The sequence below is a fragment of the Seriola dumerili genome, unplaced genomic scaffold (genome assembly GCF_002260705.1).
Source record: "Seriola dumerili isolate Sdu_G_001 unplaced genomic scaffold, Sdu_1.0 BDQW01000260.1, whole genome shotgun sequence".
Lineage (NCBI taxonomy): Eukaryota > Metazoa > Chordata > Actinopteri > Carangiformes > Carangidae > Seriola > Seriola dumerili.
The window spans coordinates 1164896-1236984 of record NW_019174515.1 but is presented as its reverse complement, the minus strand read 5'-3'; the positions used below and the strand labels follow the sequence as shown (position 1 = coordinate 1236984).

Genomic DNA, 72089 nt, shown 5'->3' with positions numbered 1-72089 from the left:
ACTTTCAGCTGTGAAGGTGCATGGGGTGAGGGGGCTGACATTGATAGTGAATGTGGCAGAGTATGAATCAGGAAGTGAGATTTTCCATTTTAGAAACGGTGACAGTTATGCCTCTTCTCTGCAAGAATTTGTAAAATACCACACAGGTACAAGACATGCTGCCTTTTATTTAAAACTATGTCAATGTGCCTCAGCTCCTTTGCTTAACTTTTTCTTTTTCAGGATAGATCGATATTATAGCATTGTGAAAAAATGTGAAAAGACAAAATACAGCCTTTGGGTGCATCTGCTGCTGACTCAAAGGAAGATGTGAAAGCCCAGCTAAGCAAAATGGATTCCTCATCTCTCTCTATAATACTAGGTTGGCGTCACTTTGCTCCACTTTCCAGAAATAAGCTACTAAATAACCCATTGGGACAGTGTCACTAGGCACAGTCTGAAGTTAGTCCCCTGCCACATATTCTTTTATACCCACCTTTCAAAAGTATTCTGCTCTAAAGGTGTTTTAAAGAAGCCCACCCTCTATTCTGTCTGTACTTCAGACCACATGCCCTTCTGACTGAATTTTCATGACGACTGATCACCTTGAAGGCCCACAATCAGAACCATATCCTCCACTGAGGCCGCTGAGGTCATGTCACCGGTGCTTTCTCCGGAGATTTTAAAAAACCTGCGGGAAGGTCTGCATTCTACATTGGCTGATATTTTATATGCTGGTTCCAGCGTCTTTCTGACTCAATATATTCAATCTTTAGGCATATAAATAAATTAACAGCTAAATAAATGCAGGACTTGTTATTTTCTTACCAGCGTTTGATTTGATCACTCTTTAGTGATAGAAAACATTTATCTTCAAATTTAATTATAACTGTATATCACAACCAAATGATCAAAGTAATAATAGATGGATTTGAAACTGACCCTCAGTTTTAATGTATCATCACACTGTCATATTATATTTAATGAAGAAAAACATTAAATATAAAAGCCATCATCTATGAAAATGCATAGCTATTTTAACTGAAAACTACAAATATCATAAATTTAAAGTTTAACCTTATACCACATTCACAATGTTGCATGATTCCTAACTCCACCTGCATTTTTTCCAATAAAGCAAGAAACAAAGCCCCTTTCTTGAACCCGTTCATGGCTGTGAAAGTGGATCTGATTTTCACGGACTGACGTGACGTCAAAGCCGGACCGCGCTGAGCCGAATCTCCACTGTTACTCCTGTCTCACGTCTCCTCTGACAGGTGAACTGTTTGTACATGAGGGCCACACACACACACACACACACGTACGTGCGCGCGCTCAGACAAACACCTGACCCAATTTTCAAGCTGCTGCACGATCCAGTAACAACAGCCAGAGAGACATCAACAAACAGCCAAAAAAACAAGTAGCATCAAAATCCTCTCTGTCCCCTCTTGGCAAACCTGTTTTACACACAGCACCTTCCTTCTCTCCCCTCACTCTTCTGTAATTTTCCCTTTTGATTCCCCTACTGCAGTCAACCTGTTTTCCTGTCCTGTCCTGTCCTGTCCTGTCCTGTCCTGTATTAATCCTTCTAAAAGTCTAAGACAAATCCACTGAGAGAGAGTATCATGCCCAAAGATCAGAAACTGACCACAGAACAACCCCAAAATTCAACTCTTAACCCCTGACTTGAGCCATCTTACAGCCCCAGCTGCAAGCGAGAAGCCAACCCTCTGTTCCAGACCTGGCCTTTATTAACGCCAAATTTCAGCCTTTATAACCCCCACCCACACTCACACACCCGGCCTCTCCAATTCCAATATCTACACAGCCCCCGGGAGCAAAACACCAAGCCTCAGCTGCATCCCTGACCGTCATCCCCCAACAAGACAACCGATCGCCCCCATCAGCAGCTCCAGATGCCGCAGTGTGCCAGACAGGATTAGCTCACATCAGGCCAGAGGGGTTGCAGATCTTCCCTCTTACCCTCCACCCCACACCTCATCCTCTCAACCCTCTTCCTCTGACTGCTCCTCTGATCCCCTGCCACCGTCATAAACACTACACTACACACAGACACACACACACACACACACACGCACTAATACATGCGCATATTCAGAATGAATTAATTAACAAACAAGGGACAATTATACTGTGTGCGGAGGCGATGTGTGCACACATTATATGTTTTACATAGATCTGCTAATTAAATGAGATTGTACTGGATGAGACAGGATGAAAATTTGCTCTTCCCTGCGGAGAAACAGGGCAGTTGCAGTAATAAGTGGACACATGACAATATAGGAACACACGGATCAAAGTTGTGTGTTTTAGAGGAAAAAGGTCAAAGTGCAAAATATATGATTCTTGAATGATCACCTACCTGACAGACATGGAGAACTCTCCGGGAGCACTCTCACTCTCTCTGACCAGAAACGCTCCACACTCCCTGTGTCTGAGGCGACTTTCTGCCACGCCACGAGATATACGACCTGCAAACCAGCTGCAGGCAAGAGAGAAAGAAGTGGACATAAGTAAGAAAGAAAGAGGTCAGTGATGCTACTGCTTCATGCATATGATCTGTGTTGTTCAGATTAATGAGCAGCTGCAACACAATTTAGCACAAATCAACTTGAGAAAGGAGTTTGTTTGGATGTTTGTATTTTCAGCACAGCACAGATCAATGCTGACAAATAAAAGAGAGGTTGACTGTGGGGTGAAAAAAAAAAGGTGAAGTTATTTTTAAACACGCTGCTAAATATGCACGCAACACAAATCCCAAAATGCTGGATTTCAGTTGTCAGCGGTGGAGCGGTAGTAATAATGTCATTTTTCATTTTATTTTATTATTTCTCATTAGTTTTGCTTAGTAGAGCAGTTTGCTTTGATGCAAGGCTTGCATAAGTGATGTTCTGCTTTCATGAACCTGCGCTCCTCATCTGATGACTCAGATGAACCAGTATGGTGGACAGATTATAGGACGCTCTCGTTTCAGGTCAAAAAGGTCAGCGTTCTGGATTTTTATTTCATGGCTCTTGTGAAGAAATGTGGAGGAGTAAAAAACACATTTCCCAACAGACTACACATGAACTTTGACTGGACCGTACAGCAGTGTTCATTAATGAGCCAGAAGTGCTGTAATGGCTGTGCTGTCAGTTTAGTGTTTGTCGCAGTGAAGGGTAGAACCCAGCTGGTGTATGACCATCTGATGGAGATTCAGGGTGTACCAGCAGCTTCACTGTAAACACACACACACACACACGGCTGTATCGTGTGTGATTACGTAAGGCAGCGAGTGAGTGTGTTCCTTTGGGTAGGCTGCCTTATGCCGGAGTGCAGATGTCCAAAGCAGAGCAGAAACCGCCCGGAGGTGCACACACTCACTGATGAGCTGTTTAGATAGACCAGTGCTGGACGTGTGAAATGCATTCATCTGCTTTACAGATGAGTTGACGATGCGTGTGTGTCTGTGTGTGTGTGTGTGTGTGTGTGTGTGTGTGTGTGTGTGTGTGTGTGTGTGTGTCTGTGTACTTACGCGTGTGGCCGCAGGTTGATGTAGTTTTTTGGCACAAAGCCTTTTCTGTTGTGGAGCTCAGCTGTGTACCAGTTAGGATCATCCTCCATGTTGGTGATCTAGGAGTGAGCACACGCATACACACATGCACGGTACACACATACACACACACACACACACACGCACGGATGTAATATTGCCCATAATGATGTTAATGCAGGCTTGGTCATTATTTTTTCCCTCTGTCTCACTGTATTTCAGTCTCCTCGCCAGGCCAATCTTCCTCAATTATCCACTACAGTGGCTTTTATCCATCTTTGTGTGAACTCTCAATTCACACAAATTCCAAAGCACACAATATTATTGGCAAGTTCAAAATGCCACATGAAGACCTTTGTGATTACGCACATGCAGGGCCAGCAAACAGATCCGGCCTGCTCTGCATTAACCCAGAAATTTCATCATAATGTCACAATGCAAGCTTCATTTCAATTGTTTTTGACTGCTCTCATTACAGTATCAGTTCTCACAAAACATTTAAAGTGGGGCTATGTGATAAAATAATACATTCTTCCCCCTTACAGATCAAATCTGAGTTCATTCACATTCAAAAACTGTGCTCAATTCAGCACACTCTGAGGTCTCGCCGCAACAACCATACATGGTCTGGTGTGGCCACTAGCTTATGATGGCTAATGTTAGCTACTCTTAGCAAGCTTAAGATAGACACTGCTGTGTAAGTGACATGTCAGTCAGCTCACTGACTTTAAGTCTCTGTTTGTGCTTCTGTTACACAACATTGTAGCATGATACAGGTAACATTTCAGCGAAGAAGAAGTAAACACATCATGTCAGTTTGTGCAGTGTAACTGGCTGCAGTGTGACTGTAGCGGCCTCTGTTCTACAAAAGTTGCATGGTCTCGCTTTAAGCATTTAATTCAAAGCAACCAGCAATTAACTCATAAATGCCTGAAATTTGTCTCAGGGGCAGCTGCCACATTCACATTACATCAGATTTATCAAAGCTCATAAACATGGAAAGGGCATTCATGTCAGCCTCATGGTGGTAACGAGAGAGACAGTCACTGTTTCTAGATGGCTGATATGGCCCTGCATGTTGTTGTATGATATGGCCCCTGTATTGTGTGTATGTCCCAAATAATTTTTAAAAATCTGCCAAAAGCTGCAAATATATTTTTGTGTTTCAAGTAATTTGCTCCAGACAGAAAATGATTGAAGTGAGTGATGTCTGCTCATCCCTGACCTGACTGATGTTCTCTATACCTCCTACCTTCATTTTGAATAGAGCCGGGGCTGGCAATGCTAAATCATTATTATTCTCATTATAAATATTATTATTGACAGTTTTTAGACAACCTTAGAAAAACCAAGTGATGAGGGCAGGGGAGGACAGCTTTTAATTGTGAGAGAGACACATTGTCACCTGATATGCTCCAGTTTAATATGAAGCCGTTTTATTCTCTCTCATCTCATTGGTCTGGTCTATTATTGTCATATTTATTTCGGTATTCTAATCCAGTTGTGACAATCCTTGTCATTTTGATATTTTAAGCCGTTGTTTTTTTTTGCTCTGCTTGGCTGCTTGCAGACACATTTCATAAACCCCTCTCTTTTTCATCTCCCCTGCAGAACTGAGGTCACTTCGTCATCACTTTTTGGAGTTTTTTTTTTTTTTTCTGTATCACATTGCCCCTGCGTTTTATCAGCAAAACTAAACAGGTAAAATGTGACAGATAGTAAAAAAAACTGTACAGATGAAATGTATCCTGCCAGTGAGCACTTCAGTGATGTAGAACTCCTCGGGCGATGTTGCCCATATGTCAAGAAGTTGCCCTGTTCGCTTCTCTGCCTTTAGGAACTTTATTTCATGCACCAGCTATTTTAATGGTTACACTGCACATTTGTATGGGCATTTTAAAATGTGTTGCAGGCTATAGAATGATTTAATGTCCATAGCATCAATCATTGTTCAGTCACAGAGCTGAATGATTGCCCTTTGAATCAGTTCGTGTTTTCAGCATCGGTCCAAAAGACGTTTTATCTGGAGAAGAAGTTCCACTTAAACAACCCTATGTTATATTTTAAACAGTTTAATGTGACATGTTGCACTATATTAATACTATCACATTTACATAAGCCCAACTGGATGTTTTCTCTTGTCTCTACTGCACTCGCTTATTCAACCGACCTGAGCCACAGCCTCAGTTAATTCATCACTCTCACTCTGTGACCCACAGACATTAACTTTTCCAACCAAAATTTTCCCCACCTCTCATGAACCTCCCTCTTGATGTCCTTTTTTAATTTTGCTTCTTAATTCCACTTTGCCAGGGGACACATTACAGTTACATCTAGAGCTCTTCACTTCTCAGCTTCTCTTCTTCTCTTCTTTACTTCCTACAGACAAGACACTTACATCACAGCCCCACCGTTTATTAAACAATAAACAGAAGTTATGCTCATAGACCATCATGACAGAGAACACGGTGAGTCTGCAATCAGCCAAATCTATTAATAACCAAATTTATTAATAATTTCTTCATTTCTTTTCATATGTTCTAAAACTTTCCATGCTTTATAAATACATCTACATTGTCATTGACAATTACGTCTTTTCATTCACCTTCACAGGATGCACGTTCTAAATGCCCCACTTGCACAAACTAAGGCAGCCTGGGCTCAGGTCCTTTTTGTTGGACCAGGAAGTGCAGCAAATAAAAACTTTATTTCCCAAGGATTTATTTTAGTGACTCAAATTTTTTTTGCATGTTTCTTATTCGGTGATGGGGGTGCCCGTTGTACTACCTGGCTACTTTCTGTGATTTTAGTCACTGCCACTGACAGAAGAATCACACAAACCGAATTGTCACATTCGTGTGTTGGGGTTTGAGGAACAAAAGAAACGCCCCACTTTTGTGTCCCCTGTGTCAAACTCTGTCTCCTGGCCCGACACTGAATGTCAAAGCAGCTACTTTTTTATTGAACTATGAAGCTATCATTATAATCATTCCTTTACGAGTCTCCACTCCGCTCCACTCAGACTGATTGATCACATTTATCACATGGCTACTGCACAACAGGGCATGAACAAAACAATGCTCCCCCATATGAATGATACAAATTATAATAATAATCAATATAATAAAATGAGATGAAAAATGAAATCTGATTGCTCTCATCCACACTGGCAACAGGGTGGGGAAAAGGAGCAGCTACAGAAAGGGGGGGTTTTTGGCACACTAAAAGGAAGTAGTAACAGGAGAGTTATCTGACATTCAGTTTAGTGTCTTTTTCAATGATGGACATATTGCATGATACTATATGAAATGTTGTGATACTGTAAAGTTCAGGCCATCTGTGCTGCGAGCAGGAATGAGCAAACGTGGAGAATTATTTAAAAGTCTGACTCAAGTGTGAACCAGAGTTGTTTGGCTGAGTCAAGAGAGTAGTTTATCCCAGCGGGAGGAAAGAAAACATTGCACATAAAGTGAACAGTGTTTTAAGTGTTGGTCCCATTTTAGTTACAATAAATGCGTCACTGTGGCTTTGATGCTGTTTGACCTAGCCACCAACTGAGTGCTGATCAAACCCAACAACTAAATCTATCAGGATTCACAAGAAGGGTATTTAGAAAAAAAGATTCTCAAATTGTTGTATCCCGATATAAAAAGTTCAGGGAATAAAGAATCACATTTATTTTCTGTAACAACACACTGACAGCAGCAAAACTAAACGCCACCTCATATTGGCTCCATCATACACTGGCACTCCGCTCCAAATATAAATAAATAAATAAAGATTTTGCAGACAGCTGAAATGAGAAGCTGCTTTATTCATGTGTTGTCTAATATTGGAACAGAGTCTATCTGGGATGAATAATATAGTAGCGTATGGCTTACAATTAAAGGTAAATTCCACCCTCAGGCATTACTATCCTATTAGACATCATCAAATACGTCATGGGGTAATTTTGTGGTGTCTACCTCATCATCCTTAGGTGATTTCCAACATTTCCCAGATTTCCCCATTTGAAACCTTTCAGAGAATGGTGGAAAACTAGTACAAGCAAACAGCACAAGTCCTAGTCAAGCAAAAGTCAGCGCTGCCTCTGACACCAAATTTGCCAGCATCAGCATCATTGCACTCTGGTCTACTGAGGCTAAATCCAGTGCAGAAATTGATTTCGCTGTGTCTTCTAGCCTGGATTTGTCTTTGTATGACTGTCGAACAGCTGGTGTCACGGTTTGTTGTAAGTCGAGAAAGAAGCTCTTGCTCTTTAATTACGAGGTTCACTGTTGATGTTTTAAAGGGACGATTTTCTACGACAATAATTTCCAGCCGTACAGGAACGATGTCAGCACTGTGTTTTGCCTATTAGCCATCAGAGAAATACAAAAGCTGTAGCCTAGAATTTGCATCATGCATCTAGGAATATCCTGTCATTTTGGGAAATAAGATCTTTATTTATTTATTTATTTTCAGGCAGTTAAATGACGAGATTTATTTAAAAAAAAAAACTCTTCTCTCTGCACAATAAATATGACGTTACTGCCCTGAGGCCTTAGCTTGGCACAAAGATCAAAAACAGGGGAGGGTGGGACAGCTAGCCTAAAGCACAAAGATGACAAATTTACCATTTTAAGAGGGGTTATGCATCTCTGCATTTCTTGGCCAGGACCAGTTTCCGGGCTAAACTGGCAGAAATTCCAGGAAGTTACTGCTCTCAGTCAAGATATAGTCTGTTACATAATGTCTGTTAAAGAGTTTTTACATTTTATTTCTTGTATGGATAAAACAAACAAGATGTGGCGCATTATTTAGTGAGCTTTGAATATGCTGGCAGACAGATGTTGCCACCAGGTTCTGATCTGTTTCCCTCTGTTTCTAATCTTTATGTTAAGCTACAGTAGCCGGCTCCTGGCTCAAGTTACATGTTTACCATCGATCTTCTATTCTAACACTGGTCAAAAAAGTGAAAAGGTATATTTCCCAAAATGTCAAACTATTCTTTTAAACTACTCTAATTTTGCTTTACAACTTGTTGAGTTAGTTTCAACTGTGTAGATCAAATAAAAAATAAATATCTGTACATATTATCCTCTCAGTTACCAGCTGCACCAGGGCCAAAAATCCAATGTTTGTAACAATCACAACAAGTTCAAGCCATCTATACGCTGGTTGTTTTTCATATGGCTCTTTCTTTAGTCAGCCACAGCAGCACCTGGATACGGACTGTCAAGAGCTGTTGATGCTAAAGTTATAATTGTTGTAATTATCACAGCAGAGGCGGAGAGAGAGAAAGAGAGAGAGAGAGAGAGAGAGAAAGTGATGGTGGTGGTTGATTTGTTGCTTCAAGTATGAGTAACATGTGTAGATAGATAAAAAAATAGATAGATAGATAGATAGATAGATAGATAGATAGATAGATAGATAGATAGATAGATAGATAGATAGATAGATAGATAGATAGATAGATAGATATAGAAAGGGAAAAGTAGGGAACATTTATTTTCCTTACCTTGAGCATGTCTCCCTTGTTGAAACTGAGTTCATCGCCTTCAGTGGCACGAAACGTATACAGTGCCACCGCTTCCATGCCGAAACCCCTCAACACACACACACACACACACACACACACACTCACACACACTCTCAAACACACACTTCAGGGACCCCCACTAACCTCCCTGGCACGGGGAGTCGGGGGGGAGAGAAAGAGAGAAAGAATATTTTTAAGAAATAAATATATAAACAGCTGAAAGAAGACAATACCATGAAATAAAAGACAAGAAGAGAAGGCAGAGAAGAAGAGGAGTAAGAGAGGAGAGGTGTCGTCTGTCCGCTGAGCCAAAGAGCGCGCGAGAGAGTCAGAGCAGAGGGGGAGAGAGAGAGAGTGAGCTCAGTGAGGGGAAAAACACGACTGGCTGCTGCTCAGCAACACACTGCCATGAGTAACATTTAGAGACAGAGAGAGAGAGAGAGAGAGAGGCAAGGAAGTGGGAGGCACTTCCTGTGTATATATTTGTCTCATACACTCAATGTGGCTTCTGTGGATTCTGTATGTGTGTGGTTTGTCGTTACACTTCTGTCACTGTGCGAGCTGGCTTTACTTTTTTCACACCTTCACATGCAGTGAAAAGTGAGCTCATGGTTGCTGTTGTTCCTCGTTACTTTTTTAAGATCGAAACTTTTAGGCGGAGGTCAGGACGGAGTGAGAAACAAAGGGAATAATCCACCCAAAAATGATGAAAAAAGATGAGCTTTGTTTTATCAGCTCATTAAACACGAGTTGAGCTGGATTTCTCTGTGTAACAAACCTTCTGGCACGTCAGGTTGGCACACAGCACGTCGACTGATTTCTATTTCAGTGTCAGACTGTAGTTGTTGCAGCTAAATCAAAGGCTTCACTTCCCTTTTTTTTAACCCCCCCCTCCCACCACCACCATCCACACACACACACATTTGTAGGCTACATGTCACATTACTAATTTTTTGTATAGCTTTGGCTCAACATGCTCAACAATCTTAAGCATGTGGATAATTATTGATGGATAGATAACTAAAGTGTCTCCAACAGTTACTTCAGTAGTTGCCAGCCCATGATGTCTGAATGTTATTCCGTTGTGGCACTTTAAGAAGTATCTCCTCAAAGATGTAGCTTCACGTCAGGGCTACGATGACTTTGGAGATAGCGCACGGATGTCGCACACACCTGATTGGTCAGGACGGCTCGCTTGTGTTTTCTCCTGCAGGTTTCTGATGTTGGCAGAGATTGTTGAGAGTAAAAACAACATGAAACAAAACTGAAAAAAGAAAAAGTCTGAGTTATCTTCTTTAAACTAAAACACATCTAGCCACCAAACCATTTCCTCTACAAACCCTTTGTTCACTGCTATTTAACACAGTGACTGACAGAACAGAAATACAGCCATGTCGACAATAGTCTCATATTCCAACCCATATTCAGTAATAAAACTAGGCAGACCCTCCAACTGTCACTCGTGTCACAAAGTAAGTGAAAGACTCTGACAGAGGGGAATACACAGTGCTCGGTGGCTCTAACAACAGGAGAAATCTGCTGCTGAGCTATAAATCACAATTTACACCAATCAGTCAGGCTCCTCTTTACCCCTTGTGTCTATAAATCAGGGTTTACGTGTCACCTATTTTTCTAAATGTTGTGAATTAGACCTAAAAGACACTGATGCTTCAGACTATTGCACAGACAGGTGCATCGCTACACTCATACAAGTACTTTACAAAGTTGATTATTCTCTTTGGTGTAAGATAAAAAACATGCAAACTTCAGGTCTTATTTATTAGGTCTGGATTTTCCAAACGGCGCTGAGGCCACGAGCTGCCACAGAATGAGAAAGCAGTCGCCCTTTTGCCTTGTCAGACTATGTCATGGGAAATGATGCAGCTGTCTGTAGCTGTTCAAAATCCTGAGTTATGTGTGTTTATTCTTTATTGTGAAACTCCTCCTGCAGTACAATACTTATGTAAAACCAAAAAACAAGGGCATTTTTACACACATTATTGTAAATGATCACAGAATTATTAATGCAGGGTTAAGTATATAATTTAGCTTCAGTGCTGAGGTTAGCATTTGAATTAAATATATTTTAGTCTAGTCTGGTCAGAGACTTGGAAAGGTTTAATTTAGATTTAGATGAGACAAATGTCGACACACAACATGGTAAAGGTCAAAGACAGTGGTTAGGGCATTGGTGAAATAAGCATGTGCCTCTCTTCAGTCAGTGGGTGTCTAGTGTGTATTGTTTGCATGCAGTCTGGAAAACTTCTCTAAATACTTTGACAGCTTTTAGCCAAACACAACAAGTAGCTAGTCAGGTTGTAGTAACTACCACACCTCAGGAAAAGATATCTGCCGGCGTGGCACGTTTATGAGACTGAGAGAGGCGAGGGACGAGAGAGGGAGAGAGATGAGTCTTTAGAAGCGAAATGAAAAATGAAGCAGAACTAGTCGAAGCGCTACAGCAGGACAGCACGGAGGGACTGTGGTTTCAATAGCATGACCTGTCCAGGAAATCCCCAGTCAGCTGCTCACTTTGACTCAGCCATGAAAAGGATTGCAGGAGGAAGAGAGGAGGGCTGGATGTGTGATGATCGGACAATAGAAGAGGAAGAGAGAGGAAAAGGAAGTGCCTCTCAGCTCAAGCCCCTTTTTGTGTGTGGAGATTTTCCATCTAATTCTCATGAGTAATTTAAACACGACTAAGGATCAGAGGATTTTGAGATCAATACATCCAGAAGTACATTTAGCAGGCTTTTCCTTCATTTCTATGTTTAAATTTGTATCAGTTGGTCATCACTGTTCTCTCAGCCTCACTTGTCAAACTTTTGTTTTTTCCCTTGGATTTTCTGTTTGTCAAGTTCCTGGTTCTGTCCTTTGTCCATTAAGCCACAGTGTTGACGACCACTCACACCCTTATCTTCTGTTCAGTCCACTCAGCTGATGCGGTTACATCACTTCTTGTGTCCACTTCCAGGAAAAGCCAGCACCGGATGTTTTGAACAGCAAGTGTTCACCAAGTGGCCTTATTATCACTGTAATACATCAGTGACGCATTTTCCAATAATATTGAGGAATTGTTTTCTTTAAAGACTTCCCACGAACTATTGTGTCATTTTAAAAAAAAAAAAACTCATCTCATTGTCAGTGTTAAACAAAGTCAGTACCCTATTATTATATTTTACCAACAACACACGGCACATCTAGTATGCACACTGCTGTTCTGCCTGAGTGACACTAACATTTCATCCTGTCAGGAGCACTGATGCAGAGAGCATGAAATAGATGAACCAGTTTGTGCGAATGTGTGTGTGTGTGTGTGTGTGTGTGTGTGTGTGTGTGTGTGTGTGTGTGCGTGTGTGTGTGTGCGCGTGCATGTGGTGTGTGTCAGCGGAAGCAAGTGGGCAACAGTGGAAAAGCAGGTGGGCATAAAGTCTCTCAACTTCCCTTCAAAGGCATTGACAACACTGCCTCTCTCCATCTGTTTAGTCTGAGGCCCAGTTTTTCATCAGTTTGTTCTCAATCTGTCTTTTCTTTTTTCTTTTTCTGCCACCATGATCTGAAAAAACGCCTGTCGTCTCCGTCCGCTGATTTTCTTCCTCCTTTCATTCTTCTTATGTCGTATCATCCCTGTGACACTTTCTACCTCCCGTTTCTCTCTTTCTCTCTTTCTGCGTTCCCCTCGTCTCTCCCCTTCTCTCGTTGAACTTTGCAAAGAAGTCAGATTTAAAACATCCACACCTCTAGCTCCCCTCCATGCTCATGCTCACATTGAACAGCAGGCACTGGGCAGGGAAGGATGTCAGCTGAGTGTCAACATTGGCTTGAATAAGTTTTATAAACTTAGTGAGAAACTCTGGGCTTTTCCTTTAACACTGAGCAGTTGAAGATGTAGCAGATCTGTCGCTCATGCTCAATCTTTAGTTTATGTTTGAGTTTTGTGTTTTAGGTGACATATTTCACTATTCATATTCATATTTCACATTTCATGACTCAACATAATAAGGAATAAAAGAGCAGCAGGGATTGTTCATTTGAAAAATCAAAACCTGAAGTGCAGTGTATTGGAGATGGAATATTACGTGATCATGTTAAATGTGTAAATGGCCCAGTCTTGTGCCCACCCTTTCAAAATGATAATTCATGTGAAAAATTAGTGATTCACTGGCTGTGTGTAATTATAGCGTTGTTTGACCTCTTTCTGCATCTGCAGTTGCAGTTTTACTACAAGGATGAAAGTATCTGCAGTGATACTGAAACCATGGTGTGTGCAAAACTGTGGGAAATTTTGTTTCAACACTGGTATGGTAAACTGGTAAACATATATATATATATATTTATAGTTTCGAATTTGTAAATTAATTATCACTGTGTTTTAACTTTTATGATTTCTAAATTAAATATAAAAACTTGAATTTGGTATTAAGTCATGCAGAAAGGTGTCTATTTGAATGAATATAGCTCTTTGTAGTGGAGTAAGATTAACGCTGTTTATTATTAATGTTTCCTCTGTATAACTGTTGGCTCAGGTCACATCAGTTAGTATTGTGGTGTACGGGATACCCGTCGGAGTCTGTTAACAACAGTGATAGGATGACAACCACAGCTTAACTAGTGAGCACTAATGAACTGATTCCTAGAGAGTAAATTAACTATAGATTTATGTTGATTATGTTGATTTTGTCGGATTTCAATTACTATTTTAATAAGAGTTGTAAACTGGAAAAAATCTAAATATTGTCGCTGAAGGCTGTTGGTAATTAAAAGTTAAAGTCACAGAAGTGAACTCCCCTCAGGTGTCTGTTCTAAAAAATGTGTAAGCTGTTAAGCTCTTTTTCTTCTTGCTCACCTTCTCCAGGTAGACTCCACACCAGCCCCCAGCGAGCATAATACCATTTGCATGTATGAAAAGATTTAGCTAATAAGCTGGCGGGAGTGGCAGGTATTATACACGATCCTGTTTCATGCTTTCTGTCGTCTCTTGCTTTTCTGCTGATTTCAGCTCCGTCTGGAACCACGTGTGCCACTGCAGGCCAAGGACTGAATCCTGCAGGTCTTTTCCCCTTTCCACATTACATAACTTTTTATGTTTTGAAACTGATGCACCAGTTGTTTGTGCGGCAACTATCAGGCCTCTTTGTACATCTGTCAAGTTCCTTATGTGACCCTCTTTGTTCACATACTGCTGAAGATATTCAAATGAATATGACTCTCATGAGTCACTGCCTTTGTAACTTTTTAACCAATAGTTTAAGAAATGCAGATGTAGAACAGTCTGTGACAGTGCCACTAATTCATAAATGATGAAGGGCAAATGCTTGGACAGACTGACGCAAATAACTGTTTAAGAAGTAGAAAGGACAATGTATAAAGGACGACAACAGTGGAACACCTGCAGTAGCCAGTATGTGTCGACATCATGAGACATTATGATGACCAGTAACACTAGTTGTGGGGATCACTGCATGAAAAGATTGGAACTTCTGTCAGACTTGTGTCGGTAGAATATATTGTATAAAACATTTCCTTGCATTGCTCAGTTCTCAGTGATTATTGCCATATATATATATATATATATATATATATATACTGTATATATGTATATATACATAACTCGTTGAGATTTGATAAAATCAACCAAGGAACTTTGTCTTTAAGATGAAAACTTATTTTTTGCCTAAGTGTACACTCTTCTGTTAAGTGGCACCTTGGCTCTCAGAACCTCTTTCCCGATGGACGCAAATGCACCACAGCTTTTGATTACACCGGGGTCAGCCTCTTTCAGCTACCCCACAATGACATCAATACCTGTGACAACATTTTAAAAGAAGTGCTGCAGTGATAAAAGACAATAAAAACAAGCTGAAGCTAAAACAATAAGTATCTGATGAGATGGATCAAGATTAAAAAGACGTTAGGTGTGTAATTTATTAGTAAGCCGCAGCAAATAGTAATGTTTTAAGCCCCGATTTAAATGAGCTGACAGTTTCAGCAGACCTCAGGTATTCAGGAAATCTGTTCCACTGGTGGGGAGGAGAGAAAAGATGCTTCACATTGATGACTTCGATTCTGAGAACACTGACTAAATCTGTCCCAGATGAGCTGAGGGGTCTGGATGCTTCATACTGTATAAGTAGATCGGAGCTGTATTTAGGCCCAAGACAATTTAGTGTTTTATAGACAAGTCGTAGGATTTTAACATCTATCCTTTGACACACAGGAAGCCAGTGCAGTGATTTGAGGACCAGTGTGATGAGCTCCACTTTCTTGGTATTAATGAGGACTCTGGCAGCAGCATTCTAGATGAGCTGCAGCTGTCTGGTTGATTTTTTAATAAAGTTTTTCTGTATCCCGGTTAGACAGAAATCCTTTAATTCTTTCTGTTTTTAAGGTGGTAGTACATGAAATTTTTAATTGACTGTATGGGGTATGGTGAGAGTCCATAACTACACCAAGATTTCCAGCTTGATTTGTAGATTTCATTGTCTTGGATTCAAGGTGAGGACAGACTTTTAATCTTTCTTCTTCTTCGGGGCCAAAAACAATAATTTCAGTTTCTTCTGTGTTCAGCCGTAGAAAACCTGGGCACACCCACTTGTTCAAAGACTATTTTGTGTTTTGCTGCTCAGTTAGACCTGTGCTGGTGGCTTTGTTTTGTGTGACTATGAACAGTCTGGGTCAGTGTGTTACACCTAAAGGTTGAGGAGAAGCTAAGGGTTCAATGAGTCTAACAGAATATGAGTGTTGTAAATGGGGGGAATTACATGAAAGCAGACAGGCTGTGAAGTTTAATGTTAATTAGCTCTAATGACTTTTTAAATCAAGGGTCACCAGTGCTAATCACATATTAAAGGACACACATGGCTGCAGGGGCTCTGTTAGAGAGACCTCACTAAGTTACCTACACATTGCAATGAAACCCCCTGATCGTGAAAAGTAAAACACTCCTGACCTCTACTGGCTGAAACTGAACCTGCAGAAGGATGATGTGCACTGATCTGCAAGAGGCATCCAAACATTTTAGCCAATGTCATGCCTCCCCCGTAATGCATTCATTGGCCATTTAAGTATTTTACATTCAGTCGATTAGCAAAGTACATGTTTGCACAGGCTTGAATGGGCTTGATAAAGCACTGAAGCAAGTGCGATAACACTCTAGCAGACAGGATAAGAAAGCACGACCTGGAGTCAGTAAAGTTTAATATGCCAAGGTCACATTTTTTGAAAGTTGATGTACTTGTGCTTTGTTTGACATGTTGTTTGCAAATTGATTTCTGGAGTGAGAGGTCTGACCCACCCTTGAACCTCACAGTCTGAGTTATCTTTGATGACATGCTTATCACACTTGTTTGAGGAATTCCATTTGTACTGTTGTTGTTTTGTATTTTCCTGCTGTATTCTAGATAAATAGACCGTATGTTTACATATATAATAACACAAACAGATAATGCCCTCTTCTTGTCACCTCTAATGTTGTTGGACAAACACACTTTGGTGCATAATCCTATTTTAAGTAGGATCATCATCATATCTGAGCTAAATCTTGACTGTTCCAGTGTGTTTCAGGGGTTATGCTTTTAATGTGGTTGTTTTGAAGTCTAGTGTGATGAGTCATCTACTCAGATTCCTAGAAACACAGTCAACTGAACTCAGAAAGGTTTGAGTTACATTACATTTACATTTTCTCATTTGGCAGATGCTTTTATCCAAAGTATTTAGCTTCTATCAGTATTAAAAAACACTGCTGGGGAATAATTTTTGTGAAGTGTGTGAGTTAATAAACAGTAACAATTAAGAAAACATCTATTTCCTGGAATGTTAGTGACATCCTGTAAAAACCCCATCAACTTTTTACTTATTTTCTACAGAGTGTTATATCATTTAATTGTTTTTCTTGCATCCTGATTTTCAAATGTCATCTCTGTCCTATTTCAAGCATTAAAGCTAGTGTAGCTGATAAGGTATTGTTTAAACTGTGCCTGTTCACATCAGAATCTCCAAGCTTATCTTTCTTTCTCTTTCTCCCTCTCTCTCAATTAGCTTGGCTTAGGCTTCCTATGGCTTATCCTGCTGTCCTAACATAGCAGGGAGATTCTCTGTACAGCCAGAATAAAATGTCACTGTTGGCCAGGATGTACGGCACATTAATGGAAAGCTGAAAACTATCTTACCTTGGCTGTCCACTTACTGCAATTCAGGTCTTGGCAACTTCTCTGTGTGCGCTGGCAGAGATGTAAAACTGTGACGTTTTTGATCCCTGCTTCTATTTTTAAGCAACGCACTCTCCATCTACAACATCTACACATGTAGTCTTCTATTCATAGCTCACTGTACACTTTTCGGGGAACCTTTCATGTCTATTCATAGCACCTGATCTCAATAACCAACAGTGTGTTTTGCATGTTTGTCTAAAACTTGTGATGACTGTGTCCCTCCCTCTATTTAAAACACCGCTGATGAGACGGTTGCACAGATACAGTGGAAAAGTCTGAGTGGTGGAATGCTGTCCTGCAATGTTTGTGGCTTTTACTGACACACCTGTAACACACACTCACACACACACACACACACACACACACACACACACACACACACACACACACACACACACACACACACAAAACAGGCTATCCTTGGCATCAACAAATCATGACATGCACTTACTTGTGTAGTATAAGCTCATGCATTGTATTCCCTGTGGCTGGTACAACTTAGTGTCAAAAAGGAAATAAAAATTGCAAAAGAAGTTTCCTGAGAAGAACCTGATCTACCTGATGGGTCTGTTCAGACAGTCACTAAACAGCTAAAACAAAAGAGACAAGAACCATGTTTTAAATATAGATTGGGTGGATTGTCCTTGTAATTTGAAATCCTGAAGCAGGCATTGTTAACCAGCATTGACACATATTTTGTAGTCATATTCTGCCCACCTTGTAGCATGTGTAGCTGTGAAAACTTGAAACACATTAATGATCACGAAAGTGACTCTCTATGGCACTGTGAAACGGGCCTGCCCTAGTACTGTAACGCATCATGTAGGACTTGGGGGGTGACATGGCTGTAATTTTCAGCGGGGAGTAAAGGGTCTCTTAGTCCCCCAGGCAAGTCAAGCCGCCCTGGTCACACCCTTCCCAGCTTCCCCCCTCCCACTCTGCCCGCCATGTTCTGGAGGAGGAGATACGTGTAGCCTGGCTTTAGCTGGCTTAGCATTAGCAATAGCTAGGCGGAGGCGCAACAAGCTCCTTGAACGCCGAAATAAGTACTCTATCTTGATTTTTTCCTTGGAATTGGCGTAACTTGTGTATGGGTCTATATTCCAGGACTAAAAGTAGAACCCGACGCAGCACAAAAGATATGGTAAGTTACCGCCGGCTTTCAAGACAGTCGAGTTGTTTTGTTTTTCCAGAGTGTCCTGTAATCCAGTTTGCTCTGGTGATGTCTCCACCGAGCACCCGTCTTGGCTGTTAGCTCGAAGGATCGCTAACTAGCTTAGCATGCTACTTGGCTATCTTAGCCCTGAAAATACGTTTGGGAGCTGACCGGAATGGTTGTGTATCCAGGTGTGGGGCTGGCTGTAAATCCAATAAATGTTACGCCGTGTGTTACACTTAGAAACTGAAAGATCAACAGTTGAGCTTTCAGCCCGAACTACGGTATAGTGGCTGGCTTGGCTAGCCGCAGATACAAACACAAGCTCTGCTAGCTTTGATCCAACTTTTTTCAAAGCCAAGTTTTTGAGAACGTATTAGAAATTAGCCTTAGTAAGTGGTTGGTTCTCCGAGCGCTAATATCAAAATCAGTGGCTAAACCCTGCGGTATAAAATTTGCCACAAAACAAACTTTAGTCGGGCTTTATACTTTTGGACCTGTGTTAACTAACCACATCAACGTAAGCAAGTTAACATTGTTCGCTAGCGTATTTTGCTAGCTAACGAAAATACTTGCCGCAAGTTTGCACTGAACTTGCTAGCGTTAGCGGTTACCGTAAGTAGCATATGGGCTAGTTATTCCACCCGATGTAGTTATTCAAGTGACTGCGCACAAAGCTGCATCTCTGATAACGTTACACCCAACATTATTTCACAATTCAAACGGGTACTTTGACCCAATTAGTCGGAAATATGTTAGTTTGTTAAACACAGAAATGAATTGTAGCTATAGCTACTTTAGCTTATGTGCTATCAGTCACAATCAGTTCGAGGAAATGCTGTGATTTTTTTGTGTTTTATAGAGCTGCTTGATTGTTTTTATTTCCTCTACCTATACTGTAATAGAGAGGACTGTTAAGTTAAATCAGCATCTGGCATCTGCTGCTGTGAGTGATCAAGGTAAAACTTCACGTCCATATACTTCTTTATGTTTTTAGGGACATTCTTAACGGTGTGGGCGCTGTCTGTTTACACGCTCCGTTTCCAATCGCCTAACCTGCTGGTAGGTAGGCAGGCAGGCATAAATTATTTGCTGAAAGATAACGAACAGTGGAAGGGCTTATTTATTTTAATGGGTATGCTGGTGTTTAGACGGGAGCTTTTTTTGTCAGAGCAGCACTGAGCCCATATAAACGTGGCTTGAGAGAGGGGTAGGGCTTTGTCTATTGTCAGGATGATCAGTCAGTCACAGTGGGTGACAGATGCATCATCACCGTCCTCCTCCCGTCCCTGACTTGGCTTTGTCTCTCTTGGCCGGTCTAGGAGGACAAAAGGCGGGGTGACATGTCGATCAGAAGGTGGCTTTCCCTCCTGTATTTTCCTCACTGCTTCAGGCGTAATGCTCATCATATCCATAGACTTAGGATCACTTAAGGGCTTTTTGAACATGTTTTAGTGGTTTGATTGTCTCTGGGTTAGACATGATTTGACTCTTAGTTTGGCTTGTAGGAACTTAATCCCAGAGTAGTTGAGGATTAAATACTAGTACATGTTGCTGGTGGTTACATTTGAATTTACCTGAAAAGAAGTAAATTGATCGTTAAAGAACTGACTGGGCTACTTTATGTCACGTTGTTGAACACTCCACTTTGTCTTTCACAACCCATAAAAATGCTCTGTCACACACAAACTCACAGCACAGGCACCTGATTGTGCAAGCCTTCTATCTCCAGATCAGCTTTACTCTTACTGTGTGGGCCTGGCAAGGTAGACCTGTTCTCAGTGTATTGCTTCTCAACCCCTAATGCTAATCACAGTCTACCAAGGTTTTGCCAAGACACTCACAGACACTGGCAAACAAACACACACACACACACACACACACACACACACACACACACACACACACACACACACACACACACACACACACACACACACACACACACACACACACACACACACACACACACACACACACACACACACACACACACACACACACACAGGATAGTATTGATTTGTGTTGTTGCATTAGGCAGTTCACTTGTGTCCAGTGTTCACTTTCTTCTTGATGGACCATTACTGTCTGGGATCTACAGGAATGTTGAACTCTGTAGTAAAGTCCTCTCGGTCATTGCATTGTTTCGAAACTGCCCACCGGTTGAATTGGTCTAATGAGAAATACATTTTTCTTTTCTCAGTCCCTACTACACCTTGTCCACACTTGCACAGCAATAACTGCCAACCCAGGTTTATGCTTCTCTCTCCATTGATGAGGTTCATGAAGACATCAGTGTCTCTCACATTTTTCTGTCTACAGTCCTTTGATGCTGACTGTGAGGTAATATAGATCCTGATACAATCAATTGTAGTGTATTTAAAATGTCATATCATCAAGTAAAACTACTGTATGTGTGCTCTGCGTTTCACTCGGAGACCATTCACACACACAGTATGCTGTGAGGCTCATGTGTGAGAAGGCACTTTTGATAGTTATACTGGTATTATTACTGATATTATCATTCATATAATCATGACTTTCTGTGACTTTGACAGCTTGATAGCAGGAAAAGCAACCAAATATGTCAGTGAGTTACTGTGGCTAATATCAGGAAACAAAAGCACAAAATATAGGTACTTGTAGAGGATATGTTAAATGTAATTCAGTTTAAATCCAACATTGCCACGAGGCAGCCTGTGCCATAAAATATATACAAGTAGGGACGTCTCTGTTGTCTCTGAGCACATGTCACCACCATATTTCCCAACCTCAAGGTTTAAGATTTAATTCACTGACAATTCACAAACAAAACTTACCTCATTTTGTTAATTTGTCTTCAAATTTCCGTTACTTCCATGCATGTTAGTGAGATACAGATGGACAGACAAGCAGAAAAGAAGAGACTGAAAGGGTGGCAGCAGATTATAGGTGTGTGAGTTCATCTGAAAGGAGCAGACCCAGGACTCTTTTTCTGGTTACTTTCTATTCTACATGGCATACTGGCAGTTTGAAAGGAATGATGATGGGCTCAGTCATTCGGACATAATGAACTTGCACTGACACATGAATATGTGTTTCTACACACACACAAACATAAGTCCTGTGTGCTATCTCTTCTGGGCCTTGGGGCTTGAGTGATCTAAGCAAAGAGGGACTGAAAGAAGGCGGGCCGGCGGTGTCTTGTGGTGGGGGTTGTTCCGGGATGGGGAGGGGGTACAGGGGGGTGGCATGGACAAGACAGACTCTCCTCTCTTCCTCCTGTCTGCCTTGGGTGAATAGGTGATTATAGCAGCAGATGTGTCATTAGGTCTGAGCTGTATTCATGCGGATGCAGGGTGAGGAGGAAGGTGACGAGGGAACGTTTGGAGGAGGTGGGGGGGTGCTCCACAGGAATCACATTTCACTGGCGTTAAGTGAATTTACGGGATGTGCCAAGTTGTTTTCTTACCCCCTCCGAAACACATACACTCACACTCCTCCTCATTTCCTCATCCTTGTCCCCTCAGCTGTCTTTCCATGGCATTGCTAGGCAGGAAGCTCCATGAAACAGATGCATACATATGCACAAATATGCATAGAAACATGCAATTTTGGGAGTTAAAAAAATGTACATCTGGCTGTATTTAACACAGATACTGCACAGGCAGCCAATCATTTTTACCACTCTTCGTCTGTTCATGAAAGTACTTTGTTTAGAGGCATGTTGGTGCATGCCTGGTGCAGGGATCAGACAACTGAATAGGATAAGTCATCATGGGTCTCCATTGATGGTAAGCTGAGGAATAGTGTGCACAGAAAGATCTCAGAAAACCTAAGCTGCTATTAATTACTGACACCAGTTTAAGCGAGATTTGGTAATAACTCTGTTAATGTGGTACGTGACAGTAGTGGGTGATAAGTGTGTGTGCTCAGCAAATTTTCTCTAGTTAAAAGCAGACCAGCCTGTGTACTGTCTGACTCAAACCAATGAGCTCCTACTGTGTTGTTTGCAGCTGAGCTCAAACTGTATTATTTACAATATCGTATATCCGTGAAATCAATTTTTATTTCTAAGCAGCCCATATAGAAGGACACCGCTTGGTAAATAGAAAATGCATGTATGGTAAATTTGTGTTTCATAACCTAATGTTACAAAATTAAGTGTTTACGTGTGGAACATAGATGTGTAAGGCTCCACTCACTTTCCATACTTGTGTTTGTGTCAGTCAGGAAGTGATTAGTAGCTGGGCTGCTGATCTGTTAGAAACAGGACAGAGGAGTCATCAGTCACTCCTCTCGTCATCATCAGACTGGAAATGGTTTATCTCCCCTGCCACCCACCAAAGGGTGGAAACACATTTTTACTCACTCATTGCTCTGGCGTCTCTCAGAGCAGTATACTGAATGTTAAAACACCGATCCTCAGAAAAAGCACGGATAAAGGACCATTAATGATCTAAATTGGTCTTCAATCTTTACAAAATTAAATTAGCAAAGTTTTGAACCCAGCTATGCTAAAAGAAGCTTATGCTTTTGTGCGTTCTTTGTATAAATTGCCCTGACCTTCCCTTGTGCTAAACTGGTGTCAAAACAAATCATCTTTACATTATTTTAAATCTTGAAGCAATACTACACACATCTATGGAAAATTAGCCATTATTTTAGGAAAATGACTTATTAGACCCATCTCCAGCAACCGTGTCATCAAAAACTTAATATGTACAGTGCTAATAAACTGGTGACTCTGAGTATAGGGACGATTTGTTCATATATACTCTAAGGCAGATTACTGTAGACCTTTTTTGATACCGTAAAAGTCTTTAAGTAAGACACTCTTATCCTGTGAGACAATACCTGTGTAGGTTTCCTTAAATAGTTCATTGAAACACATTATGCATGTGCATTATTTTTATGTTATGTTTTTTAATTGCAAAGATCCTCTGATTGGTCCCAAGTAATCTTGTGTTTGCTTTTGAATGTTTTGTGTTTTTGTTTTTGCTGCCATTTCTTGTCCTCCAAGCCCACCCAGTGAGCTGCTTTACCACCTAAGTCTTTCTAAACAGCCTGGGAATAGCATGACCACACAGACCTTACTGCCCCCGACACTATTCATTTTCAACACCCTGACTTGTAATTTGTAATCGAGTCAAATTACTGTAAACTCAAATGACATCACAAAAGTGCAAACGCAGCTCTTGGTTACACCACCCTAGCCTTGTATGATACAAAGACGACAGGCACTCTACGCCTGCATGGAAATTGTTTATAAGTGTGAAAGTATGAAATGTATTGTTTTTGTCTAGTTTCAAAAAGGAAGGCACTACAGCTGTTCCTATAAATACAAATCATCTTCACAATCTTTGTTTAACTGTGGAGATTACACTGACAGTCGGTATTTGACTCAGGTTAAAACTATGACTCTACCAGATGTTTTGTTGTGGGTTTTATTGTTTATTTTTATTGTTTGAAATATTCTTGGAAAAAAGATATTCTTTTGGCTTTTTAATTGCAGTTTTTTCAAGGTAGGTTGAAAAATACTGATTTTTTCATTCAAATTGTTTTACTTTGATAGAAATGGAAAATTGTATAAAACAAATACTGAGCCTGTTCAGATTTGGGTACTTACTCAGAAACTGATTAGAACAAGTGCGCTGGTTTTGAGTTGTATGCTATTTTTGTTTGGGTATAGTGTAATATTTTTTCTACTTTCCCATACCCTTAATGTCTTTTTTTTTTTTCTTCTGCACACTAACCTGTTATTTGTCTGTTTGCCGTAGGTGATGGCGTGGTCATGTGTGCAGCCAGCGCCGTTTGTGTGGAGATGGTTTTAACAGACGCTGTTCTGGAGGACTCAGGAACGCTACACTGGCCTGGAGAAGCCTCATAGACAAACACAGGCACACAACACACACACAGACCTGTATACAAAAAAGACTTCCACTTACACACTCCACTTCTGTGCCGTGAGAAAGGACGCAGACACACGGACACGTAACACAAGCTTCACCTGAAGCGCACACACACACATTCACATCCTCTGTGAGTGTTAGCTGCTCTTCTTTAGACAGCTTTTTGTGTCCCAGCTCCTCTCTTGTGTGAGAGTGTACATTGTATTTCTTCCTGTCTGTCCCATCTCCACCGCCACCATGCCGAGCTCCACCATCCGCCGGCAGATGAAGAACATGGTGAACAACTACTCTGATGCTGAGAAGAAAGTGAGAGAGGCCACTTCCAATGACCCCTGGGGCCCATCGTCTTCCCTCATGTCTGAGATCGCAGACCTTACCTACAACGTGGTGGCCTTCAGTGAAATCATGAGCATGATCTGGAAACGGCTCAACGACCACGGCAAGAACTGGCGTCACGTCTACAAGGCGCTCACCCTGCTCGACTACCTGATCAAGACGGGCTCAGAGCGGGTGGCGCTGCAATGCAAAGAGAACATCTTCGCCATCCAGACTCTGAAGGACTTCCAGTACATCGACAGAGATGGCAAAGACCAGGGCATCAATGTCAGGGAGAAGAGCAAGCAGCTAGTGGTCCTGCTCAAAGATGAGGACCGCCTAAAAGGGGAAAGGTAAGATTTTTTTAAATAAAATTGTAACACACAATCAGCAGTTAACATCGGCTTGTGTTTATGAATAGATGGAGTGATTTGATTGGTTTTATATTAGGCTGTGCAGAACTCTGAATTCACCAAGTCATACCTGATTCTATGGGGTGGGGGTGTGACAATAATAGACGAATGACGGTCCTCCCCAGACTTTGACTTTGCGTTTGTCCTTCTCCTCTAAAATGTAAAATATAAAACAATGACTAGTTCTTTCAGTGGGTCCGATTTTATTACTGCTGACCAAGAAGCTTTATAACTAAAGAAGTTAACAAAAATAAATTAATCTGAAGAAACGCTATTACATTGTATTTCTAAGTTAGACTAATAATTTCAGTTATTATACTGAACTGTAGTTAATAGTGCAGTTTGTGTTAATAGGCTTGAAATTATACTTCCTTCACAGTGGCAAGCTCAACTCGGACATGTGTAGACGGTTTTTAATGGTATTTCCTGCTTATTTATCTAAACCCTTTACAAAGAACTCCAATAATTATCTGGCTGATGATTGTCAACACTCACTGTAAACAAATTCTAATGACAATCACAGCATCAGGAATGGGGGTTTTACTATGGGTTTTTCCCTTAAGAGTATCACACTGTGGTTGTCCCCCAGGGAGCTGGGGTACTTTAGGACTTTGCTTATTGTGTTTCCACACCTGTTGGTTCTAAACAAAGACGGATCCTTGAAAAATGGCCACAGAGTCGACATTCTTTCCCAGAATAACAGTTTTAAGCAAACATCACTCTGGACATGAGTTGTCTACTTCATCCATTCTAGATATTATATTATAGATATTGGTGAATAATTAAATTAAATAAGTTGACCTGTGCTCGTCTCATACTCTGCTCTCCTTGATTTGTTCATCCATTTGTCTTTTTATAACACACAATATCTCAGACACAGATGAGATTTTGACCAAATATAGGGCACTGCACATTTCCAGAATTAGACTAACTGGCCCAAGGCGGATGCTTCATTATTTGTTTGACAGCGTGTTTAATTCTCCATAATGATTTTGCCGTGGTATTTTAGAATTGAAAGCATTTTAAACCCAGATTCTCAAGGTGGTTTTGGTAATGGGCTTGATCTCATTATCTCAAAGTCCTTTTGGACGTCACAGCAGCGATTATAAGAATCTTGATTTGAGCAATGGTGACTGATCATATCCTATTATGTTTTTTTTTTTTACCCTGCTAGGTCTCAGGCTTTGAAGACCAAAGAGCGCATGGCCCAGGTGTCCACAGGGAGCAGTCAGATGGGTTTTGGCCGAGGATCATCTCAGCCCAACCTCTCTACTTCCTACAGTGAAGAGTACGGCAGGTCAGAGGGCTCACCTGCCTCTTACCATGGCTGTGAGTATTAGCTTATAGTCTCCTCATTGGCTGTAAACACACAGACACACACAGGGCTCATATATCTTGGCAACACATGTAATAACAGTATACTCCATTATTATTGTGTCCCACTTGGTGCAACTTTGGCCTACATCCTGAAACCTGCCCCTCCCCCTGTTCTGTCTCTGGCTTGCAGTCCCGCAGTAGGGCTGCATTCCTCAGCTCTCTCTCACACACACAGAAGAGGAAGCAGAGTTCACCCCCCAACCTCTGTCATCTACATGACAGAGGAGTCTCAGTGTTTTGCTGCTGAATTATGAGTGTCGCTGCTGAAATTTCACATGATTCATGAATATTCACAATGAAACATAACTACTGCAACTTGCACTTGCGCACAGCAGACTTGAGCTAGTATGAAATGAAGGGGACCCTATCACACACCCAAAAACAAATACACGCACACAGATATGCTGTTTTGCGAGTATGTGTGCAACAGGTGGCTAATTCACTCAGGAGAAGCAGTATATGGCGACAAAGTAGACCCGCCTGTCTCTCCTAACGGAAAGTCTTGTATTTATCTAACTTCTTTGCCAAAGACAGTAGAAATATAACACAAGTACCAGAATTGAGTTTAATAAAGTCACCGTTTCTGAAAGTCCATGGCGGAGTAATTATTACAAGCCAAGGTAAATGGTTACTTGTTGATATTCTGTACACTGCTGCACATTTTGCAGTCATTACTCAGATTAGACATGTAATCAAACAGACGGTGTACAGAATAGGTAATATCTGTAGGGAATACTACCAAACCATGTCCAAACATTGCACCGCTGTGAGGTTGGCACCCCATGTGATGAGGATGTGAATACAACTATTTCAAGTTGTTTGTAAAAATTTGTGCTTGAAACATTTTTGAGAAATCAGGTAGTAAAGTTTTAAGAATAGGCGTATTACATCAGCAGCCCCTTAAGACCCAAATGACTCCAAAGAGGTCTCACGGTTTGTACATCATTTTGAAAACAAACATCGGTGCTTCACTGTGTCTCAAGTTATCATAATTTATTCATCTCATGTGTAATGCTGATAACTGGAGAATTAGTGAAGCAAAAATGTTTGTTTTGCTCGCACAATTGATGCACAAGCGAATGAGTCACCACTTTGGAGTCATTTGGATGTTAATGGGGTGCTGAGGCCTGTGCTTAAAAATGTACTGTTTAATTTTTCTAAATTGGTGCAAGCACAATTTTTTTTATTTTGCCTGATGTGCACAGTGCCATTGCTGAAAAAATCCCCAGGGGAAAAATGAATCTTCTCCTGTCTTCAATGATATACTCAGTCCTCTAGAGACAGAGATGGAGACAGCCACACAGTGTAGCAGGGTAGACGGAGAGCACTAGGAGATACAAATTACCAGTATAAAGGCTTGGACAATTTATACCCAATGATAAGAGGGGCTAGGCATGTAGTATTTGTTTCCTCTTACTAAAGTATGAACACTTTTTCATGTGTAAAGGATGTAGTAACAGCTCCCACAAATGCACATTACACCTAACCCTCTTTAACAACTGTGATAAGTAGTTTTATTTTATCATTCCTCGACCAGCCAGTTCTTCTACTTTCTCCAACAGAGAATGAGCTCTTGGAAGCTTGACATAAAAGCAGAGTTCAAATGGATTGAAAGAAAGATGGAGTGAGAGAGTTGAAAAGAAACAGAAATCACCGTCAGGACAGAGGGGAAGAATGGAGAAGTTGAAATGAAAGAATGAACCGTGGCCTCTTTTCCTTTCACCTTCTGACCCCCACTCCTTTATACACAGCAGGATGACTACGTGAGTGTCTGTCTGCTGCAATGCATGTGGTTTCAGCCTGCTCTGATCTTACGTGTGACACAGAGCTGCGTACATCTTTTACTTAGTGGCCTACATTCCTGTATGCACGTTATATTTGAGTGTGTGGCTCAGAGGCGGAAGCTTCAGCAGCTGAGTCATCAGTTGAGAAAACTGAAGGTGATATTGGCCAATAGAAGCGAGACTGGGTGGTAGCTGTGGGTGTTGCCAGGGGGGATTTTTGAGATTCCAGTCGAACTTTCCGTGTATTGTTGTCCAGAAAGGCGATGAATGAATGGCCATGCAAGTGTGACTGTTGGTGTTAACTTGGCATATCCAACATCCTTGAAGTGTCTCAAAATCTTTGCTTTAATTTGCTTTATCTTAGGTATTAAAACCTGCATGTGTATGTTCATTAATTAACCCTAAATGTATTGTAGTTCAGTTGACCTAAACCATGGATCCTGTTTCAACAATGCAGATGGCGCACAAAACACAAATTATAAAACAATGAATGGAGTTCACTAACTCCAAATCAGCAACTTTAATGCAATACGTGTGCATGTGTGGTCTAATGTGAGTCAAGGTCGTGGGGTTCCCAGTCTTTTCTCAGAGGAACACCACAGAGTAAACACATGACTTTTATTTAGTTTTATTATCATTCATCCTCTTTGGTTGTCTCCCATCCTCCTGACCAGTGCTCAGTCAAGCTCCTGCCTTTGCCTACAACATGTAGGTCTCCCACAAAGGTCAGAAAAAAAATGCACATTTTCACAGTTTGAAAATGTACAAAGAAATAATGTTGTAAATTGCATATGAGTCAATCTCCTCTGAGGAACTGCCTCTCTTGCCAGATTTCTAAGAGAGAGAGAGACAAAAGACAAATGTGGGGGTAGTTAGTGGTCGACACCCTGGGATTTAAAAAAAAATCCTGCTTGCTATTATCACCACATAAATCTGCTGCCGATGACACTAGTGGTCATCAGCCCATTTCACTCCTCTACAAAACTCACTTCTCTCTGTTCAGAGCTTGATTCGCATGTTTATAAAGTCTTAACTTTGTTTGATGGCTTTTTTTTTAGCTTAAGTATTTGTTTAATTTCAGTTTTCTTGTTTATTTGTTGAGTCAGTAAACATAGCACCACAGAAAATTAAGGTGGTGAGATAAGAAACAACTGGATTAAACAGTAGAAGGATACGATAGAAGAGTGATTCAGAAGATTTGGCTTTTAGAAATGCATTTTTCTGCTAGCAGGCAGAACTGTCTGTGAGGTATGCCAAGAAATTGTGATTTTCCATATATGGTCCATTCCCACAGTGGTGGGCAAGAAACTGGTGTGTTTTACTTGGCTTTGAGTTTTGTTTATTTGTCTTTCTGACTCGCTACTATTAAGTGTTGCACTGTTTGTTATTGTATGCCAGTTTAGTCTCTCTTTAGGCCTAGTGACTGAAAACTGTTGTTAAAGCTCTCTTCTGCTTTGCAGTTTTATTTTGGAAAGATTTAAAGAGAACTCCTGGAAAATATTCCTTTTGATTGAAGTTGGTAATGCATCCCACAGTGAGGAAACTTACCACCTGTTGCACAGTACACATTTTGTGCCTTGTTAAGCACTGAGGCTTCTGTCTGCTTTTTTGACTGGTTGGATATTGTCCAGAGTTTCACATATAACCATATCAGTCCATCATATTCTGCAGGGTTATATACTGTCTGGGTGTAGGCTTTGGTACATCCTTGCTCACTGTCTATTTAAGGGAGAAATGGAGCTGATGTTGAGGACATGGCTGAAATCCCACCAGCTAACCAAACACACCTTTAGCCCTGGTACTTGTGGTCACTTTCCCTGGAGACATACAGCCTGGAGACGGAGCAAGGGCGACATAGGTCAAGACAAGGAGAGAGGAGACGAGGCGAGGACCGGGTCGGAAGATGAAGTTGCTAGACAGATCATTTTTTTGAATCATGGAGAAATCAGGCTGTTATGCTGCTATATAATCAACACAAAATAGGCTCTTGTAAGGCTAGGCATATCCCCTGATTGTAAGTATTAAGTTGACATTTTTTCTTTGACAATTTCAGGGAAGGCCAAGCGTTTTAACTGTTAAAGGAAAGGTACCGTTTCCTCATTTACTTCATCATGGAAACATTGATGTGGCAAATTTACTCTGCAATGTTAATAAAAAAAAAAAAAAAACCTGCTGATGTGACATCTACCTAAAGAAGTCTTGTCAAGGCAAGAGGATGTTAGTCAAAGTGTGAGGTTTCATAATTAAATGTGTCAGATAGTGAAACTAACCACCAGTGTTTCCCCACGCCATGTTTGTGTCACTGTTGTTGTTTTGTCTCTGTGCTAAGGCCTTTACGTATCCTTCTCTAACCATCTGCATTCAGAATAGGTATCAAAATAATGTTACATTATATACAAGATCATCATGAAGTGAGTACTCAGTAAGTGTGTGTGTGTCTTTGGGAGTGTCTACATCAGCAGCAGAGCATGTCATGACTGGTCTGTGTTGTTTGGAGCAGAGACAGATAAAAAAAATGAGGCATATAGAAAGAGAGACAATGTTTTTTATTGAAATTAAAGTTCAAGTCTGAGGGGAATGGTCTATGGTAGATCAAAAATCCCACCCGCGCAACTTTATTACTTTTTCAATGCATGAATCATTGCACAGAAAAATCTTACATTAAGCCATAGAAGAAATAGGTTCATTGTATAAACAACTTTGCACACCCACAACATTCACACACAGCCAAGACCACACCAAGCTGAACTGCCACAGAGTGACATTATATAGAGGAAAAGTCAAGAATTGTGATGGACGATGTCAGTGTTCTGTATTCGCCACCCACACCATGGTTCTCATAGAAACAACAAAGTTACTGCTTCCTAAGAAAAACATACACAGCCACATTTTGAATTAAATAATCCACTCTAAGCTTCCTTAATGAGTGTCTTTTGGCATTGTAATTCTGTCGTCCTGGCCAGATAATGGCCTGTGTGTGTGTGTGTATGTGTGTGTGTGTATTTGCCACGTGCAGTGTCAGTGTATTTTTTGTGCTGCCACATGGCCTGATCTAATCCAATAAGCTGAATGGACCTGTCGTCCCTTACAGGCTAATTTAAGGCATATATTTACACACTTACGCACAGTATTTTCTACCCACTACAAATGCAACCCAAAGGTGACTTTCTTCACTTGACAGCACCGTGTGAAGACGTGTGATTGTATTTATTGTAACAGTGGTTGGCTTTGGAGAGTTGATGCAAAGAATTTCAAAAGCCAATGACGCAACTTTTCAGTGTAATTCTAGTGCGTATTCAGTATGTGATGGAGTCCCATGTGGCAGTGATGCTAACATACATCCTGATTGTGTTTGTTAGCCACGTCTCCCAATACGGGCTCAGAGCTGGAGCAGGCCAGACCTCAGACCAGTGGAGAGGAGGAGCTACAGCTGCAACTGGCTCTGGCCATGAGCAGAGAGGCTGCAGAGCAGGTAAACACAGAAACACAAATCCACAAGAACACGTGTGCTAACATGGCAGAGCATGAGTCCATGCTTGTCATTATGTTCTCTGACTGTGTAGCTGTGATTGAAGTTGCAGACCATTTACATTGCATTTGTGGAAACCAGTTCATTTTTATATTTCAATATCAGGATTATCGATGCAGTTTTTTTTGACAGACTGAATTTGATAATCTTGGATACAGTATATGAGTAACCATCTTATGGAAACCCTGTAAACTTTTTCCATTGCCAGTTAATCAGTTTTTTATGGACTGGATGCATCTCTGTTTCTCAAAATCCCTCAACCTGAAAAAGAAAATTGAAGTTCTTACTTGCATGAACATTTCTGATGTCAGATTACTGACAAAATTGGGAATACTATGATTACAACAGTGCACTTGAACCAGATGTAATTACTGTAATTGTAAGAGAGGCAGGACATGATAAAAAGACTTACTTATTACACGGGCAAATACTTTACTACTGCTCGATTTTAATATACCACCACTATTGTATATCTATTAGTCAAATGCTTTTGCCCAGGCAATTATCTTGGGTTGGTGTTTGCAAATAAGAGCAAACATTGAAAATAATATGATCAGCAACTGAAACCAAGAGGTATGATTTTTTTTGTTTATTTTTTTTAACCTTTTTACCTCTTTACTTATCCAAGTTCCAAAGATTATTTGGATAGATAGGAAAATAAAATATGATTTGATTAGTTACATTGTTCTGAAAATGTCATGCCATCCACAAGAGCAAGACTAAAAAAGGGAGAAGTTGCACACATGCTGCTTATACTGTGGCTGTTTAGGAGGAGCGCATACGGAGAGGGGACGACCTGAGATTACAGATGGCCTTGGAGGAGAGCAAGAAAGAAGGCCCAGGCTCGGCAAAACTGCCCAAGAAGAAGAAGGAGGTAAAATACACACAAACATGGAGACAATAGTGACTCAGTGATTCCATTATCATCTCCATACTCCTGAAATGTTTTTTTTCTCTCCCAATCCCCTTATTCTGCCTCTGCCTTCAGTGGCAGTAATGAAGCCACTAACTGGCGGCAGACTGCCAGTTAGTGGCTTCATTTACTCGTCATTGTTCTGCCTGAATAGCCGGCTGACTGGAGTTTGAGGGCACACACAGCTGAAGTGATGAAGAAGTAGGGCTGCATGACTATGCTCATGTTTTATCCCAGTACATAATGACATGACCAATGTCAGTGTGTTCTCCTCATCTTTTTCCTAACCATCTTTATTTATCCCATTCTTCTTTTTCCTCTTTTGTCTGCATCCTTTCTTCTTCCCCTTTTTCATGTCTGCTGTCCCCTGGTCTTTCATGTCTGCTGTCCCCTTGTCTCTCTAACCCATTTTCCCTGTCTCTTTCTAGCCACAGTCGTCTTTGATGGATCTGATGGATGTCCCAGAGCCTGGCGCCAGTGCTGACCCCTGGGGCGCAGGGGCCGGAGCTGGAGCTGGAGCTGGAGCTGGAGCTGGAGCTGGAGCTGGAGCTGGAGCTGGAGCCGGAGCCGGAGCTGGAGCCGGAGCTGGAGCTGGAGCTGGGGCTGCTGCTGCATCAGCAGACCCCTGGCAGCCTTACGGTATACACAATCTCACTGGAAATGGTCACATCACATGATATCCACGCACTGACTAGAAGTATTTTTGTAAACAGTCTCTATTTCTGTGTGTGTGTCTCTGTGTGTATCGTCTGCGCTGTCCACCTGCTCTCAGCACTGTGACTCTTTGTTAAATAGGAATGCTGCTCCACTGGCAAAGTAGCATTACTGCACAAGGGGAGGGGATTGTTTGAGCAGTAGTTTTACATGATGTTGAATCAGATATCTGTTGATAGCTGTTATTAGAACTTGCATGACACTATTTTTGCCTGTGTCTTTTATTTTTCCTTTCATATCTTGCTCCTGCTGTCTGCTCTGTCCCTCCTGCCCGTCTTTCCAATTTTTGCCTCACATTTTGCATGCTTCATCTAACTCCCATCCACTCCCACACTTCTGAACCTCTCCCTCTCTCCTCAGGGTCTGCCCCTAAGCCAGCAGCCCCAGTGGATCCATGGGGTGCTCCCCCTTCTGTCCCACCCATGAAGAGCAATGATCCCTGGGCACCAAACTCCACTCCTGCCTCTGATCCCTGGAGCTCTGCAGCTGCCCGCCCCAAAACATCCAACCCAGGTGACCATCAGGGGAAAAAGTAGCTTTGTCCCTGGCATGAGTTGCAGTACCACAACTGTACCTCCACCAAAGAGTTTAACATTTCACTAGAAAATTTGTTATGGAATGATGTATTTGAGTCTAAAAGAGATTTGGAGAATTGTTTAGCATTTGACGAAGTTTGCACTCTTTGCGTTCTCTGCATTTTAAAAAATGAAAAAGACGTCTTATGACTGGCTGGTTAGTGTCTCGAAGCCTCAAAAGCTGTGTCAAAAGGAGCACATACAGTAATGTCTATGTGCTTATTGTGTTCAGTTGTCTTTTAGTTTACCATAATATTCAAACTCATTCATACTTGTGTTGTCTGTTTCCATCTGTCTACGTTTGTGTGTCTACTGTCTTTTTATGTGATCTTCTGTGTGTGTGTGTGTATGCGTTTTCCCCTTTCAGGTAGCTTTGACCTGTTCAGTGCATCCAACGGTACGTCCAAAGAGGACTTCTCAGAGTTTGACAGCCTGCGCTCCTCCTCCTCTGTCCCCACTGGTACTCACCCTTGTCTTCGTCTCTCTAATGACACGGAGTCTGTGTTGTTCTTCCTCTGTGTCTGAAGTGATGCCTGTCTGCAGATATAAAGTTTCTGCGGGGCACAGACACTCATGTCTTGTCTTTGTATGTAAATATCACCAGACCTGAGCAAAGACTGTGTTCAGACCACTGAAGTCATGTTTTTTTTTGTTTTAATGTTTGATGATTCTCCACAGCAAAATGCAATCTAATGCTGCTGTAATCATTTTGAGTGGTGGTAAAATAGCTCTTTGCTCTGGTCTAGTGCCATATCACTGTGGTCTAATCTATGCAGCTTTTATGTGTTTATTGCTAAATGCATTAGACTTGTGCCATCTAGTTTATGGAATCCCTTTCAGATCCACACTTTTCTGATTTAGTCTGGTGCATCTGAACCAACAAGATGTTCCAAAATTTTGAATTGAACTCATTCACCACTCCATTCAGGTTGGTTTATGAGAGGGTTCCCGTCAATAGCTCGGCACAGGTCTGGGTGTTCTTCTCATGTGGTTTGGCAATCTCTGGGCGTGGGAGGGTGACATTGATGTCAGACTTTTGCTGTAGCTGAACACAAACACTTCTGATACACTCAAGGACAAGGTGAGAACGAACACAATCACAGATGTGCAAAGCTACTTTTTCCAGAAGGGGGGGGGGGGTCAACTTTAAACTTTGAGCCACCTTGTCACCATATGGTGTGTGGAGGACAAGTACTTCAGTGATATGGAGGAAGCAGCCCTCTGCAGAATGAGTTGTAGAAATGTTACTGTTTGAATCAGCTCTGGCTGAAATCTACAGGATTTATGGGGCGTGTCGGATTTTATCAGGAGTTTTTTTTTTGGCTCTGCTGCATCTCAGTTCTTGTTCTGAGGAGACACTTTCCATCTCTGAATCAGGAGCCTGTGTGTGTGTGTGTGTGTGTGTGTGTGTGTGTCTCTGTGTGTGTGTGTCAGCTGGCATGCTGGGTTTGTGTGTGTCCGTGTGTGTGAGTGCATTAATGAATGTCTCTGCTGCCGTCTGACTGCTGCTGCAAAAAACAGCCAGGCTGTCTGCCTCTGATGTCCTCTCGTAATAGAATCTTCTGATCATTTTATTGTATCAACTTAAATGTGAATGTGGGTGCTCACATGCAGGTGGGTGCACATGTTTGTGTTTACACAGGGTTGGTAACAAGTGAGAGTTTTTTGTATCAGAACCTGAGTTAACCACAAGAAAAGGTATACATTAAATAAAAAAAGTACGTCAGCTGTCTGTTCAATATTGCAAATGTACAGTCTTTTCTGCTGCCTCTGCAGTGCAAGACTAGACAAGAAATGATGATTTCATGATGTTTTGTCCACTCAAAGAGGAGCTCATGTAACAGTGTGAAATACAACCACTACCTTTGCTCTCTGTTCCACAGGTGATGGGGGCGTAGCATCCTCTGTCCCCTCCCAAGCCAGTCTTGCCAGCAGCAGCAGCCTGGACCTCTTCGACCCCCTTCCCACCTCCGCCTCTATCACTACAAACCCAACCAGAAAGACTCCCGAGTCCTTCTTGGGTCCTAATGCTGCCCTGGTCAATCTGGACTCCCTGGTGTCCAAACCAGCCCAGCCTGCGCCAGTCGTCAACCCATTCTTGGCTTCAACAGGTGGGTAGAAAATATCAAGTGATTATTATCGAAATTTGAAATGTTCTTACTCTTTCAACTTTTTAATGCATTTATAGACTATATGTCAAGTATATTTTATAGATGTTAAAATAAAATGAAAAATTGTTCAAATTTGTGGATAGGAAAAGTTCAAAGAAATTAGGTTTTTCTGTAGATGTATGGACAGGATCTTTCAAACAGGTTAACACACTAGTTAACGTACTGATTAGATAACAGTTGGCACGCTTGGGAGTGTAGTCAGTTAGCCAAGAGACATGGATATACACGTGCAGGCCTGAACACACACAAGCAGACACACCCATCTGTACAGTTTAATGCTGAATCATTGACCCTGTCCTGTCCTAGCTGTGGTGGAAAGAGGGATGAATCATATTTAATTTATTTCATAAAACAGTAGTACACTATAGTAGAGTTTTTTATGCTGATTATTTTCATGTTATACGTAAGTTCTTGTTTTGTTATGTTTTGGATTCCATTTAGTGTGGTAGAGCCCACTGGTTCACCAAGCTCAGTAATATTTCCTCTCTTCCTTTGTCCCCTACCTGTCTTTATCTAGGTGGCTCCGCTCCAGCTGCAGCAGCCCACGCCAACCCCTTCCAAGTGAGCCAGCCAGCTCCCCCCACCCTCAACCAGATGCGGGTCAGCCCCATGCCAGCCGGCTTCGGCAACATCACCGAGCCAATGGCCCTCTCCTCCATTCCTGCTCAGCCCATCACCATGGTGCCCGTGGCAGGGATGGCCCCCATGGGCCGCGTGATGCCAGGAATGGGGGTCGGCCCCGTCGGAAGTGTGGGGATGAGCCCGGGGATCCCGGCCTCCATGTCCATGCCTCAGCCCCTGATGAGCATGCCCCCCCAGGCTGGGACGCAGCCTGCGGGAACCACCAACCCCTTCCTTTTGTGAGGGGGTGACTGGGGTGACGACTTGCTCCAGAGTTACCCCTCTTCTCTCTCTTTCTCTCTCTTCCACTTTGGCTCCTTAAGAAGCTTGAAAATGAACAAGGAGATGTCTTATCCCATTTATCCCTTTTATAACCAACTCCTACCCAGGTCGTAGTCCCAGCCCGCCCTCCTCCTACCTTACCACACTCCTTCTCCTCTGTTTCTTCCTCTCTATGCTACAAGCTGCCTAGTCCTGTGTGTTCCATACTGATCTGACGACGATGTTGGTGACCACAAAGAGTTTGCATCTGTCTTCAGACTTACAGAGTAGCAATGGTGTTTACAGTTTTTTTCCACAGAGGCAGGACAGGACCCAGTCTCTCGTCCCTGTCCTCCTCTCATTCACTCGCCTCCTCTCTCCCTAACTTCTTCCCTTAGGACTGCTCCTTTCTTCTTCTGTGGTGGAGTGACAGGAGAGTATGACTGTACTAACGCCAGGATCTTATCTTTTCACTAGAGCTAATCTTTTATAAGCCCTGTCAGCTGGTGTCTGTTGTGTGTGTGTGTGTGTGGGTGTGTGTGTGTGTGTGTGTGTGGGTTTGCATGTGTGTATGAGAGCGCACATCTCAGTACTTTTACACTGTGTATATTCCAGTGGGTTTTACTTACACACTGGAGTAAGGATGAGAGATGGTCAGATGTGTTTATACTCTGTTATACTCCGTGTGTGTATGTGTGTGTTACTAAGCAGGGATTTTGCACAATTTTTTTCTTTCTTTTTTTTTTTTCCGCAACTGTTGGGCTCACCGTTACACCTTAGCTTAGGGAGGGAGGCTAGCCGCTAAAACAGCCGAGATGACACACATGCCTCGGCTCTCGGTACCACTCAGTCACAACTCTCGTCTGGTCACTTCCTGTCACCTTGGACCTTTTCCTGACCCTCCACATGAACTTTGACCTCCGGGGGTCTCGGGATTAACATGGACACCTATCAAAAGAGATGAACCCCTTGTCCAAGGGGTTGAAAAGATGCGTAAATGCAATTTGTGTTTTTATGTGTGTGCTCATGCGCAGCGTTAATGCTCAGATACTAACAGCCACATGGTGATGTATGTGTCACTCCCCCAGTGTGTGTTTAGAGAAAAAGACATGAACTGTGATGGCATCAGTATTTTGCTATCTGAACATGCGGTGGATGCAGTGGGGCATCGTGGGACAGTTTTTTTCCGTTTTAGTTTGTTTCAAGGGTCAAAGGGAAGAGATGGGTTGTGTTTGTGTGCGCAGTTTGCATGAATGATATGTTTAGCTTCCAAGTGTACTTTAATGAGCAACTTTTTCATTTGTCACTTAGTAAAGTGGAAACTGAATTAGAATTTGCTGAAGTTAGTGCAAGTCAAAACAAGGGGTAATGTAGGCATCTGCAGCCTTAAGTGTGTGTATGTGTGTATGACTGTGTCTCTGGTTGCATGTGTTATGTGTGTGTGTGTGTGTGTGTATGCAACCATCTATCAAAGAGGTTGTGAAGAGAGCTCTGGGTTTAAAGGGCACGTCAGCCAGTCAGCATTGTGAAGAGAGTTTACCTGCGAGTGGATTTACTGTTGCTAATCTATCTACAAGAACATTATCTGGTGGACTCACACACACTTGCACGAGGTTGCTCGAGGATTGGTCTATTGATAGCGCAGGAGATCCCACAGCAAACAACAGCAAGACATCTTGAAAACAAGCAGTTGTTAATTTTGTTGGTTACTTTTTGTTGTTATTTACTCATTAGTTGTAAGTCCATAGCCAAGCCTTTCTGAGTTTTGGAGCTGTGTACTAGCTAAGCCATGTATCATCTTCATTCTCTCTTTTGTCTATGTTCTGTCATTCTTAGTTTTTTCACCCTATGGGTAGGCTATGTAATTCTCTTCTCTTAGAAGCACAACTGTTACCAAAGTCATAGCGACTGTGATTTCTGAGGTTGTTGTACTTTGAGTAGTTTGAACAGTAGGGTCACACTTCACTGACATTTTTTTCTGTTTATGGAAGTTTATGATATCAGAGACTCCCTTGTAATAATTTTTTTTTTTTTTATATTTCAGAGCTATTTTACCGTTTGTTCAGGAGTTTGTGTAAGAAAGTGTTACTGTTTGCTGAATATCGGCACATTTACTGACAGCAAACTAAGCGTCTCTGTCTCCTCTATTGGTCGAGAAAAGTTGGTTGATGAAATACAGCTAAAGATGATGAATTGCGCCGGGTGTATAGACCCTTCTTCTCTTTAGGTCACTGTTCTCTCTTTACTTCAGTTCTGTTAATATCACTGCCAATGTTGTTACTGTGGATGGGGTGTTTTTTTTCCTCTTAGTGAGTTGGCGCCCTCTCCTGGTCTGCTGTGGTATGATAGCTACACCGCAGGACCCTTGAAATTTCCACAAAAGGCAGACCATTTCTCTCAGGCAAAAGGAGGGGCAGCTCCAACTGTGTGTATGATTTTTGATGACGATACTGAGGGCGTTCATGGTGATTTTTATGTTTGGGGTCCTGAATGAATGGATGTGACGATTAACTTGCAGACCAGCAAACATTTTTAATCTTAACTAAATATATGCAAAAATTGGAGCTGGAAAAGTGAAAAAATAAGAAGACTTAACGCTTGATGTGTTTTGCAAAGTTAGATTTGCTAATGAAGTCTTGTTTATTGAATGCTACTATGATACTCTATGCTACTATGGTATGATTTCACTGCGGCCTGACCTTTAACTTTACTCCAGCGATTGTGGAAAAGGCTGTGTTATTGATGCATTTGGAAAAAACAAAAAACCTTTACTGTCTTGAACAAATTCAGCTCTCCTAAACTGTCGGGTGACACTGCAGTTGACCACTTTTTCTTGATCCCTGCAGCAGTTTCACAGTCGTGGCTATGGTGCAGTGAAAATGTGGCCTGTGTGTAGCGAGCTCCTCTGTGTGTTACTATGTATTCACTATGCTTTTATCAAGAGGACTAACTGACCTTATGGACCGTCTGTCTTTATATGCATAAACAGCCTCCTTTATTCTTTTCCATGTCTGTCTATTTACCCTTCTCATAGTACTGGGAGCAGGCTGCTTTTTTTTTTTATTGGATATGTGCTCAACCCGTTGGCATTATAACTGTATAATATAATTTATCATTTGTACTATTGTAACATACTGTTCTTCTGTATACCTTATTATTCTGTGTAATGGGTTTTGTAGGAAAAGTCACCGTGGTATTTTAACGGCATCTAAACAAACGAACGCAGCAGGCCGCACCCTGTTGGATGAGGACAACTGTAGCTGCATTGGTTGAAAATAAAATGTGTATCACTTCAGCTCTGTAACTCCAGTGTCTGTGTCCTTGTATTTTTTTTAACCAAATGTCCAAACATGATCAGTAAACTGAGATTTTCACATAACACTAGGTCGAGAGTCCAAATTCAGTGACATATGCTTTTAACAATATAAATTTAGTCAAAACATTCAAATGTGAAAAAGTACATTTATTTAAGAAAGTAAAAAAAAAATAGTACAGCAAATACATTTTAAAACGGTTTAAAACAGCTTTGAATGTATCTAGTAAAATTTTAAAAATTTTATTTCTACACATTTTACTATGAAAAATTGTGTGTGTGTTCTGGTGTTCTTGCCACTTTGTTTCTGAAGTGAAGTGGCTGTGGCAACAGTCAACTGGACAACTGGGGAAAGTTAGAGACATTTTCTATTTAACGTGTTGTGCTTTCGTTTTGGTGGGGACCAAGCATCCTTGATGGCAAAAAAAGAAAAAGAATAGCTGCAAGTTGTATCTCAAGAAAAACAAAGTCTCATATGTTATTACATATTGTATGGTTGTTCCTCTGTTGACCAGCCAGATGTGACAGATGGTGTGTTTGCAGGGCTTGATGGCCCTGTGTCATAGCCCAGCTTCTTCATGTCTTTAGTCATGATGTGAAAGGAAACTGTGACAAAGCCCTGGGAACGAACCCGCGTCACTGCAAACACATATCGTACAGGATACATATTGTAGAAATAACAATGTTAAAAGACTTGAACACAATTTTAACATAAAACATACTTAATTAATTAAATGGGAATTGAAGTGTGTACCTCACTAAAATTATTTGGTAATTTAGTAACTTCAAATATTTCCTATCTATATAGAAGAAATTTACATTACATTGGGTAAAATGCATTAAACTCCCGAGTTCCACATGTCCACATCTATTTATTAGAGAGAGCAGCAACAAACCTTCTCTGCCTTCACCCTGGGCCACTACTTTAGGGTCTGTGTACTCGGGCCGCCGTCCCAACAGCCAGCTAAACAAGGAGAAAACCAGGTTAAGAAGTACAGATAGAAAAAAAAAAACTAAAGATGGAAAGAGAGACAGGCATGACACCTCTAAGTCAACTGCCAATATACTGTATATATTTTATAGACTGATGGATTAGCCACCGATACATGAGGTTAATTTTGGGCTTTTACTTCAAGATGTACATTGTTTTTTCCAGTATCATTCTCTTTCTGGCAATTTGTTTAAGCAATTTTCAAACTTTTCATGAAGAGAAATCTTGTGCTGCAAATTGATTCAACCAATCAGAAAATATTATGCACTTCCTATCCTATATTATCCCCTTCTCCGACACACAGCAAGTGACACGTTAATGTACGTGTAAAGTATAACTAGGTAGAGTGCATTAGCAAAAAAGAGAACCGTCTACTTATACCTGTCACATTTTCCCAGATCAAGTGGGAAAACAAAATCTGCTAACCATTGTTGCTGTTTAAATTGTGAATCCAAAGGACCAGATGTGCATCTGTACATCGTTAACAGCCTACTGTGTTGTTGGGAATTGAAAAAAACAGTGAATACCTTGTGAATACCAATGTCTTTCCGTGCACTGATAACAGCAGCTGGGAAACAACACACATTGATGTGGAGTAATCTCACATTAGAGGCCAAAGACTTTAGCCTCAGTGGGACTCACACGGAGGAGCAGTAAATATTTGATAACACTCGGAGATCGGCTGTTTCACCCAGCTGGCACAACTCATCAGTCACAGCGTTACAGCTGCTGAGAGAGAGAAAACTAAACACAAAACTGTTCACATATCTCACCTTGTGAATTTCTGAAGTCTCCATGTGGGCTCAGGAACAAACATGGGGATGGTTCGCGTATGTCTGGGAAATAAAACACATAACAGAAAATAAACAAGTACAATTCAATCACATCAAGCAAAAATCACACCCCACCTTACTGTGGTTACGCTTTATTCTTGCGAAGGAAAAAAGTCATATGTGAATGCTTTAGGAAGGAATGTGAAATTTTTCTAACTAGTCACTTAAAATGCAAGCACTAGTACTACTAAAATTGATGCCTTCTTTTAGTATAATTAAAAAAAACAAAAAACAGAAGAAGTTTATGGAGGGTGTACTGACTGTCCAGGAGTGAAGGGGATGTGTGTTGCTCCATAGCCCCGGACCACATCGTTGCCAAACACATCTGGACCATACACACTTACCACAAGCTGAGGCCCTGTAAAATGAAGAGGAAATCCAAACTGAAATCTTAGTATTATTCATACTTTTTATAGAATATGATTTGTATAGGAATGTCGGTGATATTTATCAATTCAACTCATGGATAAACAACAGTGACAGCTGCCAACCAACAGTGCGTGGTTTGTATATGTGTGAGTAATGCTTACATCCAGATGGGTTTGTGCTCTTAAATGTTGTTTCCAGTGGGAAGTTCCATATTAATCTGTGTGAAGACTGACTGCCTTTACAGGTTATTTGAGTGATGCCTTCCTCCAACCCCTAGAGAGAAACAAGACAGACACAAAGATTTACAAATAAGATGATAACCAGACATGAGTTTACCTCTTCTATGTCTTCTTTTATGGATATTATGAAATATTAGTATTTTTCAAACCTTTGGGAATAATTAATGGTTCCTAACATCAGAGTTAATGAGCATGGTCTTCCTTAAAGAACAGAACAATAGCACTACACCATTATACCTTACTGCAGCGCTGTTGTTGCATCCTGAAAACATTCTCTACAATTTTATAATAAAATAGGTGAATTAGCCCATCACATTCATAGACAAGAATTTATATTCTAAGGAGACCCTTGTAAACCTGAATTAAGAGTTCTGTATTAATTTATCTAAAGTTGACCGCCCTGTTAACAAAGATAACACCTTAGTCCCTGGTCACCATGCTCATGATGAGATTTAATGCAATTAGCCGAAAAGCTTTACAAACTTTACATTAAAGAGTAACTTGAATGCTGGCACACAAATATACAATGGCTGTCCGTAACCATCAGTTATTTTCATTATTAACTGATCCGTTGATTATTTTGATAAATGGATATGTTATTTAGTCAATTAAATGTCAGAAAAAATTTAATAATGTCCATCACAAATACCAAGTACCCAGCCAACAGACAAAACACTAATATATTACATTTATAGTGACATAAAACAGATTAAAACAGTAAATGTGCTCATTTGAGAAGAAATGTTTGAGAGATGACTTCCGCAATTATTTGATTACCAACTGGAGTTATAATTGCCTAATTGTTTCAGCACTGAACTACACATTTGTATAAAGGTTTATATTATGAATACATTTCTTTTAAGGCTTGCTTTGTAGAAGAGCTTCTACATGAAAACAAGCACGCACGGCTTGATTTTCAGGTCACCAAAATTTAGACAGAATATAATGCATAACTTGCATTCAGATGGGTGAGTATGAAGTTTGGTGCATTAATAATATAAGACAGTCGTAAAAGACACATCCTTCATGTCATCCGCCAGCTACTCACCGAGGTGGGAGCCCAGTCGTGTCCGTAGACAAAACAGTATTTACAATATAGGTTGTCATACTCTGGAAACTGAAATACAACACGAAAGTACAAGACGTTAACTCCCTACCTGTGTGTAACGAAACACAAATTCGGATAAAAAACACATGCTACCAGTATTGCTGATGCTAAAGAAAATTGTTGCTAGGCTAGGCTAACTAAGAGAAACCACTCACATTAGCTCCCTCAATTTGACCGTTCACTGTGAGGAGAAACACTGACTGGTTGCTCGTGGCCATAACAGCTTCGGTTAGTAAACATAAAAATTAAATGAGTCTTTGTTTCACGACTAACTATTATTATGAAGTCAGTTCAGAAAAATCCTACTGCTACTCATTGAAACAAGCCCCGTCCGTTGCTAGGACGACGCTTGCTCCTCCTCATGGCAACCAACTAGGTCCAAACTGAACGGAAGCGCAGAAGAGCTGCTGAACTATAACTGATGTCCACAAGATGGCGGCGGTGTTTCAAACACGCGTGCGTTCGATTGAAGTTCTTCTGACGCAAAAGATGCCCTCACCTGCACCGGAAAATAACTTTTACACCATGTACAATGTTGGCGCAGGGCTACTTCAAGTCGAACACAACATGGCCCCAGTTAGAAAGGCCGTGGCTGCCTTTTAATTAATCAAATTGCACGACAACTGAGGAACTCTGTCTGCAGAAGAAGACCACGAAATGTGGCGCATGCTTCAGAAACGCAGTAAGTGGACTTTGAGTGGAGCAGTTTTGTGAAGAAAATTCCATGAAGTTTTTAGCTGTTGTGGGAAGGGGAAAATGGGAAATGTGTTTTTTTTCTTTCTTTTTTTTTTTATAGGCAATTGATTCCAGATAGCAACCTGAAAAAAACTAGGTTACATTTACCTTATTTATCCCCAGCTCCAAGGTTAACCCAGTACAGTCAATATATGAATTTCATCAATTCCCAGAAAGTCCAAAGTCAACTATTATTCAACTATAAAACTTGAATTAAACATTTGCTTTAAACACAAACAAAATATTAATTTTCCAGTTGATAACTTTGTGCAGTGCTGTGTGCCACTGAGAATAACAAGGACATGTTCTCAGAGAGGGAGATTTCTCTCAATATTCTTGCATTTGAGAATAAATTAGATGAAACATATTTTATAATTATACACCAGAATCATCAGTATATGTGATCTTGCATTGTAGAGCCTTTGACACAGCTTTTGGCTATCACATTAACAGAAACCATAATCTAACAGTTAAATTGATATATTAATTGTTGAAATTGTGTTTTGGTAGAGGGTGTTATACTCTGAGAATTTAGACTTGTATTCTCATTAATCCTAAAATCCACCCTGACTGTGTCTCTGTTCCTGTGTAACCAAAGCCTAGGATTCACTTAAAAAAAACTGTCTGACAGCATTTACACATGCCTGAATGACATGCTGTGCTGAAGCAAACAATAATTACAGTGGGCCACATATGATGTCTCCCACAACACCATATTGCTGTGAGGAGCGTGGCCTGTTATAAAGGACATTGCACTCAAAATAGCCTATACTTCAGGGTAATTATTAGGCTACGTATCCATTAGCTGCCTTTGTTCAGATAATTAGCTATGTTTTAGTTTTAGGTTGGGAAATCAATTGTTTCTATCAGCTCTGTCACACACACCAATAATTTCCCCCTCTGTCCTTCTGCCCACTCCCACACCACTCTTTCTTTCTGTCTGTGTTATAGGTTGGTGTGTGTCGTGCTGTCAGACAGCAGCGGGCCCCCTGAGTCTCTGACCTTTATTAGTGCCCAAACAGCAGCTCTCTTTCCATCCTCCATCCTTTCACCACTCTGTTCATCCACCCTCCCCAAAGCTTGTGTCGTTTTTTTTTGCCCTGTCTCCCATCATAACCTGCTCATTATGAAGTCAAGAAAGCAATAACCTGGCAGAAGTAAACAGGCCATCATTACATATTCAGCCGACAGACATCAGCCATCCCCAAAGTCTCAGACTTTCATGTAAATATCAATAAGATTGCACTGTAGCCTTGTCCGATAAATGCAGTAAGTAATTCTCTTCTACGTGTATCCTCTCTCCACTGGCACTTCCATCCTTCCTCCCTCTCCTTCACTCATTGATTCCTTACTCCCTTCATCCAACTCCTATCATCCTCCTTTTGACCTCTTTAAGTCTTCTTCCTCCCTCTTATACCTCTCCTCTGCTGTACCTCTTCTTCTCCATCTCCAATCCATCCTTTTTCTGTCCAACTATTTTTCTACCGTCCCTTAGTCCCCCACTAACACCATATCACTTTTCATGTCATTCCCAGCATCCCTCTATCCCTCCTTCTTTTCATCCCACCACTTCATTGATCCTCCTTCTTCTCCACCTGCCAAATTTGTATCTCTTTGTGTTTCTCCACCTCCTGCAATCCTTCTGTCCTGTTTTCATCTCTCATCATCTCCCTATTGCTTTTTCTCCTCTTGCCAGCATCTCTCTCTTCTTCCTCCCCAATGTCCTGCCCATTTCTCTTCTTCATCCCCCTCCCCACAACAACCTCCTTGTCTCTTTCTCCTCCTCTGAACATGTAACTCTTCTCCTCCCTTCTTTAGTCTCCTTTCCTTATTCACCTGTCATGGCTCCGTCCCTCAGTTTCCTCTGCTCTCCGCCCTCCTGTACCTTTCTCTCCTCACCCTCTCATCTCTCTGACCCTCTTTTGGGCTCCATCTCTCTACCTTCTCCTTCTTGCCAAATGCCCGATTTAGAGTCAGACAGCCTCACGACTGGCGGCCCATTTAAAGCCGCTGTGGAGTGGCCAATCCAAAGGCATCCTCTGGCCCCTATGAGATCTCATTTTCTCTGGACTTTTTACCTAAAAACATGTACACTTGTAAAATCTGGAGTGTTTTTCTTCAATTTCCACATTCTTTGTGTGTGCATTTCCAAATATAAGCCCACAGAATTGGCCTGGAAATGGCTATGGGAGGTAGTAACACATAATAGGGCTGTTTATAATCTCACTGAACATGGGAACACACAGTGCCAAGTGCCTTTCACAGGTCCCTACATGATTGAAAGTGAAACAGCATGTTTCTGGTATGTATTCTTAATGGATATATCTTTATGTCACAGAGCACACAGTGATCTCATGCCTGGAGGCTGCAGCATCTTGGAGAAAATGCCTCGCTGAAGTGCCCTTCACAGGTGGCTACTGGGGGAGTGTGATTCATCCAGAACAGGGGTGGAGAGAGGTATAGTAGAGAAACACCGCTTTCCTATTTTTGCTTAAACACACATGCACACACCATACAGATAGTTTCTGCTCAGTAACAAATTGTCACAAAATATTATGTACGACAAGCATAATTCAATGAGTCGTATTTCTCTAATTTTCAAACTGGTGCACACAGAACAGCAAAGTAAGAGGCGCTGATGGAGGTTAATGTCTCTAACTGTGTGTGACTAATGGTCCATGACCACCGGTTCAGTGACTTTGCTCCTAAGAGAAAGCCCAGGCACTTGACCTGCTGTCCAAGCAAGATGCATAGGAGGAGAAAATACAAATGTGTGTTCGGACAGTAGAAGAGCCCGAACTCAATTAATCTGATCTACCTACCTGCCTAACTAACTATCGTGTCGATTGTGTTGCACTGTTCCTTTATTAAAGCTGCCAGGGCATTTCCACGGCAGGCGTTCTCAGTGGCTTTATGAAGAGATCTACCTGTGTTATGATACCTGCGACAGTCGATACATTCAGCCTGTCTAACAAAAAACCCCCAAACTGTCTTCTGCCGCCCTTCACTTTCAGTTTAATGAGCTGTTCTTCTGGCTGTCTCTTCCTCGGTCGAGCCTCTGTCTCTTATTCTGCCTCTGTTTCTAGCTAAACTGACTGCAGAAGTTTCTTGTCTAAGTTGTCTTCTTGTCTAGCTAACATGGACTGCTTTCTGCTGTGGCTAAATTCTACAGTTTGGTCTGCGTGTGTGCAAAACGTGTGTGTGTATGTGTGTGCATGCATCTGTGTGGTGCATACATGTAGGTGTGTATGTGTGTATGTGTGTGGTCCTTCTTTGTCCCAGTTTGAATCTTTTATTCCCTCTGGGAGAGGCACCAAAACTCCTCATCATATTTTTAAACTACTCCCCTCCTCCTAGCCCACGCTATAACCCCTCTCCCTGCCTCACCCCAAATGCCTCTGCCTCAGACTCAGAGTCATCTTGGCTCCCAAGGGCCCATCTGTCCAGAATCAGGTTGGCCAGTTTAGGCCAAAGGCTTTAGAGCATTAGAGCAGGTTTTTCAGTAAAGAACACACTTCATTCACACTCAGATCAACAATTTTTGCTTCAAAGGAATCGTTCGACATTTTAGAAAATAAGCTTATTTGCTCTCTTGCCGAGAGTAAGATGAGAAGATTGATAACAAAATCTACAAACTAGCATCTTCAAACCTCACTGATTAACAAGTTGCATTTTGTTTATTTAATCCATACAAAAAATTGAAGTTTAAAAATGAAACAGTGCGGTTTTACGTGGGCTTATTTCTAACTCCTACTAGCTGCAATATAGAATATGTCAGGTTAGCTTGTCAGAGTCTACAGATGTTTATCGAAGTGTTGTGTGAAGGTAAGGTGCTACATAGAAATTAATGTATTCTCAAGTTTCATCAACTTGCTTTAGATTTAAATAGATTTCTGAAAGTCCACATAAAAGCTATCCGGAAATTGTGGCAATGTGTTTTCTACCTCTCTTCTGCGTGTGCGTCCTTGATTGTAAATGGGAAACCTAACTATAATTTGCAATTCTATAACACAAATCTGCCCTGCTCTCCTACAAAAACTCAATATGCATTTAGGTAACTGTAAAATCAGCTATTTAAGGCTGAGCTACCACATGACTGGTGAGAGACGCACCTAAATTTCCAGGCAAGTATCAACCTCATCTTCTCTTCTGTGAGAGCCTGTTCTGCCGCAGGCTGCCACCCAGCTCTGTAACCTCCACCGTCCTTCACTGAGGAGGAGGCGAGGGGAGCGAGAGGAGGGGGAGGGAACAAGGTGGTACAAGGGGAAAGTTACAGGGACAAAAAATGAGGAAGCTACTGCATGAAAAAGACAGCTGTTTTAAGGGACTGGTAAGAAGGGAGCGGTGGGGGAGAGGAGAAAATCAAGCAGCTGTGGAGGGTGAATAGAGGGAAAGAAGAGATAGATCTGAAGAACTCAGAGGGGAGGTTATTTAGATATTCATCACTGGAGTGAGTCTTTAAGGTCAGACTGGTCTACTGAGCTCCCCAGTGGTGGAGTAATAAGTCACGATGCCGTTGGCTCTGGTTGGAAAAATACAGAAGCTACTAGGGACAGCTTTTCATGTATACCAGCATGTCGGATAGACGCAGTTTCGGTTCATCGAATTTGTTTAATGTACACAATTAAATATCCCTTTTTATTTGTAGTAGTTTAACCAGCCGCTGCTCGATTATGAACGCCACCGGTAAAATTTCACACAATCATTACCAACAAGTTACTTATGATTTTCACTCGCACACTGTGTGAGCACGACAACACCCTGGCGTTATTTTGGAATTGTTTTGAGTCATTGACTGGTGCATTCTTCAAAGGTCTTCTACGTAAAAGCTAACATTAGCGTGGCGTAGCTCCTTTAGGGAATAGGGCAGTGTGTAACAAACGAGTGGCAGAAAAGTGACGGTGAAGCGGTGAATGCGGGCGGAGTAGATGAAAAGGTATAGGTAAAGGTACAGTGTGGGCTGCAGTGTGTCATTTAATAAATGCTGCAGCTTCTCAAGACCAAGAAAAGCCATATGTTGTTTCCCCAACTGCTGGAAAAATGAAGGGGTTTAGCCCTAGCGAACATCTCCCCAAGAAAGGCTTATGTTAACAGTGCGTTTTTTGGCTGCTATGTAAGGTTAGCTACATTCATAAACTCTTGTATTAATTAGCTGCTTGTCTTTCTACCCTTGTGTCCTATGTTAAGATTCTCTGTTAATTCTAAGGTCATTTATTTTGAAGCTATTCTGACTCGAATGAATGCGGGCCGGTGTCCCATCCTGGTTTACAATACAGTGTGTCTAATGGAATAGTCTTGTATTGTTATAAACAGGCACTGGCAAACAATCTTCAATCTATAAACGTTCCATTTTCAAATAGAAACAAATGACTATTGAGTATTGTTATGTGCAATTCAGCGTCCTTGACTACACTTACAGTATTTCACGTATATAAAGATGTGCTGTTTTGTCAGCAGCTCAGCAGACCACAACAGTTTTGTAAAGAAGCACACACCTTAGCCTCAGCGTGTTACTGTAATTTCAGTTCATTATTTTCCGTCAGAGTGGGAGCAGGCCAGGGAGGTTCTACATTTCCACCTGCTACTCTCCTACATCTGTTCGCACACCTGGCATTTCTGGAACACGCCTGAATGTGCTGGTTGATTAGAGGTACACCTGGTAGAGTGGCCATAATGAAGAACACTAAATGAAAAAAAAAAAGAAAAGAGCATTAACCTGAAACTAATTGAAGAGCAATTTACCACCAGCTCAAAAAAGTCTTGCTTTTGTGGTCTCCTGTGGTTTAACGTCTGCAATGATGTAGAATTGTACTTCAGTACTCTGAGACATCACTGTTGTGTGTGGCTGCAGGTGTAATAGAGCACACTTCTGACCACAGCCAAGACAATCAGAGAGGGCAGTGTTTTTCAGCCTGGTATTAAGTTATTCTTTAGATTAAAATTACCTGGCCTAATCGCATGAGGTTCATTTCACAGTAAACGCCAAGAGCATCTGAGTATCCTCACATGCACATTTTAATGTGATGAGGGAAACGGTCTGGAAGCCCACAATAACTGATGTTATTTATACTGCATCAGTCAAGAGAAACCATGCTCTCTCTCTAAGAGCCTGATAATCTCACTGGAAGAAGACAGAAGAGAATCTAACAAGATAATTGCCAAATATACTGTATGTAACAGATCTCAAAATTACCACTGAATGCTGCAGACTTCACAATAATGGTATGTATGATAAGGCTGTTATAGATTATTGCTTTGTTTAGACAGTTTGAATAGCCAAGGACTACAGGGACATTTCACAGTAGCAGGTGCATCAAACAGTGTGAAGACAGATGACCACCTGATGGTCCTAGACTCCAAGACAATAATCCTTCCCAGGTACACTGCTAAACTAACACAAGAATGGTTTCAGATGACTTCAAGTGCTTCCCCAGTCACCAAATATCATTGAGACTTAATGGGGAATGATGGAGCCTAGAGTGCCTTTGTTATATAATTTCTTTATTCCCCTCTACCTCCACTCTGGGACCTGAGAGGCCTGTGTACGATTTTTAACTTTGATTTAACAAGGCAAGTTGTTTAAGGACCCATTCTTATTTACAGTAACAGCCTGGGGGGAGTAGTTGCAGATAGAGGCCGGGTTGCACAAATTCAAACTCTTGTCACTTGAAGTGCTGCTGCAGTTTCACACTCAGGGTTTTGGCACATTTTCTTCTCAAATGGCCGAGGTCTGGAGAAATGCTTGATCGATAATTGAGGAGATTTTGCTGAGCGAAAGGCAGCGTATTACTTGGCTCTCAGTTCAAGACAGGATTTTCATGCAGGATTTTCATGCTGGTTTGTTCTCATATGTTCTTATGTCTGGTAAAAGTTTTACAGTTGGTTTGGACTACTTTTGTGTCATGTTGAACTGACCGTAACTACCAGTGTCTAGTGGAGAGTTACAGTCATTATTGTCAATCAAAGTCATAATTACAACTACTTTTCTGAAGTTCCAATGTGGCAAGGTATTGGTGTGTTACCTTTAGTTGCATGTCAATGGTGTCATATCCCCTATGCACATGTGTCTGCGCTGTAGTTGCCTGCCAGAAGCTCAAAATTAAGGTAATTAACCCAACTGTAAAGAAGCTACTTGTAAGTTTTGCTATTGCTACAAAGCCAGTGTTAGTATTAACAGTTGTTGACTTTCCGGTCTTGCAAAGAGCTTCAGCCATTGTTGCTTTTACAGGAAAAGAGGTTATACAGTAGTACACCCTTTGAACAGTGCTGCTTCTTCAGGGCAGACTGGATGCTACAAAAGGGTTGCTTTCCACATCTGGAGACAGCTCTGGGCGAATAAAGTAATGAAGTTTGATTTTTTTTTTACTTGCTGACTAGCTGACTCCATTCATCCATCATTCATCCATCATTCTTCCTCCACCTCTCAGCAATATTTCCTTTCACTGACATGTCTGACTTTCATTATCCATTACCAAGACCAGCTGACCAGTGCTGTCTAAGGAAATACACAAGCACTCAAATACACACACATACACACACACACACACGTATGCTGACCCTAAATATACAAACACTGTTGCTCTTTACTGACTGTGGTTAGCTTTTTAGCATGCAACACTGGCAGCATTTCCCAGACTGGGAGAAAATCATGATATGATTGATAATGATTTCCATCTTGTTTGTGTACAGTATGTCTTCCTGTGTGTGTGTGTGTGTGTGTGTGTGTGTGTGTGTGTGCGTGTGTGTGTGTGTGTGTTTGTCACAGATCATGTCTATTAAACTGGCGGATGTCTGCATCTTTTTGCTTACAGAGAATAACTGACCTCAATAAAATTTTCAATCAATAGATGAAATGACTCAGGTAAACACAGCTGCTGTGTCTCCGTCTGTGCAATTGTGTCTTGAGCGCGCATCAGCAAACGGGTAAAAGAAAGGAGGTCAGGTAAAAGTGTCATCGATTTATGACTGGCGTCTGAGGAATGAAGAAGCCATTTATTCTGGAAGCCCATTAGTAATGTATGCATATCTGTATGCGTGTGTGAGGAAAAGAAGAGAGAGAAAGAGGGTGGGGGGACAGAGCATCATCATTAATATGGCTTCTCCATTAGCCTGAGTGCTTCCGTGACAACATAATGGCCGTCGCCCAGACAACAGGGTCACCGTAGTTATGAACACACCCGGCAACTGCTGATGTCAATGTAGCAAAGTGGGTCCCAAAGTCCCACTTGGCTAGAGCAAACGCTCATACACAAATGCACACACACTCTCAGCATGGGTAGGGCAACTCTTTGGGATTTGAGAGGTTTTTGAACTAATCAATAATGAAAGACAGGATGATGGGAAATGAAAGAGAGAGCTTGAATGAGAGAGTGAACTAGAAAGACTGGAGGGAAAGGGTGAGTGGCTGAAAATGCGAGAGAAGGAGAGTGATGGAGAGACCTCCCACGGGAGTTGTTTCCAATACAGCGCAGTTACAATGGAGTTATGCAGGCCCACTTTCCCAAAAAGCATCTCTGTGGTAAGATTATCTGTTCCATTATGAACCAATGGACTGAGAAGTGCTCAAGATGTTTTCGCGATCTAGCTCGTATTTACAGTAATTCGGGTCAAATGGATTCTAGAGTAACAGGAACAAGACGGGGGGGGGGGGCAGGGAAAGACAAACAGATGAAGGAAGAAAAAAAAGTAAAGTACTGAAGCGAGGGAAGAATTCTAGAGAGCTGACACAATATTTTTAGCGTGTACGTGAGTAGATGTCCCGGACCACAATCTAGGTGGAGAACTTGAATATACTCCCCTCCCTAAAACAAAACAAAACAAAAAACTAAGACTTAGTGTAAGGATATTCTCCAAATCCTTTCTGCTGAAAACCATTCACTGCATTTTTTTTCAGTTAATCAGAGGAAAATTCCCACTGCTTAGAGAAGTCGCATCCATCTTGCTTGCTTGACTTTGTGCTGTCCATTGATTTATTTTTGTGTTCAGTCCTTATACAGGCATTAATATCCTCCACTAATTAACAAAAAGGTCAATTTGTTGTTTTGTTGACAAGTCAAGACATATTGACTTTGGCCTATTTGACTTTTTTGCCGTGAGTGGACTATAAATAGTAAGAAAAGATAAGCTGTAAGTAAGTTTAGAGTACCCTGAAAATGTTTTAGCCACTCTAGCTCGAGGGATGGGAATGTTGATGTGTCAGTCCGTCCACCACATTGGTCCAGATTGAATTTTCTCAACAAATATTGGATCAATCAACTGTCATCAAGTCAAAATTTTAATTTGTCTAGTAATAGCTAATGACCAAATACCTGCAAAGCTTATGACATTCCCATCGATCATAGCTGTTTAAATGTTAGAATGCTAACATGCTAAACTAAGAGTGGGAACATTACACTGCCTAACACCAGCATGTTAGCATGCTGATGTTAGCCTTTAGCTCAAAGCTGCTAGCATGGTTGTAAACTCTTAGTCTTGTTTATGTAGCATATAGAGAGCAAATATAGTTATCAGTTCTTGTGATAGTGTAAGAGACCATATAGATAAAAGTGGAGGAGGTGAGAAAGTTATTAGTAAAGGCTGCAGTGCACTCCGCTCTGATCAGGTCATAATATCAAACTAGCACAAGAGTACAAACTTTATTACAAAAGGACATATGGAGGAATGAAAAATGTTCAGTGTCTGTGTATGTAATATTGTGAGAAACTGAAATTGTGTATGTGTGTGTGTGTGTGTGTGTGTGTGTGTGAATCCATGTGCGCAGCAACACATACAGCTGTATCAATGTGTGTTTTGGTGTTAGAAATGTACAGAGCAGCAGGCAGGGTCCCACAGGCAATAAAATCTATATTTCAAGAGCTGCGGAGCTGCTGTAGACTTCTGCCTGCTGCTTTGAAGACCAACACTGGAGGGGAGGGGTTGTTGGTGGGATTGAGGAGAGTGAGGGTGGTTGTGGTGGTTGAAGGGGGGGGGGGGGGGGGGTTGGAAGTACAGGCCAAGCGCTGGAGGGAAAGAGATGGACTGGGGTGTATGGCACATTTAATGAACAGAGAAGGATGGGAAAGAAAGAAGGGAAAAATATGAACTGATCATAATCACCAGATGCACGCAGCAAGAACAAGTGCTGGTGAAGAAATACACTGCCAGATCCTACGCTGGAACAATAACGCTGCACATGATAGCTGGCATCAGACTATGCTGCTCAGCAAATTAGAGAAGAGATTAAATGTAAATCATGACTCACTTATCTGCTGTCCCTACATTGTCATTGTCCACAAATACCCCCTAGACACACTTTGAGCATTTCTGAGGACACAGATGACAGGCAGGGTTTACAATAGATAATGTCCTACATATATCCATAACTCTGTCCATAATTTTGTTTAACAAAGTGCTGTGATAAGAAGAATAAAAGGGGGGGCGATGACTAGACTTTCAGATGTCTCCCAGCGTCTCACCATGTGACTCATTCCAAGCAGCACAAATAATCAAACAAGAGCTTATGGAGTTATGAGAATAAACAAAATATTAGGATTTTTGTATGCTTTGAAGTGGTGTTGTGATAGCTAATTCCTTCCTTTTATGGTTAGCCTAATGCCTTGTGCGTTAGTCATTAAATTAAATGACCTACAGTGTAGAGTAAGACAGTTTGTTTCTTCATCTGCAGCTGTAAGTCCAAGTTTTTATTATTACTAACAATGAAAAACATACCTCAGCTGTCAGTTCAGAACCTATTGTTTTAAAATTCCATTGCCATTCACATAAGGACCTGCCCTGCCTGCCAGAATTAAAAACACCAATAAATATTATTTTAGTCTGCTCTTCATTATTCTTATGCTTTTGAATATCTTTTTTTATGACATATTACTTTTTTTCACAACACACTGAAACAGCTTTAGCTCTGAGTAACAGGCGTTATTGAACTGATACAGATATTGGATGTTAATTTACACATTAATGTGATTTTTGTCTCAATATCTTCCTTTAAAGTAAAGTACCAGTAAAAGTATGTAAGTGTGGCATGTAGCGACATGTGGGTGTCTCTGTAAGAAAATATGCTAATTAATATTTGTAAACCCCGAGTGACCTACTACTTACATTATTCGATTGTTATTTAGATCTCTGATATGAAATAATTTCATAACACCATATTAATTATTGACTTCCTGATGGTAAAATGGGCAGAAATAGTGGCTGGTCGCTATGGTAGCAGGTTTGCTATGGTCATGTATGGCACACAGGGGGCCAGTGTGGATCTATGAGCTGGTGTGTGAAGGATGTTCAGATGAGCTCCCCACTGACAATGACACTCTTTGAAACATGCAAATGCAAAGAATTGCTATGTCTGAAAAACACCCTGGGACGTGAGGATAATATAGAAAGGAATAATAAGAACCATTCATGCATTTGTGTGATTTGTCCTGCTGGGTCACTTGAGAGCAGAGTGACACTCCCTGAATTTACAATATGCTTTAGGTCTTTTTTTTTTGTTATCCCTGGAGGGGAGTTCTATCACACTGAGGAAAGGGGCACTATTCTGACCACTTTGGTCATTAGAGAGCCAGTCTCTTCTCAATCAGCAGACCAGCCACTGAATGCATGAACATGCACATGGATTAGAGAGAGAGAAAGATTCTGACATGATGTGATGATACACATGTCAAATATTTTAATGCATCTGGTGGGAATCAGCCATGGGAGTGTTTGTCTGTCTGTGCAGATTCCCACAGTTCCTGCATGTGCGTGGGTGCATGCATGTGTGCGTGAGTGTGTGCGCACTCATGCATTAACTCATTGCAGAGTGGATGGTTATGCTCTCAAACAGCACAGTCTGGTTGCATAGCAACAGAATCACCCCACTCCCCTCCATCCCCTCCTCCTCCTCCTCCTCCTCCTCTTCTTCTTCTTCTCTTCTGCGTGAGCGTTTGAACTACAGAGTAACCTGAAAACATTCGTAACACTTTCACACACTCACCTCTGAGTGCGCCGCCGTGCTTAAACAACAACCACAGCATGTGTGTGTATTTTTGTCTCTCAGTGTGTGTGTTTACGTGCATTGTGTATGCCTGTTATCTGTGGATTCCACAGAGCTGAACACATGAAAGAAGAAGAAGTCCTCCTCCCAGTCCTGCAGTATCACCGACAGAGAGAGACAGGGAAATCAAATCAGCCCTGCAGTTCAGCTTTATACTGTGGGTGAATATTGATGTTTTTACTCTGAATATCAGTGAGGACTTTTAGGTCTGCCCTGCTCTTACACAGTGGCTCGTTTTTTTCATCTCCCGCTTTCTTTCTCTACCTTCATCCTCTCTTCTCTAACCCCCCCTTCTCCCTTTCACATACTCAGCCTCAGCTCACATGGCAAAGTGGGAATTCTGTCTGTCTTGGCAATCATATTGCCCCCCCACCCCTCCCCCCTCTCCCGCCCGTTCCCTCCCCACCTCCCCTGTGGCCTAGTTAGAGAAATATGCATAACTTCTTCATTTACCCCTGCAGCTAGAGTAGTACACTAGATAATTCACTGTACTAACAGATGCTGCAAAACTGAGTTTTATCATCCACTTGACTGCTGTGATACCCCCCTGATGCTGCGCTATTGCCGCTGTCACCGGATAAGATGCCGCTCTGATGTATTGACGTGTGCAGCCTAGAGGCATCATCTCCATATTGAACAGTAATCATGACACGGAATGTAATCATGGACACAGTTAGAAACAGCAACCCCACACAACTACAGCTTCAGATTAGGCTTTTATCTGCGCTGTAATTGTGTGCTTACACTGATACTTGCATGCGTCCGCTCGGTGTGTTTAATGTGTGCAAGGAGTGCTAAAGTGAGGGAATGCCCAGTGTTGGCTGTGGCAGTATGTGTGCAGTTTTATGCATTCAACAATATGAGAAGATTGGATTTGGATAAGCACGATTGTAATGTGGTGTCTCGCTGTGCAGCCAGCAGAGGGGTTGTTATGACCCAGTAATCCAAACATTAATGAAAAGTTAAATCCTGCCAGAGGAAGGCAAAACAAAGCAGAACTGGAGAAATGCTAATACTGTCAGGCACGTTGCTCAGCTTTCCAGGTAAAAGGCAATTCATAACATTAATAATGACTGTTGTTGGTTTAATGACTCACCATATTTCCCGTTGGTGCATTACATTTGGTCTCAGTGATTAAATTTGGTTTTGTTTATGATATCCAGACTTTCTTATCATGAGAAACATAATGACATAATAACATGATGACAAATGCCCAACCCACTGTCTCCATTGTGCTGATTTCGTCTGTCAAACACTCCCAAAAACAGATTGAATTAAAGATTATATTAAATGCAGTGAAACAAGCAAATGTTTGAATTTTAAGAACCTGTGAGCAGCAAATGTTTTATGCCTCTTTGTGGCGACAGGCATTATCGCTGTCCGTCAGTCCCATTCTCTTGAAAGCGATATCTCGGTAACACCTGGAGAGAATTTCTTCAAATTTGGCACACATGTCCATTTGGCCTCAAGGATCAAGTGATTAGATTTTGGTGGCCAAAGGCCAAAGGTCAAGGTCACTATGACCTAACAAAACACGTTTTTAGCCTCTTGAATGTGATATCTCAAGACCAACTTTTAAGGAATTTCTTCAGATTTGGCACAAACATTCACTTGGACTCAAATTTGAACTAATTAGATTTTTGTGGGCAAAGGTCATAGTTCACGGTGACCTCATGTTCTTTTGAAATCGATAATGAGGATCCTCCAGAGGGAATTTCATTACATCTGGAAAAAACATTCGGTTAGACATAACGACAAACTGACTAGATTTTGGTGGTCAAAGGGCAAAGGTCATTTTTGGCCAGAATTCAGTGAATCATGTGACACAATTTAACACAAATGTCTAAAAGGGTCAAATGATGAAGTGATGACATTTTACATCCAAATAGTCAAAGGGCAACTTTCTCACATGACTGGGTGTGAGACACTTTTGCAGAGCTTCTTTCAGTTTCTCTCACTTTTACTCTTTTGGTTAACGTTCACCACTCTCCTCAAGCTTGCTTCTAGCCACAGCAGGCAGCTGTTTTCAAAGAGAAAGCTCTGATAAATTCATACCTGAGTAGTGCTAAACAGTAAGGCGGACAAAGTTAGCAACCAGTCGGTGAACCTAGTGAAATATTTAGCTCCTAAAAGGCCAGGTACGTTCCTCAGGAAAGGGGTGGAAATCAAAACATGTGCTAAAAGGAGAGGGAATATTCGACCCGCTCTGTATTTGTCAGGTGGCCACAAACACGACTCCAAATAAATGGTAATTCATTCATTTGGAGTCACTGGATCTGTAGATTAGCAATTGTTAGCTGACACATGCTGTCACTCACCATGACAGTTTAATGAGGTGATTATATCTCAGTGGTGTTGCTCTCACCTCAAATTGATTTAAAAAAAAAAAAAAAATCAATTGATGTAGGTTTAATGCACTTTACAGTAGCTATTTTCTGCGGGAAACCACTGAAAAAGTTGACTTTATCACATTTCGACACAGAGGTTGTTTCCAGAAGGAAGATCTCGCACTCGCAGTTAACAAACTGCATCACAGTTTGATTAGAAGAGGAAGGTGAGAAGGTATTACCTGTACCTTTACTACCGGAGCCGTCCTGGCCAGTTTAATGATGCTCTACACAACCCTGTATCTTTATGGGGTGAAGCAGTGATTTCAGCATGCTTGCTCAAATCTGATGTTATATGGCTCATGTAGCCAGGATTCAACCACCATTAGCATAAACACCACATTTGGTCTCAGTCTCTTCTTCCTCATCATAGCTGCAAATCTGAAGGGGTTTTAGATGACTGTAAAAGCCTCATGCTACATGTATTGCACACTTTATATGACCAGAGTATCATCCTCTTCAGTGAGAGTGACTTTCAGTGACTCCTACATAAAAAAAAAAAAAAAAACAGCGTCCCCTCTCTGAGGCAGGTGTGTGGGTGAAGGAGGGAAGGTCTGGGAAAGGGGGACAGAGGAAAGAAAGGGAGTGAAGTGAGCATGATGTAACAAGAGGAGGAGAAAGGGTCACTCCGCTGTCTAAGCCTCTCTTAAACGTTCTTGGCCTGGCTGACAGGATCGTCTCTCTCTCTTTCTGTGTCCTCTCTCTGACCGTAACCACTCATGTTGTCACTGGAGCCACATTTTGCAAGCAAACTGCACTGAAATTACAAGACAGTTTTGGGGCTGCAGTGTTTCTGCTCTGCACTTTCAAGAGGTCTTTTGTCAAACACTGTCCTACATTATGACTTGAATCTGAGGGCAGCACTTTTTTTGTTGTCTGTCCAGCTGTTGTGCTTAACACATAACCAGCCCTTGCACAACAGATCCATGTTGTTATTGATGATATTTTCTGATCACTCCTGTTGGACACTAAAGCTGTGATTACACTCCTTGGAAAGTTGCTCAAATTCATGTGACGGTGGCAACTGTATGAATTTGTAACGGCATGTTCACGAGTTATCGTTGGAAAAATTTGAGAAGCAAAGCCAAAGGGCAGCCTGAAAACCTACAATATGTAACGGTTAAGTGACCATTTCAGCCACAAGGGGGGGCCCTTTTCAGTTGATTGCACCCGAGTTGCAGTCCCGAGTGAGGCTGTACACACAGAACAGGGGGCTGTTCATTGTGGTAGTTTCTGTAGGACTGGTGAGACAATGAAATATGATCAAGGAAGTCCAGTTGATGGAACGGATTAATGTGCATGTAGAATTTTACAACTTTATTACGGATTTTACAACTGGCAACTGTTTTTCCTTTCATTGCGGGAATGTTGAGCTAAACGGCAGAAATACAGCGTTCACATTACCAGTAATCCACCAGGAATGCACGCATGTGTGGGATTGGCCATCGCAGCGCCTTGCTGGATTACATCACTTTGTGTTGCTGTTACAGCTAAACCAGATCTAACTTTTTTTTGCCACATGATGAAGCATTGTTTTGTGCCCATTACATCAGCTCACCTCCCCCATTCCCTGCGGGTGAATCATATCTGAATCCAGTTTAAGGGTATGGGCAGGCAGATGTGATGCTGAGCTGACATTACAAAAAATAGAATATAAGTTAGTCGATAGTGCAAAGATAAAAAGCCGTCAGGGATACAATGAAGCGAAAGAGGAGAGTTGGAGTTGGTGTTGATGACAGAATTTGATGACGGGTAATAAGATTTCTGAGTGCACCATTGGTGTCTGACCCACTGCACAAAAATAAAGACATAAATTGCTCTGGCTGTTGCTGCCAGAAATGCAAACTGTCTCATTTCCTGTGATGACAGTTTTTCACAGGCACACCGACCTGACACCAGTGGAAAAAAGACAGGTAAATGCTGTCTTGAAAAGTCGCTCTAAAGGGCAGTTAGTGTCAGCAGAGTTTCTAATACCTGGAGTTATTGAGTAGTGCTTGGTTTGTGTGTGTGTGCGTGTGCGCGTGTGCGCGTGTGTGTGTGTGTGTGTGTGTGTGACAGAGAGAGAGAGAGAGAGAGAGTGTAAAATGTGCCTTGATGCATATTCATCAGCTACTGTCTAATCCAGACACAGTGATGGTGCCTCATGAATTAAGCATAACCAAAGTGGGGGTCGTTCAAAACACCTAAGTGTTACAAGACAGCTAAGCCAGTGTGTTAGCACATTAACTACTTTCAACTAAGCAATGCAACTCTTGTCAGTGATATTAATGGGAATTTGAATGATACAAGGAGGTGGAGGCTGCACTATTTATCTTAACGATATTTGGCTCATCTTTACTTACAGATGTGCGTTGTCATTCAAGAAATTGTTCCTTTCTCACTCGTCAGCTGGAGAGTGAGAGTCAGTGTCTGCGTTGACTGCGGTGATGGTGCTACTATTGTAAATGTGAAAATGTGCATGTTTTCTCATTATTATGTGCCAATAAATGTACAGATGCTTTCAGACATAACAGCAAATGCTCTTGGTGATCTGATTTCATGCTGTACACAGCATGAGTCTGCGGACAGCAGTGCACAGAGTGAAAGCAGTTGGTTAACTGGCTAAGAAGTTGGGGGTGTGCAGCCTGTCACCTACAGCTTTTCATCTAAAAAGCTCACAGTGGCGGCTCCTTCTTGTTCCATTACTCCATGTGATATTTCAAACTGATCCGCTGTCAGAAAATGCTGAAAATGACCATATATGATGAATGATAATCTCACAGACAAACACATTGCATTTCCTGTGACTACCTCATAATACAAGTCAGCTTTAAAGCTAAATGCTTTTAATGTGAAGCTGCAGCAGTAAAAAAAAATGTTCAGTTTGCATTTGCAGCAGCTCTTCTGTAAATGTCTCCACAGACACCCAGTTCATAAGACAGCCAATATATAAATATTGCAATGCTTTCATCATAGGACCATAGGCTCAATCACCATAGTGTTACCTCAGTCTGCAATAGATAGTGAATTAACACACTGTCTTTGAGATTACCACTTATTTGCATAAATCTGCTTCTGGAGTTGGAACAGCTGACATCTCAATCCTGGTGGGGTTGTAATGTGACTATATGTGTCTGTCAGATAGCCTATGCAGAAGTCTGCATATGCATGTTTGTCTTATAGCATCAGGTCTCTTCACCACCATGTTCCATCCAACACGTGAGCAACAGAGCTGCAGAAATGATGAATCACACAGACATGTTTTCACCGTCAACACACCCACCCCATGATTAGATTTTTCTTTGCCTTTGTCATTCCCTGTTTATTCCCCCCTCCCAACCTGTAAATGATTATTGCATGCAGTATAAATTTCATATAGCAGCTGGTTATTTGCTTGTGAAACATCATCCTCGCTCTTTCAGCAAACATATGTCAGCGAAAGTGTGTGATTTACAGAGTATAAAAGCCGGGACGTATGACAGGAGTTAATGGATAGCTAGCTCAGTGGTAAACAGAGATGTATTAAAGGATCATTTTCCTCAAGAAATGTGTTTATATCTACTCTAGTATATTTTTCACGTGACGAGTAATGATAAAATTTTAGTACCACCATATGTAAATGTAGTGATCTTAAGTTCTATAAAATGGCTCGCTCAACACATTCATTGTAAGGAGGGATATGCTGACCTATATAGCAAGGGATTGGTGCATGGTGGCAGGACTGAGCAGGTAGTCTCTCTTGCACTCACACACACACACAAAACACACACACACACACACACACACTTGCATAAAGACATACACATTGTTATCTTGACTTTATATGCCGTTATTTCCAACCAAAGAGAATGTTTTGTTCTTTTCCTGTGCTTTACACCAACACAGATGTTTTCTCCTCCCTCCCCATCATTTCCACCATCAGTCCATTTCTGCGCCTCCCCCCTGCATCACCCCCCCCCACCATCTCTGTCATTACCTTTCTCCTGTGTCCCCACCATCCTTCCTTTCCTTCACCCCATCACTCAGCTCAGTTCGATTTAGCTCCATTCAATGAGCTTTGCTAGCTCTTAGTACATATCAGCATATATTGCTTTTGTATTCGTCATTGCCAATGATAACATAAATTATGATAATTAACACAAATAAGGAGTCGTAATTCACTTAGATGTAATTTTGTATGCTGTCACTGCTCCACCCCCCCTCCCCCACTGTCCCTGCATCAGGTGTTAATCTGTTATTTGAGTGTGTGTCTGCTTATCTGTTCTCCATCGTTGTGTTTTTTTTTTATCTCCTGTGCGCTCTCTCTCTCTCTCTCTCTCTCTCTCTCTCTCTCTCTCTCTGTCTCTCTCTCTCTCTGTCTCTCTCCCTCTCTCTCCCTCTCCCTCAAACTGCAAAACATTTATATTATGTGTAAAATGAAACAAAAGAGAGATTTCAACACACTCACCATTTAAATTGAATGTGGGAAACAATAAATTGTCCATCATGTTTTTGACTGATAAATTGAGAATGGCAGCGTTCGGCACTATCCACACAAACATATTTCCCCACTTTATTCTGATCTGTTGTGATCGGAATATTTTCATTTTTCATTTTGCTGAGGCCTTACATTATGGCCCGAACTTTAAAAATCTGTTGGGTTTTTTTTCACAGAGCAAGCACTGTGGATTTTGCCCTTCATCTTCGGTGGTGTATTGTACTGAGACAGACTTTAAGAAATCCTTAAACCTCCTTCAAACAAAATCAGCAAGGTTTCGTTCGCACTTTATTCCCTTTTTCTGAGGGGAATTTTTTTAGGACAGTGTGTTCAGCCGAGCGAGGGATCAGAAGAGGTCAGCTTGAAAGAAGAAAAGAAAAATGACATAAACTGAAGGGAGAAGTGAGGAAGCAGATGTTCTTTTTTTATTTGTACCATTTCCGCTTAAGGCATGAACTCCCTGTAAAGCTCTAGTGAAGGATAAAGAGAGAGTCTTAAGCTACTGGTACAGCGCTGTCTCTCACTTGCATGCTCAGACGTACTTTCAACCTCTGATATTGTTTCCCTCTGCGTCTTCTGGACTCCAAGTCACGAGAGGCCTGAATCCAGGCTGCTCTGTTCCCCACCCGGCACTGTGTCCCATCAGATGGGGCCTTGATTCTCCAGTAAAGACATAAACATGTTTTACATTTTAAAATGTCTTCTCTCAGTTGTCAAGATTTTCCAGAGCAGACCACATGAAGTGCAGCAGAAAAATATCATTTCCTAGACTGACCGAGTGGACTGATGATATGAGCATGATCCATGATCCGCGCAGGAGAGGAGCGGTACAAGTAGAAAAGTTTTTATTTCAGTAAGATATACAGAGGAAGAGACTGACAGCGTGAGAAAGATTCACAAATTCACAAAGCGACAGCCCCCTGGAAGGGATTTTTTGCCAGAGAACTGAGTGTAAGAACTTCCAAACCTGAGCAAAATGAGAGCAGAAAGCAGATTATTGGGGCTACAGTGACAGAATCTTTTTCTTTTTTTTCCCCTCTGAAAATTAGAACACGCTGTTACAACTTATATTACTGATGGGAATTCATTAAATGCATGTGTGCTAAATGGGTTTTTTTTTTTTTTTTTGACATTTTTTATAGATGGCTCAGTTTGAAGATGAATGATTCGCATAGTGTACATTAACATATACATTTGTTTTGTTTTGAATTGATAAAAAATGCCCGGAGTTCATCCTGTTCACTGGGTAAATCCTCCTGAGTGCTCAGTTTGTGTGCTGTGGAAAGAAATCCAAACATTAATATTTGATTTTCATAAAAAAAAAAAAAAAAAAAAAAAAAAAAAAAAAAAAAAAAAGATGGTGCAGTACAAAAAAGCCTTTTCCACAAATCACTTTACATTCCATCAGTTTGAGTCCTCTGTATACCTGCAGTCCTGCCAGGTTGACAGTGCCGTGGCTCTCAGTGTAATTGTTACCAGTTTAGAGAGTTATTGCACTTCAGGGAGCAGAATTAAATAATTTGACATGCAAATGCAAATTGGCTCGGCCACACAGCTTTGGTCATAATGTTCTCTGCACCAGCTGGTCGTTTGTAAGCCTCGGCAGTGTTGCTGATATGTGGCTACTGACATGAGGTGTTATTTGGTTTCCTCAGTCTTCAGAAGACGATGTAGTCGACACTGTCGGTGACCAACAGTATAGTGCTTTAGAGCACAGTGTGAAGTCACGTGGTGAAGAGTAGAACTGTAGGAGACTTTTTAGGGAAAAGGAGAAGCTTGATATTTGTTGTCTTGGAAATATGATCATTTTAGTGTCTAATAAATGTATTGTCCTGTTGTATGTTTGATAAGTTTAATTAAAGTCTAGGCATTATTGTTTGATTATTAAATCTTCATATTATCTTATAGCATGTACAAAAATCTTGTCTTTCCAAACTGATACAGTTTTCTTTACAGACCTTTGCTTTTATTGTTCTTTTCAAGTTTGCTTCCCGGTCATATGAAAGTACATTTTACACGTTATGAGACAATCTGTCTATAAATATATGAAGGCTGTGTCTGACTTAATGCTACCCTGCTGTGCAAGATTGCCATGTATCACCAGAAACAGAAGTATTTATGTTACCACAGTAAATCTAGGCCACCAGAAGTGCAGGCTGAATGCTTTATAATGCATTTTAACAGTTTGAAATTTACCGCTGACTAATGACACTTATGTAAGGGAGGGCAGCGTTATGTAATCACTGTCAGAGACGGCAGGAAGAACAAAGACCAGATTTCCTGGTCTCCTGTGTTTGGTCCTAATCTGGCTCCTGGTGGTTAAATATAGAAGAGTAATGTCATAAAACAGCCTATGTATACAAGTAATGACAGGTCAACAGCTATAACACATGGCTTGCAAAGATTAAAAAACATAAAAATCAGACACAATTGCCACAGACGTTCCAACAATAGGATCAGTGGTTGGATCCTGACCTTCATCCGGATGAACCTCGTGTGAGTTCATGTTGTAGTCTGTGCTAAATACAGTGCTGTATGTTGAGCACAGACATAGAATGCATGGCAGACATCCATACACTAGTAGACAAGAAATTTGAGAAGTCGAAGGAAGCGGCTTTACTTCAAACGCGTGGTTAACCATGCGAGGCAGCTGGGTTTTTCTGCAAGCAAGAATCCATCTTGCCAGGCTCCAAGCTATTCGCTTGTGACCGAACCACGGTAATTCAGACCAATCAGTGTACGATGAGGGAGGAACTGCTGGCAGCTGAGGGGAAGTGACTGTTTTGGTATTCGTAAGAGTTTCTTTTGCACAAATTCTCCTTACAAAGACGGCAAGAATCATCTAGCAACATGCTAACTAGCTTTCAAAGCTCCTCAGACTGCGGTTTATGATTGTGTTGTGTCCTCTTCAGTGCTCTCCTTCTACGCCATATTAATATTCATCCATCACCTCCAACGTATTTTTGAAAGCACCTCCACCTTTCCAGACCGTTTCCAACGAAGCCTTCCCAGATGGTTCTGTGCAACAAATCTTCTGGTCCGTCAGGTTATCATGTGGTCATGCACCAATAAGGTTTAGTGCATTGTAAAGGTAGAGAGACCCCTCCTCCATGCTGTGGACTGATCACTTCATCAATAATCTATACCCAGGCCTGACCTCTCCTCGTGACCCCAGCATGTGCACATGCACAACAAGGCACACTGACAGAGTTAAAGTTTGAAACGGCAGTGTGACAGCTGAGAATATGAATAGGTCAGAGCAGAAGTAGGTTTTTAATGGCACAGCATCTGATGAAGTTATCACTATGGACTACAACAATCTGACTCTTGGCCTTATTTTGAATAAAAGTCTTTCGATCAATTCTGTGGGTTGAATGTTAAACTAAAGCATTCAGACTTCTATGTGCCACAGTGGAGAACATGTTCAACGAATAATGACACTATCAGAGGACATCACACCGCCATAGTTTACCTCCAGTACTCTTGTTGCATCTGTAGTTTATCTTTGTTCTTTGTTCTGTGTAAAGACAAATATGAGAGTAGATTCAGGTAGCAGAGTGTGTGTGGAGATAGTTCCCCTGGAGACTGCACTCCACAAATGGAAACACAGAAAATGTGTTTGTACTTAGTGGTGAAAAGTCTGACAAAAATCCTGAGACAGAGTGTGTGTAGCAGTGGGATGTCCATGTGTCTTAAGAGAGCATTTCAACATTCTGGGAAATTTGCTTATTTACTTTATTGCTGAGAGTTAGAGGAGAGGATCAAATGTGTCTGCACTGTAAATATGAGGCTAAAGCCAGCAGCTGCTCAGCTTAGCTTAGCACAAATACTGGAAGCCTTCTTCTTCTTCTGTCTCTGATTCTGTCAAAAGGAAAGAAAATCTGCTTACCAGCACCACACATAACATATGCACCGTTTGTTTAGCTGTACAAAAACTGATGTGTAAATACAGCGATTCGTAAGGCAGGTTATGTGCTACAGTATTTCTCAGCCAAGTGCAGTAACTTACTTGCCATCACCATGAGGTTGTCAGGCAACGAGTGGAAACAACGCAATTTGATGTTTGTATGCTTTGATTTTTGTGCAGAATAAACAAAAGAGACATATGTTACCTAGTGAGCTTTAGTTCCTGTTAACTACAGTCAGAGCCAAGCTAGCTGCTACAGACATGAGAGTGGTATCAGTTTTCTCACTTAACTGTAAATGAGTTTAATTTTTACGATACAATAAAAATTTGGAATTACAATGTTTGAAATACCCTTTTATAATATTTACTGGATCTATGAGCACATTGAAGTTAGCCAGAGTTTTGTCTTAATCAGGTTAATACTTGAATATCATCATCACTGTAATCATAGTTATTGAGTCAATGGTATTGATCAATAACCCCAGCAACCATTAGGTATTTTACGATTTTTTTTTTTAATACTATTTGATAGTAAAAACTTTATTTATTGGCTCTTTAAGAGCAAAAGCGTTCTTATTGAGTCGGACCATTGACTGCGTCTTTAGCATCATAGCATAGTGCGTGGAACAGTCACCACCAGAGTGATGGAAACTCACATACGTTATCAATTGCCGCTGCATGCACACACACACTTCCATTAGAGAGATTTAAGTAATCTAGGGAGTGATGTGTCGACGTAAGGTAAACTTTTTCTGAGAGATTTTACTGTCCCACTGTGCTGAGGACTGTTTTACACAATAAACCTCTCGCTTTAATTACCTCGAGCATTTAAAATGCACACATACACACAGACACACAAACACACACTTGCAATCACACCTGCAGCATGCACAACCCCTTCTTGTTGTGCACTTAACTGTATGTAACCTGTTTACACACCAACACACACCATTAGTTACAGTTCATTTATTATTGACAGCCGAGTGACCACATCTTTCCAACTCTACTGTAACAAGGCCTCAGGGTTCAATGACAGGTCGCCTAGAAACCCAATGACATCACCCACCTCTGTTTCTTGTGTGTGTGTGTGTGTGTGTGTGTGCGTGTGTGTTTGCAGTCAGGCCTGCAGGTTTCTTTGCATTTGTGTATGTGTGCTCATATAGGAGAGAGAGCGGGAGGAGGAAGGGAGAGCGGATAAGTGAGTGATTGATTTTATTTGACACTGTGTAAGAAACATAAATAAAAAGCCTGTAGGCAGGGAGGCCTGTCAGTGAGAGCAGGGATAGCTGTCAGAACTATTAACAACCCCTAACTCTGGTGACTTCGCCGTCACTCTTTAAATCCCTTAAATCCTGACTCACAATGCACAACTTTTAAGCTTCAATTTACTGCCAAGTCACCCAGCGGTGTCATGGTGCTAATTCAATGAAAAGTCTGTGATAGATGTGCCTACTTGGTAACATACAGTACCTTCACCAACGCTTGCTTTTTTAAAAAAAATTTTTTATGTCTGAGGCAGGTTTCTGTGGGAGTCCTCAGCACAAGGGACCGTAAGCTCAGATTTGGTGTACAGAGCTTTGCGTCACAAATCCAAGTAACCATGACACCACCATCATATAATTAGATGCCAGTTAGAGACGAGGATAGATTAAGAGGAAAGACGGGTTATGAATGATCTGTATAGGTGAATGATTTAAATTTATTTGCTTGGTCTCTGTTTCAAAAACCCTGTCAGTTGTAATTTGAGAGAGGCAACCCTGTCTCCTAAAAAATCACTTTTATATCCAACTAAAGTGCTAGAGCAAATATGTTTTGCATTGCTACCGCATTACGTTTTCTATTAACGAAATGAGGAAATGCGGTTAATTTACGTATTTGGCAAGTTGCAAACATAGAACTCAATGTGTCAGTAAAATGTTTACAGGACTATTACACTTTTTTATGGTTATGTTTAGACACTCACAACACTTGGTTGGTAAAGATAAGTAAAAGGTTGTGGTCTGGTTTCATTTTCATTTAACAAAAACCACGACCTTTTTTTCTAAACCTGACTGCAGATGGTTCTCTGGACGTGAACCCCAGTCTCTGATGTGAGAGTTATGCACTTAGTACGCCCGTCATCCACTCCAACCCCCTCCTGGCAACTTCGCAGCCATTAATGAACGTGCGGCTTTGTTCATTTGAAAAAAAAAATAGACAAAAACAACATTCCCTCTGAACGAAATCCAACCAGTGAATATGTTCCCTACAGTTTAGTTGTATATGAACATAATTTCTAACAGACAGGGTTGTGAGGAGCCTGCGGAGATGGAAATAGTCAAATCCTTTACATGAAAAAAATTTAACAATACCACATTATAAAACTGCTGCATGACAAGGGAAAGACCGGCGGTTAAAACTTCACTTAAGAAGTATAAAAAAGGATCACAGGTCTAAGAAGTGGGCCATGTAATCACAAAATGCCCGCTTCAAATTCAGCTGCCGGTCCAGCTGTGACACCATATTGTCTATTAAAGGCAAAAATGCCCCCAAAATAATCTTAAATTTGCTCATTGAAAGAGAATAAGTACCTAAATCTGTACTAAGCAGTTGATTAAATGTTCTGAGGGATTGTCCATCGCACAACAGGTTAGAGGGTCAGAACAAAATGTTGTAACAGCTTTACCAGTGACAACATGCTGAAATCAGTGCACGTGTTTTTTTTTCCTCTAGACAGTTTACAATGGAGTCCACAGGACCAGCGGCCAGCGTGCAGCAGCCACGCTTCACTTTTCCTGAGTTGTGCTCAGCGGAGCTTATCACATCAGAAAGGCTGATAGTGTCACAGGAGTGGGATCTTTGAATGGCACAGATTTATTTTCCATTGTGGCCATTGTGCGGTGACGTGTTGCTGCTGCTGATCTTTCTCGCCATTGTCACAGGATGGGCACTCACAGTAAATACATTTTTGAGTGAATAACAACACACACAAACACACGGGGGATAAAGGGGGAAAACACTCTGGGGCAGGGGATTTACATGTGCATGAGTAGTGTTTACACGTGATTGTGCATTGTATTGTGTGAATGAATGGCGTGTGTGTGTGTGTGTGTGTGTGTGTGTGTGTGTGTGTGTGTGTCAAAGCAGACTGAGGGCTACTCCAGGCTGAGAAAGATAAACCTTGCTGAAACTAAACCTGCTGTTAATGCTGCCACTCTTTGTCTCGCACAGCTTGGAGCTCGACTCACCTCCTCACTCATATTCATTAAGCATCTTCAGGGGCGTCCAGCACTGTCAGTCGTTGTTCTGCTTCATTCTAATGGTCTATTTAGTAATCACTGAGTTACTGAGTGGAATATAGGGCTATAAAGGCTTTCCATTCACAGCAGGAGAAGATATAAAGCTCCCAGCAGCAGTGCCTCGGGCCTGGATAGGGCCTCCAGTGAACTCAGCTGCTGTATAAATGGTCTGAAGCAGGCACGCAATCGTTTCCCTGTTGCTGCACTAGTGATTTCTACTGGTTGGTTAGCATGTCTGTCCAGTGGAGTGGTGGGCTACAGGGGCCTGAGGGAGATGGTGTGAATTATTAGTGTGAATATCGTGTCCTGTTGAATGTCCTTCTTGTCATAAGTTGTTGTAAGTTATCACTGTGCTTATAATATAGTAAAGTGGCTGCACTCCACACACTCTCATCAGGGCTGTAAGTTCTGTAGAGGACACCGAGGACAGTCATGTCGAGTGTGGACACAATTCATTTAGGAGGGAAATTAAAAGCCCTTAATATTTTCTTGGATTTATTGAACATATTTACAACTTTTACAGCCTGTGGTATTCTCAATTAAAGGAATACAGTAGTTTGATATTTTTGCTGGCTTGTCAAGACTTAAATGAGAGGATTGATACCGCTCTCATGTCCGTACAGTCAATTTGTAGCTGGAGCCAGATGCAAGTTAGAGAATTAGATGAGAAGATTGCTATTGCTCTTATTTCTTTATGTTTGCTGCCAGCTGGTTAGCTTAGCTTATCTTAGTTTAGCACAAAGAATGAAACCAGGGCAAACAGCTAGCTTGGCTGAGTCAAAACATAACAAAATCCACCTAGCAGCACCTCTAAAGCTCACTAGTTAACAGTTCTTGTTGTCCGGAAAACTCGCAAGACAACAAGACTTCAGGAGTTAAACCCTGTAAACCACAATGTGTCATTCGTACACTTTGGTTTTTGAACTGATTAAACATTAATCAGTGAGCTTTAAAGGCCCTGGTAGAGCCAGACTACTTGTAGTTGTTCCTCTTGCTTCCAGTCTTGGTGAGAAGCTAAGATAAATAAGCTAATCTGGTGGTCACAGATAAATAAAATAAATAAAAGTAATAGCAGTCATCATCTAAAGAAAACCATTAAATGTTTTGCAAAATATAAAAGTATTCCTTTAAAATCCCAAATTAAAGGAACCTCACTGCTCCATTTTCCCTATATCAGTCTCCTGACCTCTGCCCTCAGAGTCTACTGTATGTCTCTGTTTTTCCACTGCTTGTCTACACCTCTTTGTTGTTGACACCATGGTAAGATCTTAACATTGCTTCAAGTATACTGTATACAGGACTGATAGCCACGTGCAATTATAAAACATTTCTCCATTTAGTAAAGCCCCCAGGATTAGCAATTAGCCAGACAAAAGTAGCAATAAGACAAATATCATAATAACATACCAGATTACATTTTTACATTGAGTGCTGTCATGTAGAGGTGATGTGAAAC

At 41.3% G+C, this 72089-nt stretch overlaps 3 protein-coding genes across 5 annotated transcripts in view; 1 reads left to right on the top strand and 2 right to left on the bottom strand.

The window, feature by feature from the left end:
• LOC111230241 (GRB2-related adapter protein-like) overlaps nucleotides 1–9442 on the bottom strand; it is a 31629-nt gene extending 22187 nt beyond the window's left edge. Inside the window, exons 1-3 of the mRNA XM_022756908.1 lie at nucleotides 9036–9442; nucleotides 3518–3615; nucleotides 2366–2485 (exon numbers count right to left, since the gene is read on the bottom strand). Coding sequence (XP_022612629.1) covers nucleotides 2366–2485; nucleotides 3518–3615; nucleotides 9036–9113 — 296 coding nt within the window. The 5' untranslated portion in view covers nucleotides 9114–9442. The remainder of the gene's footprint in view (nucleotides 1–2365; nucleotides 2486–3517; nucleotides 3616–9035) is intronic.
• Nucleotides 9443–18280: 8838 nt separating this feature from the next.
• Nucleotides 18281–40290, top strand: epn2 (epsin 2). 3 transcript variants are annotated; one of them, XM_022756905.1, is made up of 10 exons: nucleotides 18281–18410; nucleotides 24182–24981; nucleotides 26216–26370; nucleotides 31562–31674; nucleotides 32501–32605; nucleotides 33073–33283; nucleotides 33719–33871; nucleotides 34301–34330; nucleotides 35817–36044; nucleotides 36622–40290. In XM_022756905.1, exons 2-10 carry the CDS (start codon nucleotides 24551–24553, stop codon nucleotides 36966–36968), a joined length of 1773 nt encoding a protein of 590 aa, XP_022612626.1. In that variant the 5' UTR covers nucleotides 18281–18410; nucleotides 24182–24550; the 3' UTR covers nucleotides 36969–40290. The 3 variants fall into 3 exon arrangements, with proteins under 3 accessions (XP_022612626.1, XP_022612625.1, XP_022612628.1); XM_022756904.1 differs by having other exon boundaries at nucleotides 34301–34393; XM_022756907.1 differs by lacking the exon at nucleotides 34301–34330.
• A 197-nt stretch (nucleotides 40291–40487) lies between these two features.
• On the bottom strand, nucleotides 40488–44180 carry b9d1 (B9 domain containing 1). The gene is made up of 7 exons (XM_022756971.1): nucleotides 43995–44180; nucleotides 43780–43848; nucleotides 42654–42765; nucleotides 42385–42481; nucleotides 42064–42126; nucleotides 41196–41263; nucleotides 40488–40938 (listed from the first exon to the last, which is right to left on the bottom strand). Exons 1-7 carry the CDS (start codon nucleotides 44055–44057, stop codon nucleotides 40781–40783), a joined length of 630 nt encoding a protein of 209 aa, XP_022612692.1. The 5' UTR covers nucleotides 44058–44180; the 3' UTR covers nucleotides 40488–40780.
• Nucleotides 44181–72089: the final 27909 nt, after the last annotated feature.

Bases quoted from the DNA above. Each gene is read 5' to 3' on its own strand.
- b9d1 (XM_022756971.1), bottom strand. From the start codon at position 44,057: ATGGCCACGAGCAACCAGTCAGTGTTTCTCCTCACAGTGAACGGTCAA. The intron at 42,127-42,384 runs GTCAGTACACCC...TTTATTTCCCAG, and splicing joins ATCCCCTTCACTCCTGGACA to ACATACGCGAACCATCCCCA. The intron at 41,264-42,063 runs GTGAGATATGTG...CTCCTTGTTTAG, and splicing joins AGACTTCAGAAATTCACAAG to CTGGCTGTTGGGACGGCGGC.
- epn2 (XM_022756904.1), top strand. From the start codon at position 24,551: ATGCCGAGCTCCACCATCCGCCGGCAGATGAAGAACATGGTGAACAAC. The intron at 31,675-32,500 runs GTAAACACAGAA...GTGGCTGTTTAG, and splicing joins GCAGAGAGGCTGCAGAGCAG to GAGGAGCGCATACGGAGAGG. The intron at 34,394-35,816 runs GTACTCACCCTT...TCTGTTCCACAG, and splicing joins CTCCTCCTCTGTCCCCACTG to GTGATGGGGGCGTAGCATCC.